A 51,832-nucleotide genomic window follows, 5' to 3' on the forward strand; every position below is an offset into this window, starting at 1 on the left:
TTTCTTCTTCTTCTTGTAGTGGCACCAGGGCAGATTTCACAGTACAGTTACTCAGGTCCCATCTAGTGGTACAAAGTGGTATTACAGGAGAATCCAGTTCACCTCAGCTAAGCAGTACAGGTGTTTTTAGATTGTGTCACAGCTTTTCCATATTCAGTTGTAGCAAAAGTAGAATCTTAGATGGTTTAAATATTTTAGGGAAAGGAGACTTAATGAGACCAGCTTCCAGCTGTAAAGAGCACTCCCAGACCTGTAAAAATGCTGGAGAATGAACGTCACCTTTCTCCAGGAGTCCATTTAACGAGATAAACCCTGTGCAGGGTCAGAATTAGTGACACCGAGGACTCAGACAAAGGGACTTAGTGCAGCAGCTGTGTGGGTTTGTAACTGTACACCCTGATCCACAGGTCTGAATCCCGTTTCCCTTCCAATGACGACATGTCGCCTCAGTGTTAAGCTTCCAAACCTGCCGTCTGACATTTAACAAACAACTGCAGCACTGCAGTAAATGGAGATTTATACAGCATGTTTTTATCTTTTAACACTTTATTCTGCTTTGATGGATTTCCGAGTTTTTAATTCCAGCTTTGAACTCATTTAAAGGGGAAAAGTTTCCTTCTTTCGAAACAATTATTGATTATTTTACCCAGTTTATGCCTCAAAAATCAGAAAATAACAATACATGATAAGTTATGAATCCTGTAAATCTATAATAAACTTTTCAGAAAAATCCGTGTTAGAGCTCAAATACACAGAGCTGAAAATAAAACCTTCATTTTGGGGAGTTTTCATTGAAAAATAAAGTGTGTGGGAGGAGGAAGATATTCCATTGATTGTCCATTTTCATGCTGCTGTGTGTGTTTACGAGCATGAATGAACGCTCGGGATCACGTCATCCGGGTGTGTTTTTGTGTGTATTTCCGTTTGTGTGTCCTTGACAGACAGAATATAAAAGTGGGACGACTGATCGAAGCATCAGAAGACGAGAGGAGCAAGAAAAGCTTCATCCGACGGCCCGACGACAAGAAACCAGCAATAAGAAGAGGAAGAAGAGGAGGTACCAAGAAACAGACGACTGCGGTGAGGATCTCTTTTAATTAACAAAATAAATAAATATTAATAATAATAATAATAAAGTTGTAGTGGCAAAAAAGTTGATAATGATAAAATAGATTTTTAGATAAAAATTTAAAGATAAGATTAAAAATCCATTTAAAAAGACATCATTTTCAACCAAAGCCATTTTTGAGCTGTAGATAAAGTTTGCTGTGATGGACTGGCGACCTGTCCAGGTGAACCTGCTAATTGCTGGGACGAGTTGGACTGAGCGGTGTAGAAAATGGACGAATGAAAATATGGATACCTCCACATTTCCATATTTTCCTCCACATTTATTCCCCATATGAAGGTCTTTGATTTATTGTTCAACAAGATATCAAATTTATTTAGAAAATAAATGTTAACTGTACATTAAAATGCTTTTTAAATGTTACATTTTTTATGAAAACTGATATTTAGAAAATTTTATGAAGTACAGTTTCTTCAAGGTGTGTGTCATTAGATTTGATCAGGGGTGCCCAAGTTCAGTCCTCGAGATCGACTATCCTGGAACTTTTAGATGCAACTCTTCTTCAATCCACCTCAATAAAATGGCTCATTTCCCTCATCCACATGTTCTTCAGCTCTGCAGACGCCTGGTAACGAGCCATTCATTTGATTCAGGTGTGTTGGGGAAGGGTTGCATCTAAACGTTGCAGGATAGTAGATCTTGAGGACTGGCCCAGGGAACCCCTAGATTAGACTACACTGAATTAAATATTTTGAACTGATATTTGAGTGAAAATGGAGTTCCACACAGCAGTGACAGTTTTTAACTTGCAAAAATTTATCATCAAAAAAGTATGTTTGTGTTAGTATTTATATATAATCATCCATCCATTTTTTATACCACTAATTCTCATTCAGGCTCGCGGGAAAGCCTGACTCCATCCCAGCAATTAGCAGGGGAAAGGCAGGTTCACCTGGACAGGTCGCCGGTCTATCACAGTACATATAAACATCCAGTAACATTAAATAACTGACTGAAAAAATGTAGAATACTGTACAAAAAAAGAATGTTTTGGATGCATTATGCTGTGTATGTCATATTTAATAAATCCAGAGACTTTTTGCATCACTCTGTTAAAATCCAACCCCGTTGTACGGTCTGATTCTGCTCTTCTGCCCCATGGTGGACATTTTTTGTGCTGCAACAATGTTGACATGTCACATATGTCAAATATTGAATAATGTATGCAAATTATTAATTTCTTAAATTCATTTTTACATTTTGTAAAAGGAAAAATAAAACTATTCCAAATAAAAAAAAAAGAATTTTCTGATGTTATTTCAGGTGTTAAAGATTCAAGTACAAAAAGAATCTGATGTACTTCTTGTTTCTGATTGGTCGACAGGAGGATGTGTCCTGTGTGGCTGCTGGTGGCTGTGGTGGTTGTGGGCGGGGCCAGGGGAGCTGTCAGTCAGTGCTGGGAGCATCCGAGCTGCCAGGAGCTGAGCTCTGAGAGCAGCATGATGGTAACACACCACTCACAACCTCACTGAGCACCACATCTCTGATGCTGTTACTTCATCATGATGTTGACCTTCCTCCTCCACCTTCCTCCTCCTGCAGGAGTGCATTCAGCTCTGCCGCTCCGACCTCAATGCCGAGACCCCCGTCGTCCCAGGCAACGCCCATCTCCAGCCTCCTCCTCCATCTGAGTCTTCATCCTTCATCTCATCCTCGTCCTCTCCTCAGGCCAAGCGCTCCTACTCCATGGAGCATTTCCGCTGGGGGAAGCCCGTCGGCCGGAAACGCCGCCCGGTCAAAGTCTACACCTCCAACGGCTTAGAGGAGGAGTCCTCTGAGGTTTTCCCCGGAGAAATGAGAAGGCGGGAGATTGCCAATGAGCTTATGGCAGCTGCAGCAGCTGAGGAAGAGGAGGAAAAGGCTCAGGAGGCGATGGAGGAGGCAGAGGAGCACCAGCAGCTCCTGGGAAGCCTCCAGGAGAAGAAGGATGGTTCGTACAAGATGAAGCACTTCCGCTGGAGCGGCCCACCACCAGGCAAACGCTACGGTGGCTTCATGAAGAGCTGGGAGGAAGGACGCCAGAAGCCCCTGGTGACACTCCTGAAAAACATCATTAACAAAGACGAACAGAAGTGAGAGCAGGGAAAGAGGAGGAAAGGGGATGCAGTGGAGGAGGAGAAAACTTTTTACACCCTGACCAATAAAAAGCTCCGAAACTGCTCTATTAGCTGATTCTGACTGAGGGACGGATAATTTATGCTTTTATGTAAATAACTGTATTTATTACATAAAAACAAAAAACTATTTGCAAGCAAAAGACGAGATTTGTTTGTCTGTGTGTCTCACATCACTGCTCCTGAAATCCCATCTAGACCTCCACCAGATCCGACCTGAAACCAGGCTGGACGAGAGGACGAGGACCCTCAGGCCGTTCAATTCTTCTTTATTTGTACAGCACCGATTCACAACAGTCATCTCACTTTTACAGACTCAGTCCAGTTCACTTCAGTTCAGTTCAGTTCAGTTTAGTTCAGTTCAGTCCAGTTTAGTTCAGTCCAGTTCACTTCAGTTCAGTTCAGTTTAGTTCAGTTTAGTTCAGTTTAGTTCAGTTCAGTTCAGTTCACTTCACTTCAGTTCAGTTCAGTTCAGTTTAGTTCAGTTCAGTCCAGTTTAGTTCAGTCCAGTTCACTTCAGTTCAGTTCACTTCAGTTCAGTTTAGTTCAGTTTAGTTCAGTTCAGTTCAGTTCAGTTCAGTCCAGTTCACTTCAGTTTAGTTCAGTTCAGTTCAGTTCAGTCCAGTTCACTTAAGTTCAGTTCAGTTCAGTTCAGTCCAGTTCACTTCAGTTCAGTCCAGTTCAGTTCAGTTCAGTTTAGTTCAGTCCAGTTCACTTCAGTTCAGTTCAGTTCACTTCACTTCAGTTCACTTCAGTTCAGTCCAGTTCACTTCAGTTCAGTTCAGTTCAGTTCAGTTTAGTTCACTTCAGTTCAGTTCACTTCAGTTTAGTTCAGTTCAGTTCAGTTTAGTCCAGTTCATTTCAGTTCAGTTCAGTCCAGGTTAGTCCAGTTCAGTTCAGCCCAGTTCATTTAATTTCAGTTTAGTTCAGTCCAGGTTAGTCCAGTTCAGTCCAGTCCAGTGCAGTCCAGTTCAGTTCAGTTCAGTTTTGTTCAGTCCAGGTTAGTTCAGTTAATTTCATCTCAGTCCAGTCCAGTCCAGTTTAGTCCAGTTCACTTCAGCTTAGTTCAGTCCAGGTTAGTTCAGTCCAGTTCATTTCATCTCAGTCCAGTCCAGTCCAGTTCATTTCAGTTCAGTCCAGTCCAGTCCAGTTCATTTCAATTCAGTTCAGTTCAGTTCAGTCTAGTCTAGTCCAGGTTAGTTCAGTCCAGTCCAGTTCATTTCAGTTCAGTCCAGGTTAGTCCAGTTCAGTTCAGTCCAGTTCATTTCAGTTCAGTCCAGGTTAGTCCAGTTCAGTCCAGTCCAGTTCATTTCAGTTCAGTCCAGTCCAGTCCAGTTCAATTCAGTTCAGTTCAGTTTAGTCCAGTTCAGTTCAGTCCAGTTTAGTCCAATTCAGTCCAGTCCACTTCAGGTTAGTCCAGGTTAGTCTGGTGAATGTGGCCGGGGAGAGGGAAGTCTGGGTTTCCCTGCTGCCCAGCTGCCCCCATGACCCGACCCCGGATAAGCAGTAGAAAGTGAATAGATGGATGGGTGGATGGATATATTAGTAAATTACTTTATAGATACATTACTGATTCCTGCAAGTATTATTATTATTATTATTATTATTATTATTATCATTGTTATTGGCTTTAAAACAGGGTGATGGCTTCTGGCAGGAATAACCGTCTGTACCTGTCTGTGTTGCTGTGGACCTGAAAAAAAGTCTCAGACTTAACACACTCACTGTTAATTATGATTCCTCTCTTTTCATTCATTCATTCATTCATTCATTTATTCATTCATTCCAGTCTTAAGTGATTTTTTTCTCTATGGTCAAAGACGGTAAGAAAGGTAAAAATAAATTAAATTTGTAGCTTGTGCACTGTATGAAACAGAATAGTGGCTTGACTAGTTATAAACTGTACATTAATGAACCCATATATCTACAGAATGATTTTAGCCCATATTTGCAGTGTTTCAGTCTTTCAGTAATTTTCAACAGGACTTAGTCCAATGTGGTCTAGATGCCTAAAATTAACAAAATGTTCTAAGTCCTGCAGTTTTAACAGCACCTGGGCTAATATGTTTAAGCTTCCAAAAAGCAGTGGAATTATCCTTTACTCATATCCCTTGAACTCTCAATCAGAAGCCAACTTCAGCTTTGTGTTTTCTGTCTAAAAGCCCATTTCTGCTCCCTTACATACGTAAATAGCAACGTCGGTTTCAAACATTGTCACACATCGCCATCCTCATACTTTCATGTGTCTTTTTCATCACCATGGTTGTTAAGTCAAGTTAAATTGTTCTACCACTAGGGGGCAGTGCTGAGTTCAGAGTTCACTCCCGCTAGCCGCTCTTGGTTTCAGACACCGTTTAGCAGCGGTAATGCATCGTTATAAAGTTGTTTCCAATGCCAAACACTCACATATAGCGTTTTTAAAAGCTTGCGCATTTTCTACAGTTGTTGTGCTCGTCTTCATTTTTCTTTGTTGTTCTCGTCCTGATCCTCTTCTTCTTCTTTGGTTTGTTTCGTTCGCTGGTTGCATGTCAGCTATTCTGCTCAGCGCTGCCCCCGTGGTTTCTGGTGGTATTGCTTCTTCTTCTGTGTCAAGCGACGGATAGCTAAGCTCCCTGAAAATGACCAAATTACACGCGCACGAGACTGTCTGTCCGTCTGCTTATTCGTCTTCTGGGTCCAGCATGGTTACCATGGTGATGCACCATGTGACACGTTCTGTGCAGACGTGTGTGTGCGTGTGTGATCCTTACTGAGTAGAAAATTCATAACTCTAAATTTGCCACTCACAAACCCTCATTTTAAGTTTTGTAAAGGAACTCAAGTAATATTTACAACAATCCAACATTCTAAAAGCCAAAAGCCCTCAAATCTATGAAACTATCTGATTCCCTGGTGTTACATGTTCGTGTGCTGTTCATGTCTGTTTCTCATGCTAGCCTGACATGACTCTGACAAGACTCTGAAAAGATTTGGAAAAGAGTCTTGGAAATCGATCAGCTGACGCCTGCTCACATCTAAAGACAAGTGTTTGGAGTTTTTAGTAACAGTCTAGTCTCAGACTGACATTTTACAAGACTGTCAATATTTACAAGACTAAAACTAGATTCTTTTAGCTTTTTTGTGATATGTAGGACAGTTGATATCGAACAAGCAGGGCTGATCTGCAACAAGCTCCACCATGTGCTCCTCTTCTGGACGTCCACGATGACATTTCATCACCGGTTCTTGTACATCTTTTTTTCCCTCCGTTATCGTCGTTCTGACTGTCAGGATTCCTGTTTCTGCTTTTGTCAGAGCTCATCTATTGGTTGTTGATTGTGCTTTGTCACTGCAACTTGCAATAATATCAACCACGTTTGATATTGTCGCAAGCCCCAGACTATGGAAAGACTGATATAAAACAGCGCAGACCACCTTAAACTTCATCATCGCGATGACGGAGCACGCTTTGACTCCAGTAAAACATTAAGTTTTTGTCTATTTTGTTTGTTTTTTTAAGTTTTTGTCTGTTAGTTACTGTACTGAGCAACATTCAATAAAGCAAATTAAAATAAATAAATAGATAAACCCCCCCAGTAGATGGCAGTGGTGCAGTTAAATGCTGGATTCAACTACAGTTAAAAGGTCAGACGAAGAAGAAGTGTTGCTAACAATGGCAGCTTCCTCGGACTTCCAGATGGATCATCTTCCCTCAGACCCGCTGCTGCACATCTTATCTTACCTGAGCTTTAGGGATTTGGTCCAGTATGTATCCGACAACACACCTGAACACGCGGAGCAGAGCGACAACAAACAACGATGGTTTTCTTCCGCACAGTGACGTGAAGAAACCGCAGAGCTAACACGTTCATTTCTAACAGTAGCTCGTTAGCTTAGCAAGTAGCTGTTGTTTTTGTTACCGTTTCTCCTAAAGTTACGGGTAATGAGTCTCTGCCAGCTGTCTACAGGACCTTTTAAGAAAGAAAATTTACGGAAACTGGAGCTGTCACTTGCGACGAGCCAACACAGCGACTTTTAAACCCGTAGAAACATGATAAAGATCTTGTTTACACTTGGCCTGCTAACAGCTGCTAGCAGTTTGTTTACGTTTGCGTGTTAATTATTAATTTATTCTGATGTAATAATGAGAAGCGTTTTAAGTTGAAATCGGCACAAAATATTAAAGTATGTAAAGAAGACTTTATGCAATCACAAGGAGAATAGTTTTATTATAATTATGTAAGCAGCACTTAGTAAAAAACACAACTAAGGTGACAATTGTTGCAGAATAATACATACAGTAAACACTTCGATTAACAAACCTGTGTGTGTGTGTGTGTGTGTGTTAACTTGACCTCCTGCGTGTGTACAGTTGCAGCTTTGTGAACAGAAGGCTGAACGAGTTGTCCAAACACAGCCCTCTGTGGAAATCCCCATGCTGCAAACACTGGCTGCTGACGGAGTGAGTTCACTTTAACATAGTCAGAGTCCAATTGTAGCTACACGTAGCCTAAACACACCTGTGTGTGTGTGTGTGTGTGTGTGTGTGTGTGTTCAGTGCGGACCGGGTGCAGAGCAGCCTATCCTGGTACTGCCTGTTTAAGCAGCACTACTTGGATCTGGGCCGCTACATCCAGTACTACGCAGTGCTGAAGAGAGCCTGGGATCAGCTGAAGAGCTTCCTGCAGCAGCGGTGTCCACGCATGATCGCATCACTCAAAGGTGACACAGACGTGTCGGGCTGGTCAGGTGGAAAGTAGAAAATCTGATTTCTTCCCTCCAGTTTGGAGCTGAAGCTGTTCTGTGCTTTTTTTGTTCAGAGGGCGCCACAGAGGAGGAGCTGAACAACATCGAGGCTCAGATCGGCTGCAAGCTTCCAGATGACTACCGCTGCTCATATCGCATCCACAACGGCCAGAAGCTGGTGATCCCAGGGTCGGTGTTGGTCTCATGGTCTGTCCTCTGCTTGGGCCAACCCCCCATAGTCTGACTGGTCTTTCTTTGTGTCCTCAGGCTGATGGGCAGCATGTCCCTGTCCAACCACTACCGGTCGGAGGTCCTGCTGGACGTGGAGACGGCAGCTGGGGGCTTCCAGCAGAGGAAGGGCGTGAGACGCTGCCTCCCGCTCACCTTCTGCTTCCACACCGGCCTCAGCCAGTACATGGCCCTGGAGCCCACCGAGGGACGCAGGATCTGCGAGAGCTTCTACCCCTGCCCCGTACGTACACTCTGTCTACCTGACCAGTCACAACGAACGTTACAAGAGGTCGTTCTGAGTTTCTTGTCTCTCGTCCCACAGAATCAGACGGCTCAGGATCCATCAGCCATCGACATGTTCATCACAGGTCTGTTGCCATGGTTTTACATTCAGGCTGTCAGTCCCTGCCAAAGTAAAAACTGGAAGTCCATTTTTTTCACAAAAACTGTTTGAGGGGAAAACAGATTAACCGAGTCGGGAACGTCATGATTTCATCCTACGTGCTAGAATGAAGAGGAATGTGTGTTATTTATCCCAGAGGGAAGTTGCAACGTTTTAGCAGTATTTTTGGTTTTTTGTTGTTTTTTTGGGAATTTGAGGAATCTCAAACATTAACAAGAAAAATAAATTTCTAGATTAAAAACTAAAATCTCAGAAGGTTTTGAGAATCCACCACTAGGTGGCAGCACTCTGTAGCAGGTCAGATCAAACTCTCCATCCAGGGGTTTGGCTCCAGCCAGGAAATATCTAAAACCTGCAGGACTGCAGAGGTCCAGAGTTGGTGATTCCTGGTCTAGACAGTTTATATAATAAAGAGGAAAACAATGTATTTTACCTTGCCTAAAACATCCAGTATTCTATAAACTAGCAGCATTTTACATCCGCGCAGCGTTAAGGCCGTACGAGCAGATGTGCACAGCAAAGTTAACAGAAAGCTAAAAGCAGGAAGTCCTGCACTGACATGTCATGCTCAAGATCTGCACACGAGACAACACACTGTGGTAAGAGTGAAACCAGTCTGTAGCTAACTATGTGTGTGTTCAGGTTCCTGTTTCTTGGAGTGGTTCACAACCTACGTCAACAACGTGGTAACGGGAGAATATCCGATCATCAGAGACCAGATCTTCAGGTAAACGTTCCGTTGCTCTGAACCTGGGATGCGGCCTCTACGTGGAAAAGTCCTAAAGTTTTCCTTGTGTTGTGTCTGCAGGTATGTGCATGAGAAAGGTTGCGTGGCAACCACCGGTGACATCACCGTTTCTGTTTCTACCTCCTTCCTGCCAGAGCTTTCGTCCGTCCACCCGCCTCACTTCTTCTTCACCTACCGCATCAGGTACGTTCCAGCGTGGACCGCCGACACGTCGTGTCTCTGTGGGGTTTGAACCTGTGACTGCTGTGTTTGCAGAATAGAAATGTCCAGCAGCGCCTCACCTGAAGCTGCCTGTCAGCTGGACAGCCGCTACTGGAAGATCACCACGTCCGACGGCATCGTGGATGAAGTTCAGGGGCCCGGCGTGGTCGGTAGGTCGCCGCCGTCACATGACCCCACTGTTATCTGAGAGTGGTGGCTGAACCTGTGTTTCTGTGCAGGAGAGTTTCCAATCATGACGCCCGGAAAGGTGCACGAGTACGCCAGCTGCACCACCTTCTCCACCCCATCGGAGTACATGGAGGGTCACTACACCTTCCACAGACTGGGTGACTGACTCCTCCCACCAAACAGCTGGAAAAACACACAGCTTGTTGTTGTTGTCCTGATGGTTGTTTCTCTTGTAGCCAACAAAGAAGAAGTTTTCCAGGTGGCCATCCCTCGCTTCCACATGGTCTGCCCCCCCTACAGAGAGCCAGTGGGTCGACTGGTAAAACGTTTCATTCCAGCTTTTATACATGATGACGTGTGGAATCGTTACGCTTGGATTTAAGTTGGAACGATTTCAGATCCCTCACATCTTTCTCTGCAGTGTTTACACAACAAACAAACAAACAAACACAGGCCTCAAGGACCTGGAAAAAACATAAACAACAACTCAGGCATGAAAAAAACCTGAAAACTGTCGAATAACAGCAACACAAACAGACTAAACTAAGATGCACATAAAGGATTGGGGGGGTTTGTCGCATCTCTTTCTAAAGCTGCCTTCACAGCCGTCCTTCTGATTTAAGCCCTAGTTTGTTTGCGCAGATCGAACTCTGGTTCGCCTACAAACTTTAGTCTCGGGCTCTTCAAGTGATCCAAATACAGGAAGCAGATCAGGGCTCCAGACTCCGACCAAATGGTCGCATTTTGCGACTAAAATGTGAGACGGTGAATTTTTCATCTACTCGCACAATGGCGACCAAAACATTTGTCGGTATTTTTCTTGTAGTTATAACTGAATTTATTTAGTCGCTAACAAACTTCTGTCCACCTCCTCAGCCCAGTAGTTCACAGTAAGGCGCAGATTAGCTGCTGGTTGACCGACTCTAACTTCAATACGAGAAAAAGAGACGAGCACCAACGAAGAAGACGACAGCCAATGTGTGTGTGAGCGGGATGAACGAGCACTGTGATTGGCTTATGTGTCAAAAGAGGCGGGTCTTGGAGGAATTTATTATTCCTCAGTGTTGCCAACTTAGTGACTTTGTCATTATATTTAGCGAGTTTTCAGACCCTCTAGCGACTTAAAAAAACGACTAAAGACAAATCTAGTGAGTTTTTCTGGTATTATTGGAGACTTTTGGAGACTGACGTGAATGAAGGTAGTTAACTCTGTGCAGACCCTCTCATACGAGGCTTGGTCTTCTCGCAGCAGCAGCTGTGCGACGTTCACCTCTGTTTCATGACCAGGCTGAAAATGAAACGTACAAAGCTGCTGCTGGAGGATCCTGTGCTGGCTTACCGTCTGAAAGTAAAGTCTGTTATTGAAGAGTGTGGACAAAAATATTCAAAAAGTTAAAAGTGGTGTGACATGTTCCAGACACTTAAAAAAAGTGAAGAAAACATTGACAGAATTATTATTTTATTTATTTATTTAGCTGTTGTAAACATTTTAGGTTGTCTTTTTATCAATTTTTGACTTCCCCACTACGTCCCTCTTTATGGCAGCATCCATTACAACTATATGTACTCAGCTGATAATGCTAATTAGCGACTTCTTTGTACCGACCCGTGGTCTACGTACCGACCCGTGCTCTTCGTACCAGCCCATGGTCTACATACCAACCCGTGGTCTTTGTACTGACCCGTGGTCTTTGTACTGACCCCTGCTCTACGTACCGACCCGTGCTCTACGTACCGACCCGTGCTCTTCGTACCAGTCCATGGTCTACATACCAACCCGTGCTCTTCGTACAGACCCGTGCTCTTCGTACCAGTCCATGGTCTACATACCAACCCGTGCTCTTCGTACAGACCCGTGCTCTTCGTACCAGTCCATGGTCTACATACCAACCCGTGGTCTTCGTACTGACCCGTGCTCTTTGTATTGACCCGTGGTCTAGGTACCGACCCGTGGTCTAGGTACCGACCCGTGGTCTTCGTACCGACCCGTGGTCTTTGTACTGACCTGTGGTCTACATACCAACCCGTGGTCTTCGTACCGACCCGTGGTCTTTGTACTGATCCGTAGTCCAGGTACCGACCCGTGCTCTTCGTACCGACCCGTGGTCTTTGTACTGACCCGTGGTCTACATACCAACTCGTGCTCTTCGTACCGACCCGTGGTCTTCGTACCAACCCGTGCTCTTCGTACCGACCTGTGGTCTTTGTACTGACCTGTGGTCTACATACCAACCCGTGCTCTTCGTACCGACCTGTGGTCTTTGTACTGACCTGTGGTCTACATACCAACTCGTGCTCTTCGTACTGACATGTGCAAAGATGGAAAACAGAAACCCTGGAAAAGATGACGTCTCTGGTGGACAGATGTAAACACAACACTGGTTCCAACATGGAGGATCTGTCCTACCCGTCTGTGTTCTGGTGAACATTCTCTACACAGCCAAACTCATCAGACACAGGCAGTAAGGAGTGTCTGGTGGAATATGGTTGTGTTGGTGCTCGTTGGGAAGGATGAGGCTGGAAAAGTAGGTAGTTAGATCATTATAGACCCTTTGCTTTACTCTGTGTTCTGTTTGCTCTGGGATGTTTATTCATCCAAAGGTAACCAGTTTCAAGGATCTGATTTCTAAAAAAAAAAAAAAAAAAGTCATCAGTTCTTCAGTTTTATTGATTATTTTTGTGAAATTGTCTCAGAGGGGTGCCCAAATTTATGACAATTCTGGTTCGCTCATATGGGAGTAAAATGGGTTAAATGTTGAAAGAATGTTAGAGATTATTTTGGTACCCACACCAGCTGTTTGGTTCTAACAGGTGCAACCCACATGCTCAACTCTGCTGCTCATCCCACACATAGGTTCCAGATGATTTAAGATTTATCCTTTTCAAAGAATTTAAATGTGTGTTTTCAGAAGAACATAAAGAGATAAACCTGCTCTGTTTGGTTTCTCTGCAGCAGAAGCCGTCCACCAGCTTCACGTCTCGCTACGAGGACGAGGACTTCTGCGACAAAGACGACGAGAAGGACGGAGACAACTTCGGCAACCTGAGAGGAATCAACATGGCCGCCCTGGAGGGGGCGTGGTGCCCCCGACACATCTGACGTCTGTAGCACCAACCAGAGACAGATGGCTTCTACCTCCAGATGCCACCCTGAGCCGCATCCGACTGCAGAGCTGCAGGAGGAGGTTTTTCTGTTGTTGATAGCGTTCTTTCACAGCAGTGTTGCACAAACCGGGAAAAGGACTGGATTCAGATCAAACGAGTCGACAGGAGAGACAACTTCCAGGTTCCACGTAGAAAACGTTGACTATAAAACTCTAAAACTGTGGGATGAATGTGGCGTTAAAGACATTTTACCTGTGGCACAGAGAGCTCAGGTGGTGGGGAGCATTTAAGCTCAGTCATTGTCATTGTAATAATTCTAATTAGGTGGGCTTGGTTCTGGAGAACTGGGGTTTGAGTCCCTGGAGTGCCAACAGAGGTGAACCACTCTGGGCCCTTGAGTCTGACTCCTAACCCTCCACAACATGGCAGCCCACCTCTCTGGGACTTTCTGATCAGATTTATTAGATTAAGTAAAATATAAACTGTCCAATCACAGCTGATGAGGTGGAGAAGCTGGTTTAACTGATCTGTGGTAAGTTTTAAACTGCAGGTGTTGTTTAGGTAGTAATCTGCCCCCTAGTGGACAAACCAGGTTCTACACGGATCCACAAACCTAAAGGAAGAAGATCCACCAGCCTGAGTCTGAGGTTCTCATGATGGAAACATGTTGGATTTTATTTTTATTCATCACACTGACGGTGAACTGAGTCTGTAAGTCAGTAGAGAGCAGACAGGACGGGTTGACCGTCGTACAGACGGCAGAAGAAAATTTGTTTTTGTAGTGGAAATCATTTGAAAGGTGTCGCGTTTTCTAGATATTATTTAAGGTCATGCTGTCAGTGAAGAGGATGTTGGGACGATTCTTCCTCTCTCTAGACACTCGCTGAGCTGGGGGTGTTTTCTTTGTTTGATTTAAATAAAAGGTTCACATTCAAGAATTTCATATCAAGCTTGAACAGAGACAACCAAAATTCTGGAAAAAAAAAACAAAAAAAAAAACTTTTTAGGATTTCATGAAACAGAATACAGAAACGGCGTCCATTCAGTCATCATCATCCTCATCCTCCAGGTCTTCCTCCTCTATCACCCTCCCAGAGCTCCTCCGTTTCCTCGTCCCTCTCGTCTCCTTCCTCTCCTCCGGCTCCTCTTCGTCCCCGTCGTCTTCCTCCTCCCCTCCTGCTCCGACCCCTCCGCCCTCAGCGCCGTCTTCCTCCCGGGCGTTGCAGCGGCTGCAGTGCCTCCTGAAGCCCCCCAGGTACTCGGAGCGGAAGTAGCAGAAGGGGCAGGCGTAGCGTCCGGGCCGGTGGGCCACCCTGACGTGCTGCTGCAGCCGGCTGGGCAGGAAGAAGCTCCGCCCACATTCCTTACAGCTGTACGGACGCTCGACATCATGGCAGCGCACCACATGACTGATGACGAAGCCTGAGCAACAAGTTCAAGTTGGACTCATTTTTATCTGTTCAACACTACGGAAGCTCAGAGCAGCCATTCCTGCATTTATTAACATACTCGGCTCCTAAAAGAGCTGGGACACCGTGTCAAATGTAAATAGAAGCAGAATCTCATCAGGTCATATTTTACTCCCAGTAGAAGATCAACAACATGTCAGATGGTGAAACTGAGACGTTTCACTATGTGATGAAAATATGAGCTGATAGTGAATCTGATGGAAAAAGTTGGAACAGGAGCAACAAAAGGCTGGAAAAGTAACTGGTACAAACCAGAACCTGGAGGAGCATTTATTTAACCAATCAGGTTACCTGGCAACAGGTCAGTAACATGACTGGTATAAAAGGAGCATTTCAGAGAGGCAGAGTCTCTCAGATGGAAACATGGACAGAGGTTCATCAATCAGAGACAAATTGGATCTAAAACTGTGGAACAATTTCAGAAAATGTTCCTCAGACTTTGAAAATCCACCATGTAGAACATCATCAGAAGATTCAGAGAATCAGGAGGAATCTCTGTGTTCTGGGGCCAGGGAAGGCCTTGCAGATTTCAGCAAGACGATGCTGAACCACATCCTGCATCCATCACAGCAGCATGGCTTCACAGGAGAAGAGTCCGGCTGCTGAACTGGCCTGCCTGCAGTCCAGACCTTTCACCAGTACACAACATCTGGAGCATCATGGAAGCAGAAATCCAGCAACCAAGGTCCAGGACTGTAGAGCAGCTAGAATCCTGCATCAGACCAGAATGGGACAACATTCCTCTCCTAAAACTCCAGCAACTGAGGCCTGAACCAGGAAGCAGGACTAACATACCCGGATATCTCTCTGTTACCTGGGTGGACTTACCCAGATGTTCAGCATCCTGAATCCTACGAAGCTGGTTGTGAGCTCGGTAATTCAACCCAGAGTTTTCCATCTGGATCAGAAAAGGGGCAGGGTTTGCAGCATTTGACCAATCGCAGACATGGAGAAACCCTGCAGAGCAGCATGGAGGACTGGACCATTATTCTTCCTCCAGACCAGAAGCAACACTGTTGCCATAGCAACAGCCAGGAAGGAATGCTGGCTCTGTTAATGCGTAAATTAGTGAGATTCTAGGATATTAATTGATGGGACAATATAAATGGACATGACTCTGATTATTACGGCCATTCCTCTCCTAAAACTCCAGCAACTGGTCTCCTCACTTCCCAGATGTTTCCAGACATGTTAGAAGAAGAGATGCTACACCGTGCTGAACACCACCCTGAACTACTTTTTACACCGTGCTGAACACCACCCTGGAACTACTTTTTACACCGTGCTGAACACCACCCTGGAACTACTTTTTACACCGTGCTGAACACCACCCTGGAACTACTTTTTACACCGTGCTGAACATCACCCTGGAACTACTTTTTCCAGATGTGTTGCTGCCATCAGATTCAATACCAGCTCTGATTTTCCTTTTTATTTTATTTCTCTTTTTTTACCTTGTCCTGTCCAGCATGGTGGCAGCAGAATGATGGTGTGGCTGCTGGGTTGTGCTGAGCACATTTGCTTTGCCAAGAGAAGCTTTATGGATAGAAGGCTCCTCTGGATAATTATTTTTTTAATTAAGTTATTGTTTATTTTGAATTACAAAATTTAAATAATATTGCTGGACCTAAACGGAGCAGAGACAAAAAACCAAACATGTATCACTACAACAACCAAAGTACCAGAAACACACAAAAACCCTGAACAAAAGTAGCTCAGGGGGCAGCAGAGGAAGGCCCCGGCCAGAGCCCCCCCAAGGTCGCGGGGCACAGGCCCCGGCCGGAGCCAGCTCATATTGATGTGTGTTTGTTCTACTGGTAATAAAATATGAGCTGATGAGGTTCTGCTTTTATTTACATTTGAATTGTTTTAGTATTGAGGTCAGATTGAAAATCTGCGGTTAGCTTGTATTTATTTGGTAATTGTTGGTCAGCAGCTGTAACAATATTTGAACCGGGGATTTCCTGAACTCTCATAGTTTTAACAGTAATTCAACAGTCAATTCAAGAAATTCTTTGGGATTTAAATATCACGTTATGTTGATATAATGATGTTAATGTTTTCAGTATTGGCCACCTTCAGCTTCCGTACACAACAAGTAATCTTTAATAATGAATGTCTGACGTCACAGAGGAAGCTGGAATCAGACTGTCGGATGGTGTGGGGTACCTTTCAGTTTGGTTTTCCAGCCACAGATGAGGCAGACGAAGCGGTTGGACATGAAGCCCACCACCTTGGCCGTGGCCGCCACCTCCTCCTTCACCATTTCCTCGCTCATCCCGCCCCCTTCCTCGTCCTCTGCCCCGCCGCCCTGCGTCTGGCCGGCCATGATGGCCTCGCGTTTGATGGCCTGGGTGGCGTAGGCCTTGGGGAGGTCGTGCTTGCGCACCACGTGGCTGACGATGACGGATTTCTGCTTGTGTTTCCAGCTGCAGATGAGGCAGCGGTAGCCTCCGTCGGCCAACATCAACAAGCTTCTCTGCTCCGCCTCACCCTGCTCCTCCTCTTCAGTCTTAATGCTCTCCTTGCTTTTCAGAGCAACCTTCTCTTTCTCCTCTTCTTCCTCCCCCTTGTCACTCCCATCATCCCCACCTTCACCTCCTCTTTCACCGCTGCCTCCTCCTCCCGCCTCCCTCTCGTTCATGCAGTGCTTGGTGATGATGTGCTTGTAGAGTTTGGTGAAGTCTCGGCTGGTGAAGAAGCATTCGGAGCAGTGGAACAGCCGCCCGCTGCTCTGGTACATCAGGATGTTGCCAAGGCGACCCATGGCAATCCCGTCCAAGGAGGTGGGGTGAGACGCTGCGATGTGGGACAGCTGGTGGGCGTGGCTCTTGGATAAATGGCTGCAGCGGGGGCACCGGAGGTGAGCTGCGACGCCGCCGCCCACTTCGCCCCGACTCTGAATGATGGTGGACATCACTGCAAAGAGGATTCAACAACAACTTTATTAACCCAGTCTGACTCAAACGATTTGATCATCAAATTTTAGAAATTAGAAAATGGAATTCATTCTTTTATTCATCATGTCTTTCAGTAGTCTTCAGGAATAGTTCTCCAGGATCCTGGAAGGACTTTCCAAAGCTCTTTTTATTCCGTTCTGTCCAGATGATCCCACACTGCTCCAATACTGCTGAGGTCCAGGTTCTGGGGAGGATCAACCAGACGCGTTTCCACTGAACTTCAGTCCAGTTCTTGTGTCATGTGACCTACCTCCCTTCCTTAAGAACGGCTTCTTGACAGCTGAAGGTCCAGATGCATCTCTCAGGTCCTGGTTCAGGTCTTTGCTGGATTCAGATCCTGTTGATTTGCTGTAGATGTTTTTTAGTCCTGACTCTTTTTCTTTTGTCCTCCTCGTGTCCAGTTTCTGCCTCCAGGCTGAGATAAGCCAGGTTTCCAGCTCCCAGCTGTTTGGGAATCACCTTGTTGCTGCTGAAATCCTGTTTTCTGTCAGACTGTCTGATCTTTGCTGGTTTTCACACATAAAACTAAAGAACTGGAACAAATGATGAACAAATGGTTCTTTACTAAGTTGGCTGTTATTTGTTGACAACACTCTGGTTCATCCTGCGGGTTAGGAGCCTTTTTTCCGCCTGAAGGATTCAGAGGTCAGGTTCAGGGTTATGTTCCTCTAAAAATGGTTGGGTACAAGGACCAAAGGTTTGAAAGACCTCCAGAAAACTGGAGAACTGTTGATGAAGACCACTTTCAAAGAATACAACAAAATGATATATGAAGAAATTAATCTGATCAGGACCGCTGCAAACAATTCCAGGTAACATATATAGACATTTCATATGTTTTTATAAAATCATTTACATGTAAAGCTGAAAAGAAAATAACTGGTCTCAAGATATTCTTAATGTTTATTTTCTGGCCAAAAAATAAAATGAAATTTCTGCAATAACTGGTAACTGACCCATATTTGCTGCGATTTTACATTAAATGAAAAATACAAATGGCCTTTTCCTCTATAATTTTTGTTATAACTAACGGAACCTTATATTTAGTTTTCACTAGTCGGATGGTTTAAACCAGAGACGTCCAGCTCCGGTCCTCGGTCCGCAATCCTGCAGGTTTTAGATGTCTCCCTGATCAAACATGACTCAAATTCAAAGGCTCTCCTCAACAGCTGCTTATCAAGTTCTCCCAAACATGCTGACACAGTAATCTGATTCAGGTGAGCTGTAGTAGGAAACCCCCCAAACCTGCAGGACGGTGGTCTCAGAGGACCGACTCAGAACACTCCAGGTTTAAATGAGCTAAGTGTAACTTGCTAATAATGATTAATTCTAGTCTTAGAAAACAAATAAATAAAACATTATATTAAAAGTTGACACACAAAAGCTCATTGAGTACATCACCTCGATACAGAGACTCCTTCGCGTGTTATGTGACGGATGCTGCGGCTGCACGTTCTGGATCACAGGGCTAACAGACCGCAGCTAACAGGCTAACGAGCTTTACCAGACACCATTATAACCATCTTTCCACCCACCTGCCAGCTCCGCTGCCTCCGTTTGTCTCAATTAAAGCTTCTCGGACTGAACTGACTCTAAAACCAGCAGCACTTTAACCTGAACCGTTCTAAACCATCCTGTTGGGAACAAACCCGCCCCGTAGCTTCAACCCGCGGGGAAGCTTCCGTTCGTTTCCGTGTTTACCTCCAGCCCAGCCAATGAAATCGTTTCAGTTATCTACGATAAGCCAATCACAATACTCCGTCTTACTGAGCTCTCGCCTGTTGTTTAATAATCGCGAGATCTCTTCCACAATTTTAGGATTTCAATGAAAAAGAGGTTTAAAAGAGAAATAAAACTGCATTATTTATTTAATACAAGCCAGACAAAGGCTGTAGTTGTAGCATTTTTAATAAATTGATATATTAGTTATTAACAGTATATTCAGCTATTAAACTATCTTCATTCATTCAGCAGGTAAATTCCAATACAACAAGCAAGATAGAGGATCAGCAGTATAACCACAAAAATCTAAAATAAATAAATGAAATAAATACAGATTAGAGATAAACACCTTAAATTAATAATAAATAAAATAATAATTAATAAATAATGGCTCAGATACTTTGAGGTAGCTGATTGGTTCCATTGTCCACTGCCACAGAGTTGTGGGAAACAGATTTTTACAGGCAAACTTAAAGATTTTTAAACATGCTTTACTCACCTCTCCATGGTGTATAAAAATATCTTGGATGCACTGGGACATATCATCAGTGATGTTTCCTGACGTCATTGGATGTTTTGGATCTTACATCATCAGACACCCTAACTACGATCAAGTCGTTTCCCACAGTGGAGCATCTTCTGATGCTACTTCCAGCAGGATAATGCACCATGTCACAAAGCTCAGATCATCTCCACCTGTTTTCTAGAACATGACGATGAGTTCACTGGACTCCAACGGCCTCCACAGCCACCAGATCTCAGTACAGTAGAGCAGCTTTGGGATGTGGTGGAACGGGAGATTCTCATCATGGATGCAGCCGACAAACCTGCAGCAACTGTGTGATGCTGTTATGTCAATATGGAGAAAACCTCTGAGGAAGGTTTCCAACACCTGCTTCATCTATCACACTAAGGACTGCTATTGTTTGAATTGATGTTGTCTTAAAGTGTGCTATAAATAAAGTTTATACAGTGGACGGTTTAAATGACCCATCAAAGAATACAACCTTTTAAAGCATATTAAGCAGGTAAGACGATTCCACAGTGTAGATTAGTGAAATAATTTAAAGAATTTATCATTTCTATGAACATATAAATAAATCAAAATTAAGTTTAACAATGTGAAAGTTTCACAAAACAGCTGTGATGCCTCAACAGTATAAATTAACCCATCAAAGTACGCTACCTATATATTTATGAGGGTCGGATGATCCAACAGTGTAAATGACCCCATAAACCTTATACAGTAGCCTATATTTGTGCAGGTAGGATGGTTTAAATTACCCCATCAAAGTATTAGGTAGGATCCCTCAACAGTACAAATGAATGAAGGTTTCTGTTAATGAAATTTTTCTAATAATGAAAAAAAGAAAATACTTTAAATATAGGCCTGCAATTTCTATGAAAATACACAGCCTGCTAGCTAGCTCTGTCGACTGGTGCTAGTTAAAACATGCAGAGGAACCTACTGTTCATGTTCTCGGCTACAGAGCAAAATAAGCACACAATCGTCCCACGAAGTGTTTGAAATGCTCAAACTTACCAGAATGAAAATGTCTTGAGCACACTTTCGACCAGCTTGGGATATCAGTGAAATTAAGTCCCACGACGGATATCCACGCCGTCCGCCTCCTCCTTGTTACTTTGGACACAAAACTCCCTTGATGGTTTTTTTATGTAGAAAAAGAATAAAAAGACATTTGCTATTTTTTCCCTGTCGATCATGTGCGTTACAACCCACGATGCAACAAGTTCTCCCCATGTCCATCACGGCGCCTCATGAGTGGCCTCCAACGATGGCTATTTTTCCCATCAGCCACTGGGGGGCTGGTGTCATGACATCACGTTCCCATGCCCTACTGGTTGACTCTCATTCACACTCTTTGGCTTTTTGCCCCCAGAGCCCTCTGTAAGAACAATAGCCATCTCATTACACTGGTATTGATACCGATACTAGTCTTGGTATCGATAATATTGATATTTGCATCCATCCACCCAGCCCTAGTATGGAGGGAGATAGGGACGAGCGAGGATTGGTTTGTGAGCAGAGAAGGAGAGAGAGAGGATAGGCTTCTTATTGTGTTACAAAAGAGGGAGGGGAGACAGTGAGAGAGGAAGAATCTGTGTTTTCTTTCAGTCTTTGCTCAGATTCAAACACACTACTTAGACGAGGACGCTGGGCGAGCGAGGTCATCATGCTTTGCTTCAAAGGTGAGAGAGAGAGCGCGTGGAGAAGTTAAAATGTGGCTCGTGGTCGTAAAGGTGTGAACACACACTCTTATCTTCATAACCTTTCTGCAGTGTGCGTGCGTGTGTGTGTGTGTGTGTGTGTGTGTGTGTGTGTGTGTGTGTGTGTGTGTGTGTTGGGGGGTTAATGGAGGGAATGTTTCCAGATTACAGCTGCTGCAGGTCTTTGAGCAGCCGTTACTATGGTTACAGTAAAACTACTGCTGTGGTATTTGTGTTGAAAGTGAGTGGTGTGGCTCGTGGCAGACGTTGTGGGTCATGCATTTCTGCGTTTGTGTGTTAATGAGTGGCGGCCTGTCAAGGCACGCTGAGACATCCCATTCAGCCTCCTGAACACAGCTGGTCTGCCTCTGCAGCACAAACACAGCCTGGTTTCCCTCATGATGGGACCTGCCGCTGAAGTTTATCCACACATGCGCTGGTTCTCTTTGTCTCTTTGTGTTGTTGCTTTTCTTTTCATTTTGCACCTCATTGTCACAGTTTTCAGTCTTTTCAGGCGCTTGTGGATCATATTACGTTTACTTTCAGGTTGTTTTCATACCCATGACACTTTTTTATATGTCCTTCAGACTGTCTCATTCTACTGAGGTTTTTATTTCTTTTATTTTCTGTTTATTGTTATTTTGCTATACTTTAGGGGGAATATGTGGATATCTTTGTGGTCATTTTTTTTTTTTTTTTAAAGTTACTTTGTACCTCTTTGGTTGGATGCACGTGTCTTTCCAGTGAGGCGGATGTAGTGCGCCTGGTTAAATTCTGGGGGTAGCTTTCACTGCTGGCTCATGGCTGCCTCGTGCATTTCACACAGGCCCCTCCGGTCCTCGAGGACCACTGTTCTGCAGGTTTTAGATGCTTCCTGCTTCAACACGCCTTTCTCAGATTCACGGGTCATTGTGCAGACTTGACAACAAGCTGTTGGATTCTTTTCATTAGAATCATGTATGTTGGATTATGAAACATCTAAAACCTGCAGGACTGTGGCCTTCGAGGACCAGAGTTGCCCATCCCTGTTTTTTATGCATCGCTGTGAATCATGTTCACTTTGGGCCGTGTCCACATATAAACCGAACCTGTTAGAAAGGCCTGTAAGGGCGCTGCCACGGAAAAAACACCTCGTGTTGCTCGGCTCTGCAGGTCTATGTTCCCTAAATATCTTTGTGGTCGTTCTATGTTTATTTTAGGGGTGGATTAATTATGCGTTAATCACAATTAATAAATAAAAAAAAAATGAAGGCATTAAAAAAATTAACACAATAAATTTCTAATGCAAGAATTTCAAAGGCAGAACGTTTGTTAGCGCACAAGTTCCTGGTGTGTCGATAAGACGGGTGCATGTCAGAGCTCGGCTAACAACGTAGCCAGTCTGCTGCTATATTTAGTGAGTTTTCAAGCCAGTCTAGCTACTCTCTTTAAAATCTAGCGACTTTTTCTGGTGTTATCGGGAACTTTTGAAGACTGCCGAGAAAGCAGGTATCGTTAGCGCCGCAGGTGCTGCTGCAGGCCCCTCCCCCTTCCACAGGCCCCTCCCCCTCTGTTAGCTTCCAGCTCCAGATCCGGAGACGTTCCCCTCTGCTCCAGGACCAGATGGGAAGCTGCTGCTGGCTGATCCCGTCCTGGTTGCCATCACATATTAATGCCTGTTAATGAAACATGGAGGAAACATGTAGAAAGTTAAAGATCTGGAACATGATGTAGATTCTCAACCAGAGAACAGCTGGAGCTGCTGGTTAAAGGGCTTAAATGACTCTTTAACTTTAGGTCTGTTCAGGTTGGGCCAGGGATGTCTTCTATTTCTGTTTCTACTGTCTGTTGTGTGTGGGCGGAGGTGAGGACCAAACGCAGGCAGGTCAGGCAGGAGGCAGAACTGGTGCAGGCAAAAATGTTTATTCTCCCAAAACTCAGGAACAGGGAAACACACATTACAGGGGATAAACCACATAAGGACCTGACAAAGACAACTGAAAACCAGGGAGCATTTATACACAGAATGAGTAATGAGGAGCAGGTGAAACGGATGAGAATCAGACCAGGTGATCAAACGAGCCAGGAACAGAAAACAGAGCACATGAGGGAAAACTACAAACTGAACTAAACATGACAAAACCAGAAACCCCAACCAGAGAACACTCCTAAACCCAGGAACCATGACACTGTATGGAATTAAAATACAATTAACACACGCTGAGTTTACAATATGACTGTCTGCGTTTGTTATTTGGTTCAGTCGTCCACTAAAATCCATTTAAATTTAAAAATTTTGCTTTTTGAAGCAACTATTGTATGTGGTTAAAATGTGATTAATCGGGACTAATTAATTACAAAGCCTGTAATTAATTAGATTTTTTTTAAATCGAGTCCCACCCCTAGTTTCTTTTATTTGAATTTGGTTTGTTATGATCATTTTGAGGTTGAGATTCTTCTTTTTTTCTGATAAAAACTGTAGTTTTGGGTTCTTTAAAGCAGTTTTACATTCTTTTGTGATCCTTTTAGTCTCTCTTGTTGTTTGTTTTTGCCATTTCTCTGCAGTTGGTGCACATCTTTGGTGCATTTTCGCTTTGAATGTTTTAGTGAAGCTTGTGATCCTGTTACATCTCTGTGCTTGTTGATGTGACTTTGAACCTGTGTTGGTCTTTTTGTGGTGATGCGTTTCGCTTAGCAGCATCGAAATGTCCTGCAGACCCAGAAAATGCCAGCAATAAAACACCAGTGTCAAAGTTAGGAAAATCTAAAGGATCCTGGATCCTGCAGAGTCGCTGCAGACTGCTGGAGATTCACACCACAAGCTGTGTTTTCTGATGAACCTTCTGGAGAGAAAATGGAGCTTCTGTCGTTGAGGGAAGTTGAGCTGGAGGCAGAGAGAATATTCTGGGATTTAATGGCAGCCACGAGGAGCGTCCGTTTCCTCCTGATGGATGTCAGAGATGCAGTTTTCCTTCCAGAAGGTTCAGTCAGGACAGGCTGGAAAACAACGGATTAAATGACCAAACATCTCCGTGACGATAACTTTTTCCAAAATAAATCTCTGAGCTGTTTTCTGCCTCTTTGTGGAGGTTTGTTGTTGTGTTTAATCTGCTTCTGCTGTTTCTTCTTTCAGAAAGTTTTCTTTCCTCCGTTTGCAGCTAATGTCTCTGTGTATTTGATCTGTTTATCTTTCTGTGTGTTAAAGTCTTCTTAAATTTTTTTAAGTTTTTTAAATCTTATATCTTTGTAGATTTGTGTGTGTTTTGTGCCTGTTTGCCTCTTTATAAACATTATCTGTCCATATTTGTGGTCGTTCTTTGTGTTTGTTTTGGTTGAACTGAACAGTGGGGGGGGTCATTAGTAACTGAATAACGCTTTAAAAAGGTTCTGGTAAATCCTTTAACAGTGACTAGGTGTAGCCTGCAGTGCACTTGTTGGTGACTATTTTCAGCTGTGGATTAATCCAAGTTTTAGCGTGTTAGTCGGTGCAGCAGAGTGGCTCACAGCCATGTTTCCAGAAGAAAGCTGCTATCTTACAGCTTCACATATGCAGCTGAGGTTTAATTAAGCCATGACGGACACCGACCTTCTGTTCCTGGTTCTGATCCAGATATGACCCAGTAACACAGCAACAGGGAACATGTGGCATGAGGGTTGAGGTGAAAACCTGTTCCTCACCTGCCATCTGCAGACCTGGATAATCCTTGTTAGTAGATTAGAGTTTGAGAGAGGAGGAGAAACGGAGCGCTGCACCTGCAACTCTTCCGAAGAAAAACACATTCACTGTTGGACCGTCAAGGTTCTGGACTCAGAAAGAGGGGGGACTCTCGTAGTTCTGGACTCAGGAAGAGGGGGGACTCTTGTGGTTCTGGACTCAGGAAGAGGGGGGACTCTAGTGGTTCTGGATTCCTGAACAGGCTGGACTGTTTTGGAGAGGTTCTGAGGATTTTCTGGGGAAGACGTTTCATGGAGCTGCTGGGTTTGAATCTGAAATCTGAAGCTTTTCTGACAGAGCGAATCGATTTTTGGTCAGATTTCATCGTTGATGATGACCTGACCTCTCAAGATTGAAAACAGGTTTTTATTATGACAGCTTTTCTTTAGTCATTTAGCCAATCACCATTCACCACAGGATGATTTCATACGTGGAGTGTCTTGGCGGTGAGGGGGCGGGGCCTGGCGTAGGATCCCACTGCTGGAATGGAGGACCTGATGAAGAGCGAGATGAACTTCTACCACGAAAGATGGCTGCTCTGCAACCAAAAACAGAGGGCAGCCTGAGACGCCGCCTGCTCAGCGCTAAAATCCACCAGCAGCACAACGCCATCTTGAATGCCAATGCCGCCAACAGGCCGACGTCGCCCTTTGGTGAGAAAAAGCCCATCCCATCTCACCTTCATTGTGTCAGCAACAGCCCCTGGCACCTCCCCCCACACCCCCATGTTCATCCTTCTTTTACCCCTGAGGCTCATGGGAAACTCTTCCTTGCTCCAGAAGCCTATGGGAAACCCCACCACCAGTCCCTGCCCATCCAGGTGCAGCGCTCATCCTGCCCCATCCTCACCCATCGGTGTCGAACTAGTTCTAGTCCCCCATCCCCAGAGCCTCGCCCGGGCTACGCCCTGCCCGTACCTTCCCCCCTGAGCAACACAACCCCCCTCAAGGAGCCGGAGGTGCCACCGCAGTACCGCTACCAGCCCACCAGGAAGCGCAAGATTAGCTTCTTCTGCTACAGACGCAGCAGAGGGAGGAGCTCCAGACAGGAGGCTTTGCAAACCACACCCCTTCTGCACAAAGGTACTCCCTAGAGATCTGAGAAATGTTGTTCTTTACATATTGAAACTGCTGCTACTGTGGTAGTCTAGAGAATCCGCTTCCTTACTAGCAGAACCACTGACTCTTTGACCCAGTTTGGTTCTGGATAGTTGTTGGGATGTACAGCTTTGTTTTCTTCTAAATTTTCTCGCTCGTGGTCCCACTTGTCTGGATTTTAGTCTGTTTGGTCCTGTGTTTCATGAGCTCATGTTTTGCTGACCAGTACAACTTGATTTAGTTCCTGAGTGGGCTTAAAAAATCCTGTCGTGATGGTTTTGGTTTACAAGCCAGCTGTTTCCCAGATAACCCAGGAGGCTTTGTTAGATCCTTAACTGTTCCTACACATTTAATGTGTCAATTTAATCTCCAATTGGTGCCATGTAGCTTGGTCTGAACTGGAGACGGGATGGTATTTAAATCCCGTTCCCTACCCGCTCCTAGCGGGCCCGCCTGAGGGATTCCCACGTTCCCAACGGGTCCTGAGTTTTTTAATGCAAATTCTGAAGATGAGCTTCTTATTATAATTTAAGAGGGATTTTTCCAGATTGCAGCGCACTGAGCGAGACTTTGATTGACAGTCTACACACACGTCAGCCTGGGTCATGTGACCTGCGTTACAAGTAACAGCTGGTCGCTGTACACACAGCGCAGAGGTCTAAAAAGAAGTCCTTTTAGCACTGTGTATGTTGTCTGATGTCCTTCTAATGATGCTGCTCCTTATGGTAAATGGTCTGTACCTGGAATGATACCCAAAGTGCTTTACATATACATCATATTCACCCATTCACACACACATTCACACACTGATGGCAGAAGCTGCCATGCAAAGCGCTCACCATGACCCAACAGGAGCAATTTGGGGTTCGGTGTCTTGCTCAGGGACACCTCGACATGAGCTCGACAGGCCGAGGATCAAACCGGCAACCCTCAGACTACAAGACATGCGGCATGTAATACCCTTTGTTCTACATCAATGGTGCCCAAAGTTTTTCTGAGCGACTCCATTTTCATCATTTTCAGCGTGGCTCATTGGGTAGAGTGATCGCTCTCGATTTCAGAACCTGTTCCCAATCTCCCTCCACCCCATTCATGGCTCCTACAAGATAAAACTGCCGATCCAGCATCTTCACAGCACCGATAATTTAGAGAAGATGTCCTCTGGTTTAATCTCGACACCCGTTAGATATCTTAACCTGATCCATCTGAATCTGATCCATCTGCTTTATCATGACCAGCAGTTTTTCCAACTGTGTCACCAGCAAACTCAGCTAGTAATGAAATAATATAAAATAAATGCAAACAAACGGCCGTCTGACTGAAACATGCTTCGTTTAGCATCAACATCCTGCTAGTTTCCTCCTCCTCAGCACGAGCTGGACAATGAACAAACTACACGAGAAACGATGATGGGACAGAAAAGCCAATCAGCTGATCACCAGCAGTCCTGCCATGATTCAAGGAGCAATGGGAGAGGGAGGAGGAGGAGGAGGAGAATTAGGTTGCACAAAGGTGCAGAATGACTGGAGAAGCATTTATAAAAGAAAAAAACAGCGAAAAGGTGTGGGTGTCAAAACAGCCACACCCCCCGCGGGTGCACCCCCCATGGTCAAATACTTATTTCCACCACTGTATATGTGGCACATTCTACATTTATCAGTAGCTATAAATAATAGTTACAGTCAGGTCTGCTGTCTACGGAGAAACACAACAGAAAAACACTGTTTATAAGGACTAGAGAGACATTGTGTGCATATGTGAAGCTTATGTGGCTGATTGAAAACTTGACGCCAGCTAGCAGCACAGCTTGGCTGGAAATTATCGCTGACATGGATGTAAAACCTGCTGGTAGCACGACACTGTGTTCATACTGAAAACTTGTAAACCCAGGCTCTGTGCAGCAAACATGACAGAAGAAACAGTTTTTAAGAGACACGGAGAGTCCATGTTACATATATTTATGTTACCTTAGCTCGTTCTGATTCATTTTCCATGATTCCTGTCTGTTTACAACCGGGAATGCTGCTCAAACGCGGACAAGGAAGGAAAGAGAAGAATGATCCAATGACCCCATCCAGTTCTGAGTTTCGCAGCCAGGACCCTCTCTCATCCGTCCCTAAAATTTGTCTTCTCCACTTTAAAAGTCTGCAGCGATGCGGGAGGACAGGAAACCATCTCCTGTCTGATTGGACAGTTTGATTAGTCACCATCCAATCAGAAAGAGTCTTGCACGCAGTTTTGTGCTTTGCTTCTGTGAACAGGTGTTTGCTAAAGAACTTGTGAAGTTTTTTTTTTACATCCATGCAAATCCTTTTTCTGCACATTTACAAACGTGAATATTTCAGGATGTTTTTACAGGCTGACAAGCTCGAATCCAGGCTGCAAATCTTTATGACGTTAAACTAAAATTGTTTCTGGGTCGCTTCTTCTTCATTGTAATTTAAGGAAGGCGTTGTGCCGCTATGAACATCACACTGCATCCATAGCTGTCTGGCTGAGGGTACGGTTGCTGTGGAAACGCAACACAGGGTTACCAGGGTTACCAAACCACACCAAAGCGTCCCATCCTGAGCCTGTCCTCGCGGCGGAAACGGGGCTTCAGGAGGCTGGTTTGTTGTTCTGAACAGTCCCAGTGACGAGCTTGTTTGTTTGTGGTATGAAATGGTCTAATCATACCTCGCTGGGTCAGTTTGGACCCAGATTATTCCATTAAGCCTACTTTGGTTCTCTGTTTTCGTTGTTTCGGGTCCTGAACAGTCTAAGTCACCATGGTATGCTTCTTCTTGACCCCGGCATATCTCATGTAGTGTTTTCAGGTTTGTGTTGGTTTGGCCCACAGTTTCCCTGAATCATCTCAGGTATCAGGAAACATAGGGGAACATAGGATTGTCGCTGCGGTGGTATCCTTAAAGGTGCTGCTGTTGTTCTCTCTGCAGTGGATGATTATTTAAATTAGGATACAAGACAGTCCTCAGAAGTACAGCACTGATACAACAGCAGTACCTTTGCGGGTACTACCCCAGTGATGATCCTTTGTTCTCCTAAAGGTACAGATAGGTACTTTATTTTCATGTTTGTCCTGCCTTATGTGGCTGGCTATGTTCGGTGTAACCTGATCAGATTAGGGCCGATTCAGTGTGAAATGATCTCAGTTAGTTCCTGACTATGGTCATCCCAGAGAATTCTTCACTTTCATTCATCTCAGCAGGAAACACACAGATCACACGTTGATGGTGAAATTTTATCTGATAATGTCGTCATAAAGGTCTGCTCGTGTTGTCTCCATCATAAACAGTCACACCACTTTACAGCCTGCAGGTCCGATGAGACTCATGTACGGTCTGATCAATAATTATCACAGCTCCGATCAGCTGTTATTCTCACATAACACAGAGTGAAACACAGCAGCGCTCCACGCAATCACCTCCCCTCTGAGCATAAGCTCCTCGAGTGTGTGTGCAGGATTAGCTGCAGCTCCATACGTTAGCCTAATGGCTAATTCCTGTCTTAACAGATGAACAGGCCTTATGGCTGCAACACCTGTTAGCTTCACTTGCACCTGAATGTCCACACCTGGATCCAAGCCCTGCTATAAGCCCCGCCCCTCCTGTCCTCAGATTGGACAGCAGTGATCTGAACCTTGTGAGCCTAAAAATAACCGTGTGACATAACGATATCGTGGCCTACTTGGCATCTAATTAATGAAACTAATTAAAACAGCAGGGAGGTGAAGATGGAGCAGACAGTAATTAGCTGCTCCTCATGGCCCACATCGTCGGCACACTTACAGACTGGAACTGTCCCAGTTTGGGAATGCTGATGAAGGTGATGGTGAAGGTGAACTTCTTCAACATCAACCTCGTGTATCAGTAATGTCAACATGGCACGTGGAGCGGCACACTGTGGTATTGATAGGTAGCATTGATCTGGGATGGGTTACTGGCGGGGTCCACCCAGCACAGGTCCAGGGGCCCAGCGAGTCAAAGGAAACCTAGTGTGAGACTCTGTGATTACATAAACCATAAAACTACTCCCCCCGCTTACATGTGGCTGGAGTTTGGAGTTAAAGGGCATTTTATGATGTTTTAGTCGCTTTTTCTAAAATTTCATGTTTACAGGAGAAAAGTGAAATGATGCTTCATGATCTCAGTTTACCGGCTTGCAGCAAGGCTGCAGGTCCATCAAAGGCTGAGTCCGGTATGTTCTACATCTAATAAACCCTGAAGAAGACTCCATCCTTCATCATGTCTCTCCCTGACAGACCAATGTCCTCACAAAGACTGAAAGATTAAAAGAACAACACACACACTTTCTCTTCATCTTCAAAGCTTCATCTTCTTCCATGTGTGTGTACATGCAGCATTTGTGGGTAACCTTCATCACCTGGTGACACTCATGAAGGGCACACACGTGTGCTGGCTTCCCGCCAACATGGCTAACAGCTGTGTGTGTGTTTGTGTGGAAATAAAAAGAAGAAGAAAGAGAGAGGGGCGAGCGACATAGAGGGTGAATGAGAGAGAGAGAGCAGTGGGAGGAGAGCATCGTCGCATCGAGCAGAGCTGCATCACTGCTGCTGCCGCCTCGCTCTCTGTCTGCTGCAGCCTCAGGAGTGTGTGGGCATCTGTGTGAGTGCCTGCGCGAGTGTGTGGCGTCGCCATGGTTCTGATCCGGGCCGCGATCAAATCCGTCCTCAGATTCCTCAGTAAGGCCACAGGTGAGTGTCGCTGTGTTGATGATAGATTAAATCAGGTCAGAGAGCAGCAATACATTTAGTGGAGATGACCTCATAAAATGCTCCTCTCTGATTGGCTATCAGCTGCATGCTAAAATCTCATCAAACAGTTCAGGTCTGCATGTAACCACAGCAACAGCACGGTAATTCATTCAAGGACCTCTTCAAGGACTGCAGGAGCCTTTTTTACCAGCAAACTCAAGCGTCTCCTCAAAAACCTGCTCAAGGAGCCCTGGGATGCATTCAATGACCCTCATGGCCTCATTAAGAGCCACATTAAAGACCTGGACCACATCTGCAGGACCACTGGGAACAGCTCAAGGCTTGCAGTGCCTTCTCTGTGGTGACTGGAACCATTTGAAGGACTTCTGACACTTTCCAGAGACTTAAAGACATCCAGAGCTCCTGGAACCTTCTCGGAGAACCATGATCATTGACACCTTCTTAAGGACTCCCAGGACCTGCTCAAGAACCATGTATTTTTATGATGGCCTGTGGAAACCTATCAAGAACCTTAGTCCTACACAGGGACAGTTTAACTCCACTAGGTTTGTAACCTGAGGTCTGCCAAGCATCCTTGGATGTTTTTAAAGGGTTTTAGGAAATCATCAAGGACAGATTTTTATCTTTAAGAGGTCTTTTAGGATTTGTTATGGATCTGCTTCTCCTTAGAAAAACTTTAACAACCACCAGTCGTCTCTGGGAGAAAATCTCTAAAAGTCATTCAAACCCCTTGAAAGTTGTGTGTCCAGACTCTTTAACAGGGGTTGACCACTCTTGGAGAACCTCAGACACCTGGTGAAGCAGTGCATTGATTAGAAGAAACATGGGTTCTCTATAGAAGAAGAAACATGGGAATTCACCAAAGTCTAATGAGTGACATCTTCTCTTACTGTGCGCCAGAGTTTGTGCTCTGAGCAGCAGAAAGACGAGGGTTAAATGTCACATCTGTCCTCTGAATTCTCTGGCAAATCTGATGGTTTTTCCTCACATTAAAATCCCGAAGCACTGCACGGAGCTGCGGTCACCTTCAGAAGTGCTGAGAGTGGCAACTCCCAGCATCACCGCTCCCCTCTGTGTGAATGAATGAGATTAAAGAAGCAGCCTCCCTCTGAACCTCTGCTTGTCGGTCTGTCTTGGTCTCTGCAGCAGGGGACGGGGACAGTAAGTGGTCCGTCCACTACACCACCCAGAAACCTCAGCAGGGGCTTCGCTTCATTCCTGGGAAGAGACGATCCGGCAGCTCTGACGACCTGCGAGGTGAGGAAAACGTGGCACAAACCCACCGTTTGGTCACGTTGAGCTTCACCACACACACATATTTAGCTAAAGTTCCAGAGGAAGCAGGATGCTGCCCTCCTCTGGATGGAAACAGAAACACCTGAAGCTCAGCAGAAGGGATAGATATGCTGCTTTCACTCTCGGGTCTGGTTGCTGTGGTGCCTTCACAAGATTCAGACAATTTATTCAGAGAAACAGCATCAGACACAATAAATCTGCTCATGAGCTTGAAGAACAGAAGCAGCTTCTAAAGTTCAAACGAAGCTGTAAAAACATCTTTTTTTTTATTAAAGAGATTTCAGGGTGAACTGTGTTCACAGACAGTGGTTTCTGGAAGTCTTCCTGAGTCCATGAACTGGTTTCCAGTAGAGAATCATGTCTGCTTTTAATGCAGAAGATCACCAGCATCCAGCCTTGTCCCAACACACAGAGATTCCTCCTGATTCTCTGAATCTGAGAGACTCTGCCTCTCTGAAATGCTCCTTTTATACCAGTCATGTTACTGACCTGTTACCAGGTAACCTGATTAGTTGACAAATGCTCCTCCAGGTGTTTCTGGTTTGTACCAGTTACTTTTCCAGCCTTTTGTTGCTCCTGTTCCAACTTTTTCCATCAGATTCACTATCAGCTCATATTTTCAATCACATGGTGAAATGTCTCAGTTTCACCATCTGACATGTTGTTGATCTTCTACTGGGAGTAAAATATGACCTGATGGAATTCTGGTTTTATTTTTTTGGGAAATTGGGGCTGTAAATAATAATTTATTCATTTCATAAATAATCATTTAGCCACTCTTAAAAAGGAGATTTCTAATCTCAACAAGGTTTTATCTGGTTAAAAAAGGAGAAATAAATAAACCACATGCGCCACATTTTAGTATCAAACAATTAAGAAATTTGACATTCATTCACTTTCTAAAAGCTGTGACACATATTAGCTGCAGCTGGCAGCACTGGATGTTATTTACTCTTTAAATTATTACGCTTTACGGCACATTTATGGTCTAAATGTGCAGCACACACACGACACACACACATGATTGTTAATTCTAACAGTAAACTACAGGATATGTTTAGGATCACATGCTTCTGATCATGACATCAGCACTCAGATTTAATTCCTGTGTGAGTTGTTGGATTAGAATTAACAGCAACACACAGCGGCTTCACCCGATGACCCTCTGGCCGAACACACTCCTTCATGGCAGCGGCGTTCCCGGGAGACGGGTGGAGCTTCTCCATGTCTTTATTAGCTTCTTACCTGAGGCTGACTTGCGGTTTTATACAGATCATTTAAATTGAGATCAAATCCAGTTGTTTTAACTTCACTTAATGCTTCATTGCTCCAGTTTGGACCTTGATGGTCATCCCTCCTAGGATCGGTGAGTGATTTTAAGTGATCTCAACATTTTGTCAAATCATCTCTCAGAGGGAGAAATTATTTCCTCTGACTGATGTCTCCAACATTCAAAGAGTTTGACTGAACTTCTGAGTGACTGATAACTGAAAGTTTACGTGTTAATATGCTCACAGTAAAAAGAATAAAAATTATGTATATATATATCTTAGACACTCAACCATATTTGTTTATTTACTGAAAGTAAAGGAAAGTAGTACAAAATGTAGATAAGAATCTATTTATTTTTCATTTAATGTCAGTGAAACTTGTATTAAATGTCTCTTATCTTTGTGTCTGCAGTGTCTAACGGGCTGATTCAGCAAGGCTGCTCTAAGCCCCGCCCACCCAGCCCCACCTTCCCCACGTTCTCTGGCCTCGACCAATCAGAGGGCAGCACACGCAGGCGATGGCGGGACAAAAGCAGGAAGATGGTGAGCGACACAGGATGGAAGCTGGTTGTTGTAGCTGCCTCATGAATATTAATGAGGCTGAAAGCGGCGGCTTAGTGACACGCGGAGCGCCGACTCAGCTCCCATCAGGCTGATTGTGTTGTTTCCTATAATCCTGGAGGGATTATTTTATACTGGACCACAGACACAGTACAGCACCTTGACACTGCATCCTTCTCTTTGCAGTGTAATTTATACACAACATTTTATCTTTACAGTGACTTTCTGTCTTAGTTTACTTGTGCGTCTGTCTCTTTATGGTCATTTTATGATTTTTGTTGTTGCTTTTCTTTGCCCATAATGTGTCTCTTTCTGGTCAATGTTTTTTACTGAGATATTTTTAAATACTTTAAACTGAGGCTCAGACTAGCAGGCCTCCCATGAGTGTTTGACCCCTGGGCTTGTATTTGCAAGCTCTATTCAATATTCCATCCATGAACTCGAGGATTTCCACACTAAGCACATCCTCTCACCAGTTTGGTTTTGCGCTAGCTTCAGCAGAAGATGGTGACTCTTTAGGAGCATTTGATTCATTTCTTCTTTTATTCTGCAGCAGTAGATGATAGTTGTGTTTTGTTGCTCTCTGGTGGCCAAACTGAAGTACTGCCGCTGTTCCAGCCATGAATGCCGTTCTTCATTACTGGTTCTCACCTTCGTCTTCTTTTCTTCTCTCGCATTCTCCCCTCAGAGATGCAGGGTCTTGGATTTTTTCTCTCAGTCCTGCTTTTCATTTTGTTTCAAGTTTTCAGTGTGGAGGAGAAAGGTAAACACAGACTGAACTTAGACTGTATAGAGCTAGAGTAGGTGGAGTAGTTCGCAGGTCTTCCGTAGGCTTCACTAGTGCCTCTCCAGCACAGTTAGACTGGACTCAGTGCTTCATGTGTGTGAGTTATGATTGTTCATTTTTCAGTCATCAGCCTCTTCTGACGAAGACGAGAGGTTCTTCCTGAACAATATGCGACCCATGACCCCACTGGTCCTGAACCCCGTCAGCGCCACCTCTAGCTGGGACGGGTTTTCTCCGACCTACGAATCAACGGTCGATATGGAGATTGAGCCAATTCAGCGGCTTCCGACTCCAGAAGAGAGGATGAGGCAGCAGGCGGAGGCGGTTGCAGCTGATATAGTTCCCATCAATGTAACAGGTACAGATACTGGTTTAGTATTCAGGACTTGAATCTGGAATGAGACTCTAACTTGAATAATTTTAGACTTAAAAGACTTGAGGTGTTACTTGAACATGGAGCTTTATTTGGGCTTGATGCAGCGTATTGTCAGCTTCTGTTTGCTTATGACCATCTGAGCCAGTAACTGGTGGAGTAGGAGTTGGACATGGTCAGTCTCTGAAGAACCAGATCAACTGGCTTTACAGAGGTCTGGATTTTGTCTATTTTTCTATGACTTAACCTCGGACTTGGGACTTGACCGTGACTTGCTTGGACCTTGGAGGTTCACCCTGACATAAACTCAGTTTGACCTGAATTTTAGGGTGTAATTTGGCCCAATCCTAGTTTCCCCTCTTGGCCCTGACCCTCCATTTTGTAGAACTAAGGCAGGGGTCCTCGAGATCTACCATCCTGCAGCTTTTAGATGCAACCCTTCTCCAACACACTTGAATCAGAAGTCATCTGCATGTCATTCAGCTCTGCAGACACCTGGTAACGAGCCAGTCATTTGATTCAGGTGAGTTGGAGAAGGGTTGCATCTAAAAGTTGCAGGATGGTAGGTCTTGAGGACCGGACTTGGGCACCCCTGAACTAAGGTAAGCCTTTTCTTTTAGAGGAACAAGATGTTTTCATGATCTAGGTCTAACTATGGGACCATGTGTGTGACTATAATACTAAAAGGTAAATGAACTGTACTTATAAAGCACTTTTCCACTCAGCTTAACCACTCAAAGCGCTTTACACTGCAATTCATATTCACCCATTTACTCACACACACACACACACACACACACACACACTCATCGGGAGGCAATGCAGGCTCAGGGACACTTAGGCATGCAGTCGGGGACGCTTGGAATCAACCCACCGACCTTCCGGTTGAAGGAAGGCTTCTCTTCCTCCTCAGCTGCCTTCGCCCCGAAGTGGTAGGCCAAAGGGAGGAAGAGGGGCGGTTCTAGGATCGGAGGTTTAAGGATGCTGAGCACCCAGAAAACTGAAGAATAATTTCATACTTTTATATATTTTAACACAATTTCGTTCCCACATTTGTGAAAGAAAAGCAAAACACTTTTAGGTAAAGTCTGTGACTAAACCCTCAATTCTGACGAAGGTTGTTTAAATGCTGAGCTGCAGCAGAAGAGGAATGAAATCATTAAATAAACATATTGTAGGTCTAACATCCGGAGGAAGACGACTCCTTTTGATACAGCAGCTCCTGAACATATACATAAACTGGATGTTTCTGGAGTAAACCAGCCCCTGAAGTGAGCACCAAAAACACCAAAAATGGACCATGGGTTTATTTTTTGGACTTTATTTGAAATACAACACACATCATGTAAAACACATTAACAGAAACTGACTTTTTCAACCTAAGTATTATATAATACATGAATAAAAATACACAGTGCTTGAAATCTACAAAATACTAATACTAATAACTAATAATAATAACGATAATACAATTATAAAAGACAGGCAGCCCTGCCTATGGTACTATGTATGTAGTGTATGTTATCTTTGTATGTATACTGCAGATTATTCCTTCTACTTTAACCTGTCGCCTCACTGGCAAATCTGTCATTACTTTTAGGTACTACTACTTCTCTTCTTACCTCCTGACCTGACCCTCTCTCCTCTCCTTCCCTTTTCATCATATGACAATCATACACAAATAGATTTTATTCAAATAAATTTATTTAAATATCAAAAAATACTATTGAGAATACTAATAAATAAAGTCCTCTCTGCTTCTCTCTCTCTCTTTGTACCGTCAACCAAAAGGCAAATAACCCAACAATGTGTTTGATTTCACTTGATCTCACACTCTTACCTGAACCTGGCTTTTAAAAAACAAACAAACAAACAAAAAAAAAACAAAAAAACCCCAAAATACACAACTATTTTATGTCCATGATCAGGCTGTCTGTCGGTCTGTACTCATACACGCACACACAACAGGAGTTATTATGTTAATGGACATCCAGTCAGTTAGCTAGTCAGTAGCGCTTTAGCTAACACTTGAACATGACCTAAGAGCTTTACTCCAGCTCAAACAGAGGACAGTGGGACTGACCACCTGCAACATTTCCTAGCTGGAAGAACTGGTTAACTCCTACCTAACAACATAAAGAGTAACCTGAGCTTAAATGCAGCAAACATGAGGACTGCTAATGGTAATAATGCCTGGTACTTACACCAGTTTAGCTTATCAGCCAGTCAGGAAAGCAGCGCTTTGCTCTGCAAAGAGCTCAGAGCCCGAGGCGGAGAAAGGCAGGCGGGGATAGGGGTATTTTTCTTCTTAAAATATTATGTTTCAACCAAGCACAGTATGGTTTTTATACATTTCTAGCTTGTTATGATAATAATAACTACATAATAACTACATGACAGCACCTGGGTCCAACTGGACTCAAAGCAGTCTGACTATCACTTAATGGTGACGTCCCATCTTGTTTGAATTCATGCTTGTGTTGTTCTTACTCTCAATGTAAGTCGCTTTGGATAAAAGTGTCTTCTAAATGACTGTAGAATAGAATAGAACAATAATAATAATGATCATAATAATAATAATTTTAAAAAATCTTTTAAATTTTAGGGGTACTGGGATCTAGTTTAGAGGTACTTAGCCAAACTTCCAGTCTTGGATCCCAACGCATGCCATCACTAAGGCTCTTGGAGTTCATCAAACTCAACACTTAATTCAGGCTCAAACTGTAAATCAGGAATGGATTAGGATTTTAGTTTCTCATTTTTAGCTTCTTCATTGTTTTCTTTTCAAACTTCAGGTGAGAGTTTTGATCGTCAGGCCAGTTTTCGGAAAATACTGTCTAACAACGACTCACTGACCCACCGACCTCGTAAGCTGAGCCGCCGCAGGACACTCTCTGAAATCCCAGGAGACGTCATCCCCAAACCCACGGTCCACATGGATCTTCCTGGTCAGTTCTCCACGGTAGGGCGACCCGTGCCCTCGACCTCCAGTCGGCACACTAAGGTGGACGAGGGAGCGAAGCAAGAAACCAGAAAGGAGGGGCAGCTAACAGCAAGGAAGATCCGAGCCCCCAGAGGAGAGATGTCCAGCCTCATGGCCTCCCTTACCACCTCCCCACGTATAAAAAAACACCCCACCTCATGCTCCTCCTCCTCTGAGATCCACAAACCCCCTCATTTGGCAGCCAACTCCTCGCTGGACTCTGAGGTCAGTTGTAACAGCGCCTCCTACAGGACACTCAGTGCCTCCTCCTCCTCTACCTTCCAGGTCAGTTTAAGAAATATTTTCATCATATTTGGTTAATCAAATCAGAAACTAAGATTCTCTCTTCCTCTTTCTCCTGTTCCCTAACCCTAACCTGTGAAAGGATGGACAAGGTTTTCCGAGTGACCTCCAGCCCCTGCTGCCCTTTGACCCCACTGCCAGAGTCATACCACAGTCTCCTTCCTCCTCTTATTACCCTTCCTCCCCCATCACCTACTCTGTCCCAGACACCCGCTGTCACGGGCTGCAGTCTGAGTGGTCTTACCCTAGTGACAGACCCCTGAGTGAGGATCTTTCCTCCTCTCACTACCCCTCCTCCTCCTCTATTGCAGATTCAGTTTCTCAGTTCAGCTACCAGGCCATGGACGATCAGACCACCACCCAGCAGGATTCTCAGTCCTTCTACGATGGCAGCTCTTGTAGTGGGGAGAGGTGGAGCTACAGGCCCCTCACCCCCAGCTCCAGCATCCACAGCAGCAACATCCAGGAGACGAGATGCGTCTCCGAGGAAGGTTGGAGCTGTGATCCCCTGCTGTCCTCCGGTCGATCCACCCCTTCCTGCACTGACAGTAACTCGCTGTGCTCAGAACAGATGAGCTGCTCCCCCTCTCTAAGAAGAAAGTTCAGCACTTCTTCTTACTACTCCAGCAGCATCTACCTGCGCAAATCAAAGCGCCCGCCTCCTCCACCACTGCGCTCGGACTCCTTGAGGCGCAGGTCAGGTTGCAGCAAGCCTTCCCGCTCCTCGCCAAGCCCACGTCTGGACCTTAGCCCCCATCTGGAACGCAACATGCTGCACTCACCAACATCTTCTCCTCAGGCCTTCCACGACCCCTGGGTCCTGCGAAGCACCACTAAAAGACGGCAGAGTGGGGTGAACTGTGGGACAGTCACAACCTTTGAGCCTTTAACCTCTGCTGATTCCGCCCTTTGCAGTCCCAACTCGACCAGCTCAGGCCACATGCCTGCCATCACGCCTGGGTCTCCAGGTCCAAAGGATGAAGGACTCAGACTTCCTTTCAGCCACCATCCCCCTGACTCCTCCATGGCCGGGCTTCAGCGCCTCACATCTCCATCCAGCGGTTATTCCAGCCAGTCTAACACCCCCACCCCTGGGACTCCAGTGTCCTCCCCCCTCAACCCGTCCTCCCCTCTCACACCTAGCCCTGGAGTTTTCTCCCTGCCCCCAGCCTCCCCTTTCTCCTCTTCATGCTCCTCGTCCTTCCCTCTGTCCCCCACCACCTCCTCTCTGCCCAGGACAAGGTCTCGGGGAGAAGGGAGGCCGAAGCCACCAGTGCCAGAGAGGAAGTCATCGCTCCTCTCCTCCCTCTCTTCCTCGTTTTCCTCCTCCTCCTCCCTCTCTTCTTACACTTCCTCTGACTCCTCAGCGAGACATCCTCTCCTTCCTCCTCCACCTCCCCCACCTCCTCTTCCACAGTTTTCATCAACTTCACCTCCTTCTGCTCCTCCACCTCCTCCCATCTCCAAAATTTGCCTCCCTTCTGCTCCTCCTTCTTTTGCCAAACACTCTGTAGCTCCTCCTCTTCCTCTTCCTCCTCCTCCTCTTCCTCCTCCACCTCTTCCTCAGTCTTTCTCTCTTGTGGCTGCTTTACCTCCTCCACCTCCTCCTCCACCTCTTCCTCAGTCTTCCTCTCTTGTGCCTGCTTTACCTCCCCCACCTCCTCTTCCACAGTTTTCATCACCTCCTTCTGCTCCTCCACCTCCTCCCATCTCCAAAATTTGCTTCCCTTCTGCTCCTCCTTCTTTTGCCAAACACTCTGTAGCTCCTCCTCTTCCTCCTCCTCCTCCACCTCTTCCTCAGTCTTCCTCTCTTGTGCCTGCTTTACCTCCTCTACCTCCTCCTCCACCTCTTCCTCAGTCTTCCTCTCTTGTGCCTGCTTTACCTCCTCCACCTGCTCCTCCACCTCTTCCTCAGTCTTCTTCTCTTGTGCCTGCTTCACCTCCTCCTCCTCCTTCCCTCCCCCAGTTCTGCCTCCCAGCTGTTCCATCTTTTACCAGACCTCTTTTTGCTTCCAATCCTCTTCCTCCTCCAGCTTCCTCCTCTCTCCAACCCCTATCCCTGCCCACGCCTCCTCCTCTACCTCCTTCCATCCGGCCTCCTCCTCCCCCTTACTCCTACGCTGTGAGGAAGATCATGCCATCCAACTTCCCTCCTCCCCCAACTTCCCCACCTCCTCCCTTCATTTCAGAACCTTCAGACATGCCTGACCTTCCTCCTCCTCCTCCTCTGCCTGATGTCCCTCCACCAGTCCCTAACATGTCTGCAGATGGTGGTGTTCAAGTAGCTACGCCTCCCTGCCTCCTGGTCACTTCTCAAGCTTTGCAGGGTGTCAGACTTCGCTCTGTCAGGAACCAGGAAGTCCTGCAAGCTAAAACTAACTCAGCTGATGCTGCGCTCCATAGCCAAGCTGCTACGTCGGCAGCTAGCACTAAGCAAAGTGAGGAGGCTCAGTTGGACTGCCCTGTGTTGGATGAAGCTATCCTTCACTGCAAGGACAACACTGACTTAAACTCTCCTAGTGCAAAATCACAACTAGCCATCTGCAATGTAGCTTGCAGTGAGGCTAACGGATTACTGGCTAACGCTCACTACCCAGTCAGCACCAAAGTAAAGCAGCCAAGACCCAATTGCAACAACCAAGCGATGACTGGGTCCCACATTAATGCATCAAATTATTTTAACAACCAGAGAGTAAAAGGCAGCTTATTTATCCAGAGTAGTACTGGTACTACACCAGATACCCAGTCCAGTAAACAAGAAAGACAGGATTTAGACATAAATCCCACTCAAGTCTCCAGTCCTGTGAGTCCTTGGGTCAAAATATGTCATGATACTGACACAAATGTCCAAACTCCTCCCCTAGAACATCAGATAACAGCAGCCGAGTTAACAGAACCTGCAAATAAAAGAAGCGAAAACCGGATGGAGCTGTCAGAAAGCAAAAAAGAAGAAAAAACTCTGAGTCTCCGTGCAGCTGATGGAGATTCAGTCTTTACTGATGTGAAACACAATAAGCAGGACTTTACACCGGGTACCCCGAGGAAGCTCCGCTCGCCTGAGAAGCCACTTCCACCAAAGAAGCCTGATCTCTGCATTCTGGGTTTAATGGCATCCCCCAAGACCAGAAAAGGGCAGAGTGTTCGCAACAGCAGTGGTCAGATCACATCACCTTCTCATGGGCTTGACGGCCCATCACAGCTTCCCGATGGTTCTGTCTGCACACCGCTGTGCACACAAGCAACCCATAAAACACCATCACTGGAGAGCATTGGGGACAAACCAATAACGCCTGCTGGCTCGATGAATGCCACACCCTCACCTGCCAGCTCCCCAAAGCGGCAGAAGCCTCAGATTTTGCCCAAGAAGCCAGATCTCTCACTGACATCTCCAAAAACAGCAAAACAAGTCTTTGTATTGAAAACTACTGAAAGTAAACTCAAAGGGACGACTGAGGCCGGTAGCATTTCACAGACTCAGACCACCATGGGGTCCAGTAGCACCTTAGAAACTATGGGCAATATAATGGCTAAAGACACTTTCAATGAGATGAGTTGCACCTTAGGGCCCACGGATATCTATGACAACTTTGGCCCCACTGAGATTAATGGGCTGGAAACCTCAGGAGCCCATGTAACTACCTCCACCTGGACAGTTGGAGCCCACAGTGGGGTAATAGAGCCTATCTCTGGTGGAGTCATTGAGACAAGACTTTATCGGGATGAGGAGAAAACATTTTATAGGAGGATGATGAGGTCGTCGCTAGCTGAAGATGAAAAGGAAGATGAGGAGGAGAGGGCCGAAGAGAGAGGGACGAAGACAACCATGATGATGGTCATGTCATCATCCAACAAAAAGGACAAAGCAAAGAGAAGGAAAAGGAGGCTGGGCAGGCAGCTGCTGATGATGTCATCAACCATGAAGCCTGCCCCCTCATCATCATCATCGTCCTCATCTTCATCATCCTCATCCGAGGATGAGCAAGATGTGATGAAAGTCAGGAGAGAGCGGCTGAGAATGATTAAAGCATGCAATCAAGAGACGAGTGACTCGGAAAGTTCCTGCGCTGTGATTGGTCAGAGCAGGTTCTCGCTCAGCAGCGCGCTGTCCACTGACAGCCTGCGGGGGGAGCTATCACTGCCTGACCTCCTGATCCAGGAGCCAGACGAGGAAGAGGAGGAGAAAGGAAAAGAGGGAGCACAGAGGATAGACGAAGAGGCCAAGGAGGCCAGGAGAAGTCTAGATGGTGAGTCTCTTTCAGTCAGGTAAAGGTTATTTATATGGGTTAGTTATACAGACAATGCTGCAGCTCCACTGGCAGAACTTGAACTCTGTGTGTTGTCACACACATCTGATCAAGAGACCGATGCTTTATCCATGTATATAAACACTTATTGTCCACTTTATCAGGTCCACCTGTTCAACTACTTATTACCCAAATGTCTAACCAGCCAATCACATGTCAGCACCTCAACGCAGTTAGTCATGTAGACGTGGTAAAGACGAGTTGCTGGAGTTCAACCTGAGCATCAGAATGAGGAAGAAAGGGGATGTAAGAGACTTTGATGGTTGTTGGTCTGAGTATTTACTGGAATTTTCACCCACAACCATCTCTAGGGTTTCCAGAGAATGGTCTGAAGAAGAAAAAATATCCAGCGAGCTCAGCACAGGATGGTGCGTTCTGATGCGGTAAACCCTGATCTCTGTTGCATTTCCACAGCTAACCACTTCAGGTTGTTAAGTCAGTTCCTCCACTAGGGGGCAGTGCTGAGTTTTGAATTCATTCCTGCAAGCTGACGTCAGTTTCAGACACCGTTAGCAGCGGTAATGCGTTGCTATAAAGTTGTTTCCAACCTAAACACTTGCATACAGTCTTTATTCAATAGCTTGTGCAATTTCTTCCGTTGCAGACAGTTCTCATCTTCATTCTTCTTCTGCTCTTTTGTTCCCCGCCTGATTCTCTTCTTCTTCTCTGGTTTGTTTCTTGCATGTCAGCTCAGCACTGGCCCCATGGTTTCTGGTGGTATTGCTCTGTCTTCTGTGTCAAGCGACGGATAGCTAAGCTCCCAGAAAACGAACCAAATTATGTGCGTAACAGACGCAGAAAACAGATTAAACTGTCTGTCTGCGTATCCGTCTTCTGCATTGAGCATAAATGCGCCTTTACCTGCCAGGTAACTCTAAGATATTGAAAGATGAATCAGCTACGTCATGCCGTGATATCATAGGATTGGTAAGATCGAGACATCAGTGGAAGGTTCCCAAAACATTAGGACTCCTTGGATTGGATATTCTGGCACCCCTCCCAGTTTCTGTCTGTGGAAATGGAAACAATTCATACTGACTGTGAAGGACCGAGCTGGTGAAGGACAAGGACACAGTTGGTTTTAAAAAAGGGTTTTATTTACCCAAAAAAATACTCAAAACAGTTTTGGGCCCTTAAAAGAGGTCAAATGAACAAAACTAAACAAAGGTATAACAATAACTCAGAAAACTTTAAACTAACTGTTTAACATGTAATTCAAAAGAAACCAAACTAACACAAGAACCAAACTGACCTAACAAACATGAAACAAAGGGGCACGTAAATACTGGCTGATCAAACCAGTCTAAAACACATGAGGGGTTAACAAATACTAACAAATACATTAAACAATGAGACAAAACCTAAACAGTTAGTTCACTATTACTTAACAAAAAGAATTACCCAAAAATGAAACAAGAAATCAAACTAATCAAAATCCAAACAACAAATCTAAATATTTAAAGATATGGAGGCAACTGATCCCCCCTCTGGAAGGAGCTGGCTTGATCTAGGCCCACGGCACTTCCTGCTCCTTGGCTTCTACCAGTTGAGCTCATTTCTGCCCCCAAGCATTCATAAGGCTCCCCCAGCTCCATTAAAAGAAAAGAATATATGTTAAATACACAGAACTTAAACAGAATTGAAAATACAATGGTGCTCTAATGTGTGCGCTAAAAAAGAGAACTAAAGCATTTCAACCTAATTCAAACCAAATATAAACAGAAGTGTTAACTCAATCTAACATAACTGAAATGTGCTGGTGTAGTGGGGTTACCGCTACACCATCCCTTTATGACCACAGTGGAGCATCTTCTGATGCTACTTCCAGCAGGATAATGCACCATGACACAAAGCTCAGATCATCTCCACCTGCTTTCTAGAACATGACGATGAGTTCAGTGGACTCCAACGGCCTCCACAGCCACCAGATCTCAGTCCAGCAGCTTTGGGATGTGATGGAACGGGAGATTCTCATCATGGATGCAGCAACTGTGTGATGCTGTCTAGAAAAGACATAGATAGGCTCTCACTGTTCCTGAACGGGACACTTTGACCAAGTTCTTGGTCCTTACTTCAAAAAATCTGTTGAATATGTCCAGAACCTGACCCTGTTAGTGTCTGCTCTAAGTTAGATTGGGTTCCTTTAAGATTTGACCAAGTGCCCTCAAAAGACTGTATGAGTAAATCCCAAGAATGAGATCTGTGTGTTTGGGTCTGGTCATGAGGTTTAAAAAAAGCATCTGTAGTCGGGCACATTTAAACTAGAAATATTCCTGAAACTGGGCTGCAGTCTATCCCTCAGGATCAGCACTGCTACACTTTTTGTTTATGCAGAGAAGAATCAAATAGGCCAACCTTCCTCAGACAAACTTTAAAGGAGGTAAAAATATGTAGCAGGCATCAGAGGTACAACAGCAATGGGTCATAACAACCGCTGAATCAGAGCTTCTGTTTTTACTAAGTCTGTTCAGAGCTGGGCTGGTATGTAAGAAAAGGACTTTCTAAGCATGTTTTTACTTCATGTTCAAGCCTGACTACAGAAAATAACAAATGAACTCTCTTGTGTCTTTACCAGATGACGTGTTTGTCAGTGTCTCAGCAGACCAGATGTTTGTCTCTGGCCGACCACGAACCACAGAGGATCTGTTTGCTGTCATCCACAGGTAGTGCCACCCAAACACATGCTGAACACTGTAAGTGCGCCCACTGTCACAGAGCATCCTCACATGTCTGCTTGCCTCCTCCCTCTGCCTCTGGAGCAGTGCAGTATGGGAAGGCACAGCGTGAACACCCGCTTGTTGGGGCGTGGCTGCAGGTAAAGCCTCTGATTTGTCAGTGAATGTGTAGAGTTGAGTGTAGCTCCTGAGTTCCATGACCCGAATCCAAGTCCTCTGTTCTATCCCTCCTCCTCGCCTTCCAGCATCGTTCCTTTATTTAAATGTTTTGTCCCTGAAACTAGAAGCTTCCTTCCCAATTTGCCCTTCTGTTAGTTGTTTTGATAGTTCCTTCTTTGGGTATTTGTCTTCAGTTGTGGACTCTGTCAGCACATTCAGGTTTGTTGCTTCCCAGTAATGTTGACGAGAGTCAGAGAGGTGGATTTGGTCCGATTTGGGTTGAAATGATTAAATACGGCCTGACCATGTGGTAAAACGAGTTCTTTCAATTCAAAATTACTCCTGCTTATAAAAACTCTGTTCATTTAAAACAGTTCATAAAAATAATAACCTAGATAAAGAACAATGGATTGGGTCAGATCATCTCATTGATTCAGTCCTCCATCCGGAGTGGATATTGGAGAGGAAAACCTCCATCAGCTCCATTAAAAGGAAAAAAAAAAAAACTCCATCAGCTCCAGAACCAGGAAGGAAGGAAAACCATCTATCAAAACCAGGAAGGTAACCCTCCATCAGTATCAGAACCAGGAATGGAAACCTCCATCAGAACCAGAACCAGGAAGCAAAACGTCCAGCAGGACCAGAACTAGAAAAGAAAAACCTCCATCAGCACCAGAACCAGGAAGGAAAATCCTCCGCCTGCGGCGTAGAATCAGCAGTGGGGCAGTATAGTCAACGTTGTAGTGATTGGACTTCAACTGAAACAAACTTGAAGTTTTTAAAAAAAAAAGAATGGTGGTGGACATCTGCAATAAGGTAATGAGGAATACTTTTGCTTTTATCTGAAGTAATATCTAGGATATTATATAAGGAACAATGCCAGGCAGATTTTCTATTTTCTCTTTCATGTCCTTAAGGAGAATAAAAACTAAAGCTGGATTTAAACTTGTGCAGCTTCTGCGTAAGGTCGCAAATGTAGCCGTCTGTTCTGTGAAGGCTTTATGCGCACTTCTTCAAGACCCAATATGCACCCCTGCTTGCAGCTCGGTTATTGGATTTACTTGGTTGGTTTGTGATTATATGTTTTCGGATTTCTGTAGCTTCTTGATGTGCAGTAACCACGTAAGAAAAACTGCAACACAACGCTGTAACAATATGCTAGAATGCCAGAGCACGTTTCACCAGCATCAGCTGCACTGGCCCTACCGTAGGCAGATGCCTAGGCGACGGTACAAAGATACCGGCCCTACCGCACACGGACGCCGGCCCTACCGCATGCAGACCCCAGCCCCATAGTCACCGATGTCAGCTCTACTCAATCGTATTTCGACCCTACCGCACGCGGGCGCCGACCCTACCGCTCGCAGACGGCGACCCTACTGCATGCACACGCCGACTTGACCACTCGCTGACGCCGACCCCACCGCACATGGACACCGACCCTACCACTTGCGGACGCCGACCCTACCGCACGTGGACGCCGACCCTACTGCATGCATACGCCGACCCTACCACTCACTGACGCCGACCCTACTGTACGTGGACACCAACCCTACCGCATGCGGACGCTGACCCTACCGCATGCATACGCTGACCCTACCACTCGCTGACGCCGACCCTACCGCACACGGATGCCGACCCTACCGCACACGGATGCCGACCCTACCGCACACGGATGCCGACCCTACCGCACACGGATGCCGACCCTACCGCATGCGGACGCTGACCCTACCACATGCGTACACTGCCAGAGCTCAACAGTGAGACCCAGCCTGTGTGTTTCTGGGACAATTAAGAAGCTAACTCATCCCCCGTTTTTTTTCCTTTTAGGTCCAAAAGGAAGATACTTGGAAGAAGGGATATAGAACAAGATAGGAATCGTGTCTTTTCCTCCTCTTCCCACTCCTTGGAAAGTCGAGTTGACCCACCTTCTCAACAGACCCGACCAGCATCCCACCGGAGTCACAGGTCAGTGAGGAGCGAGAGCTTCAAGGCACTCCTGCTGAGGAAGGGCAGTCAATCCGATTCATCCTGTCGGATCTCAGCAGTTGAACGGCTTCGCGTCGTCGTGGCTCCATCTGCTGCCACGGACCTCCAGGTGGCACGGCTGCCTCCTCCATCACCAGTAACACCTGTAAACTCCTCCCACATGGTGGCTAACATCAGCACCCCCCTGCATCTGGGTGTCCAGGTGCCTCCCTCTGCATCTTGTTCTCTCTCCATGATGGTTGGATGTAGGCGACAAGTTCAGACGCACAATCACCTCGTCCTCACCTCCTCTTCCTCTCCTTTCTTGGTCCTCTCCTCTGTCCATATGCGACCTCGCTCCCTCACTCCTCCCTGCTCTGCCAGTCGGCACTTCGCAGCTCGCTGCCGCCTCTTCGCCGCCCCCATGACGGCCATCTTTGAAGGGGAAGGCGAGGAAGAAGATGGGGAGGTATTGGTTCAATCTCCAGGAGGCAGCGGAGACTCCAGCCCGAGATTGGTTGACTTTTCTTGATGGACAGAGGTAGAAAAATCTAATCTGAATGTGTTTGAACTTGATTAGGACGGTATTGCTCCACCGCGGCTGGCCGGACTGGACCTAGTCGGACTGAACTTAATCGAATGTACTGAAACACACCTGCTGATGGACACGTGACCAGAAACAAGATTTCTGTGTGATGATTGTATACCTGTGATCTCAAGAAAACAAACCTTCCTGTTACTAAACTTCCTTTAGGTTGTTGACTGTTTTGCACTTTTTTTCCTCTTTGACACAAAACTTATTTTTACAAGTTTGTTATCTGGAGATCACAGTTTAAACGTAATAAGTTAGAATAACGATAATATGCAGTAATATTTAAACATTTTCTGTTTTCCATTATATCTGCTGAATTTTACTGTCAGTCTGTAGTACATTCAGTAGGTTATACCACTTACCAAACAAGTGACATCTTACGTCTTTTAAACTTAGATAAACTTCCTTAAACTTTAACTTAAAAAATAAAATTAAAATAGTAAAAAAAAAGCAACTCTGTAACAACCGTTTAAAATCTCTGAAAACTTTTTATCCTTTCATGTAAATTTTTATTCCTTTTGTGTCTATTTTTCAGGGTCATTGTGGAAAACTTTGACTGGTAGGATCATTACTGAGACCAGATGGTCTGATTCTGTAAATAATTCCGTTTTTTCCTCTTTTTCATGTTTCTACAAGATTTGCAGCTGGATTGTTGATTCTTATCTGTAGCTAAATCTTAGCTTCCATCTTAATGACTCAGTTTCAAGTCTCAAAATAAGAACTTTTTTGTTTTGTTGTCTGAACATAGCAGATGGTGAGAAGAAATGATGCTGTGTAACTTTTAAAAATGGAGATTTTGAGTTCAGATTGACTGTAATTACCTTTAAAATGAGTAAATGGAAATGGAAAACTGGAGGAAAGCACTGTGAGAAGAAATGTTGCAGGTAAGTGATGAATCAGAGGAGATGGAAACTGAATGTTTGATATGAGAATGAAAGAAAATGGAGATATATGTGAGAAGAATGAAAATACAAATATGATTAAATAAATGAAGCAATAAAGAGCAAACTGAATACAGAAGCTGCAATTTGTCTTTCATCCTTCAAGATGTTCTTGAGCCGTTAGCATGTTATGCTAGCAGCTATCTACGACACAAATTCTGAAAAAAGTTGTGACTTTATGTAAAGTGTAAATAAAGACAGAATACGTTTAACAACTGTCTGTAAATGTCTGAGGAGACCAGTGGCCTGTAGTACCAAGCTGGATTTTCTCTTATCCAGGTAACTTCCTGGTTTTCTGTACTATGATGCTGGTTCACCAACAGTCCAAATAAAATCAAGGAAATGCTGTGAAATGTGAGACATTTGTGCACAAACCACTATTACCTTTAACACCACATGTTAGATATTAAAGTTGTTTGCAGAAATGAATAAAGACGCACATTCAGTATTAATTCTCCTAAGAACGCACGGTCGGAACAGGATTTTCAGGAAAATGGGAGATGATATTAATAAGAAGCTCAACCGCTAAAATATGTTCTGTCATTGTGAAACAAAACTTCCATGTTATAAAATCCATCCAGATAAATAAGGAGCCAGTCTGCTGCCAGCATGTAGCAGTCAATGTGGAAAGTAGCTTTGGTCCTTCATTCCAGCAGAGCGGGACCAGACTGGAGGCTGGAGGTCTAGAAGTGATGCTACGCTAATGAAACACACAAGAGGAGGATTTCCTTTATTTATTTATTCTTACACAATGCCGTTTTATTGTTGTCTTGATTCCGTCCAGACTGTCTTTATTTCCTGCAACTTGTTGGCCACCTGGTTAATAGCGGCGATTGTGTCCCTCTGCACCGCCCACCCAGCTGGAACACCGCCCACCCAGCTGGAGTACCGCCCACCCAGCTGGAACACCGCCCACCCAGCTGGAACACCGCCCACCCAGCTGGAGTACCGCCCACCCAGCTGGAGTACCGCCCACCCAGCTGGAACACCGCCACCCAGCTGGAACACCGCCCACCCAGCTGGAACACCGCCCACCCAGCTGGAACACCGCCCACCCTGCTGGAGTACCGCCCACCCAGCTGGAACACCGCCACCCAGCTGGAACACCGCCCACCCAGCTGGAACACCGCCACCCAGCTGGAGTACCACCCACCCAGCTGGAACACCGCCACCCAGCTGGAACACCGCTCACCCAGCTGGAGTACCTCCCACCCAGCTGGAACACCGCCACCCAGCTGGAACACCGCCCACCCAGCTGGAACACCGCCCACCCTGCTGGAGTACCGCCCACCCAGCTGGAACACCGCCACCCAGCTGGAACACCGCCCACCCAGCTGGAGTACCGCCCACCCAGCTGGAACACCGCCACCCAGCTGGAACACCTCCCACCCAGCTGGAGCACCCAGCAACTAGAAAGCCATCATGGAATTGATGTGATAAATATGTTATTATAGGCGTATTATACCTGACATTTATAGCCACCATGTGGGTGGGGCAAGGCGTTCCCTCACATGCACCTGCTTTAGAGTTCATTCTGATTTATAAACGGAAACATGAGTAGGACACACTTATACAAGGTTTTATAAATCTAAAAGTTGAGAGCTTTGAGGAATGTTTCTGTCCTGGTTCTTGACTTGTTCCCGAGTCCGTTTAGCTCCACCAGGGCTGATCTGACATAATGAGGGGCGGAGCCTCTAAAGACCTGGATGGAGAGTATGGAGGAAAGGAAGGAACTGAAGCTCCGCCCCAAACATCTGGGCCGTAATAATCAGAGTCATGTCCGTTTATATTGTCCCATCAATTAATATCCTAGAATCTCACTAATTTACGCAGTAACAGAGCCAGCATTCCTTCCTGGCTGTTGCTATGGCAACAGTGTTGCTTCTGGTCTGGAGGAAGAATAATGGTCCAGTCCTCCATGCTGCTCTGCAGGGTTTCTCCATGTCTGCGATTGGTCAAATGCTGCAAACCCTGCCCCTTTTCTGATCCAGATGGAAAACTCTGGGTTGAATTACCGAGCTGACAACCAGCTTCGTAGGATTCAGGATGCTGAACATCTGGGTAAGTCCACCCAGGTAACAGAGAGATATCCGGGTATGTTAGTCCTGCTTCCTGGTTCAGGCCTCAGTTGCTGGAGCTTTAGGAGAGGAATGTTGTCCCATTCTGGTCTGATGCAGGATTCTAGCTGCTCTACAGTCCTGGACCTTGGTTGGTGGATTTCTGCTTCCATGATGCTCCAGATGTTGTGTACTGGTGAAAGGTCTGGACTGCAGGCAGGCCAGTTCAGCAGCCGGACTCTTCTCCTGTGAAGCCATGCTGTTGTGATGGAAACAGGATGTGGTTCAGCATTGTCTTTCCTGAAAGAGACGTTGTCTGGATGGGAGCAGATGTTGCTCTAAAACCTCCATGTACTTTTCAGCATGACTTCTGCAGGAAACTGAGGAAATGGTGGGGAAATCCTACAGTCATACATACCCAAACAAAGTGGTAGAGATGGTTCTGTCAGGTCATTAGAGTCACTGTAAAAGTGCACTCTACCAAGGGGTAGAAGGGGCTGTTAAAGCTCAAAGGTTGAATTGTTCAGGTTATAGGTCACATTAAAGGAGGAAAAGTTAGGAAATGATTTACTATGGTAACATCTCAAATACCTGGAACTTTAACAGGGGTGTGAGTATTCTTTATATCTACTGTATTACAGTTTGGTAGTGCTCAGTTGTGTCATTGTTCCAGGAGCCTTAGCTGCACCAAACTTCTCAGCATCATGTATATTGAGTATAGTTAGCAATCAAGAAACTGAGACTGAAAAGGGATCAGAGAGAAGCTGCAACCATACTGACAATTCTGACCTTAGAGGTTAGTTTCCAAGTT

General features: G+C 45.2%; 4 protein-coding genes across 8 annotated transcripts; 3 read left to right on the forward strand and 1 right to left on the reverse strand.

Moving 5' to 3' along the window:
- The first annotated feature begins 971 nt into the window (after positions 1-971).
- Positions 972-3,386, forward strand: LOC121635602 (pro-opiomelanocortin-like). The gene is made up of 3 exons (XM_041978875.1): positions 972-1,080; positions 2,454-2,574; positions 2,672-3,386. Exons 2-3 carry the CDS (start codon positions 2,458-2,460, stop codon positions 3,203-3,205), a joined length of 651 nt encoding a protein of 216 aa, XP_041834809.1. The 5' UTR covers positions 972-1,080; positions 2,454-2,457; the 3' UTR covers positions 3,206-3,386.
- Positions 3,387-6,854: 3,468 nt separating this feature from the next.
- fbxo3 (F-box protein 3) lies at positions 6,855-13,601 on the forward strand. 2 transcript variants are annotated; one of them, XM_041978817.1, is made up of 12 exons: positions 6,855-6,987; positions 7,595-7,684; positions 7,781-7,944; positions 8,043-8,157; positions 8,236-8,440; positions 8,522-8,567; positions 9,245-9,329; positions 9,411-9,533; positions 9,606-9,721; positions 9,791-9,898; positions 9,977-10,059; positions 12,694-13,601. In XM_041978817.1, the coding sequence occupies exons 1-12, from the start codon at positions 6,896-6,898 to the stop codon at positions 12,838-12,840; spliced, it is 1,374 nt and encodes a 457-aa protein (XP_041834751.1). In that variant the 5' UTR covers positions 6,855-6,895; the 3' UTR covers positions 12,841-13,601. The 2 variants fall into 2 exon arrangements, with proteins under 2 accessions (XP_041834751.1, XP_041834752.1); XM_041978818.1 differs by having other exon boundaries at positions 12,697-13,601.
- A 181-nt stretch (positions 13,602-13,782) lies between these two features.
- On the reverse strand, positions 13,783-18,976 carry LOC121635581 (chromosome alignment-maintaining phosphoprotein 1-like). 2 transcript variants are annotated; one of them, XM_041978838.1, is made up of 3 exons: positions 18,810-18,976; positions 16,484-17,233; positions 13,783-14,267 (listed from the first exon to the last, which is right to left on the reverse strand). In XM_041978838.1, the coding sequence occupies exons 2-3, from the start codon at positions 17,229-17,231 to the stop codon at positions 13,888-13,890; spliced, it is 1,128 nt and encodes a 375-aa protein (XP_041834772.1). In that variant the 5' UTR covers positions 17,232-17,233; positions 18,810-18,976; the 3' UTR covers positions 13,783-13,887. The 2 variants fall into 2 exon arrangements, with proteins under 2 accessions (XP_041834772.1, XP_041834773.1); XM_041978839.1 differs by lacking the exon at positions 18,810-18,976 and adding an exon at positions 18,676-18,808 and having other exon boundaries at positions 13,863-14,267.
- Positions 18,977-30,593: 11,617 nt separating this feature from the next.
- nhsl1a (NHS-like 1a) lies at positions 30,594-49,151 on the forward strand. Of its 3 annotated transcripts, XM_041978734.1 has the most exons (8): positions 30,594-30,730; positions 31,898-32,008; positions 33,731-33,861; positions 34,790-35,024; positions 37,835-38,307; positions 38,408-42,569; positions 45,205-45,292; positions 47,294-49,151. In XM_041978734.1, the coding sequence occupies exons 1-8, from the start codon at positions 30,673-30,675 to the stop codon at positions 47,961-47,963; spliced, it is 5,928 nt and encodes a 1,975-aa protein (XP_041834668.1). In that variant the 5' UTR covers positions 30,594-30,672; the 3' UTR covers positions 47,964-49,151. The 3 variants fall into 3 exon arrangements, with proteins under 3 accessions (XP_041834668.1, XP_041834669.1, XP_041834670.1); XM_041978735.1 differs by lacking the exons at positions 30,594-30,730; positions 31,898-32,008 and adding an exon at positions 33,084-33,413; XM_041978736.1 differs by lacking the exons at positions 30,594-30,730; positions 31,898-32,008; positions 33,731-33,861 and adding an exon at positions 34,001-34,066.
- The last annotated feature ends 2,681 nt before the right edge of the window (positions 49,152-51,832 follow it).

This window comes from Melanotaenia boesemani, chromosome 24 (assembly GCF_017639745.1).
Source record: "Melanotaenia boesemani isolate fMelBoe1 chromosome 24, fMelBoe1.pri, whole genome shotgun sequence".
Classification (NCBI taxonomy): Eukaryota; Metazoa; Chordata; class Actinopteri; order Atheriniformes; family Melanotaeniidae; genus Melanotaenia; species Melanotaenia boesemani.

Bases quoted from the DNA above. Each gene is read 5' to 3' on its own strand.
- LOC121635602 (XM_041978875.1), top strand. From the start codon at position 2,458: ATGTGTCCTGTGTGGCTGCTGGTGGCTGTGGTGGTTGTGGGCGGGGCC. The intron at 2,575-2,671 runs GTAACACACCAC...CTCCTCCTGCAG, and splicing joins GCTCTGAGAGCAGCATGATG to GAGTGCATTCAGCTCTGCCG.
- fbxo3 (XM_041978817.1), top strand. From the start codon at position 6,896: ATGGCAGCTTCCTCGGACTTCCAGATGGATCATCTTCCCTCAGACCCG. The intron at 7,685-7,780 runs GTGAGTTCACTT...GTGTGTGTTCAG, and splicing joins AAACACTGGCTGCTGACGGA to TGCGGACCGGGTGCAGAGCA. The intron at 9,534-9,605 runs GTACGTTCCAGC...CTGTGTTTGCAG, and splicing joins TTCTTCACCTACCGCATCAG to AATAGAAATGTCCAGCAGCG.
- LOC121635581 (XM_041978838.1), bottom strand. From the start codon at position 17,231: ATGTCCACCATCATTCAGAGTCGGGGCGAAGTGGGCGGCGGCGTCGCA. The intron at 14,268-16,483 runs GTACCCCACACC...CTTGTTGCTCAG, and splicing joins CTGGAAAACCAAACTGAAAG to GCTTCGTCATCAGTCATGTG.
- nhsl1a (XM_041978734.1), top strand. From the start codon at position 30,673: ATGGTTCTGATCCGGGCCGCGATCAAATCCGTCCTCAGATTCCTCAGT. The intron at 30,731-31,897 runs GTGAGTGTCGCT...TGGTCTCTGCAG, and splicing joins ATTCCTCAGTAAGGCCACAG to CAGGGGACGGGGACAGTAAG. The intron at 45,293-47,293 runs GTAGTGCCACCC...TTTTCCTTTTAG, and splicing joins CTGTTTGCTGTCATCCACAG to GTCCAAAAGGAAGATACTTG.